General features: G+C 39.3%; 4 protein-coding genes across 4 annotated transcripts; all 4 read left to right on the top strand.

Annotated features, from left to right (window-relative positions):
- Window positions 1-10952: 10952 nt before the first annotated feature.
- Window positions 10953-13876, top strand: LOC124274552. Its single transcript, XM_046709914.1, has 5 exons — window positions 10953-11043; window positions 12052-12193; window positions 12706-12824; window positions 13122-13197; window positions 13685-13876. Exons 1-5 carry the CDS (start codon window positions 11001-11003, stop codon window positions 13797-13799), a joined length of 495 nt encoding a protein of 164 aa, XP_046565870.1. The 5' UTR covers window positions 10953-11000; the 3' UTR covers window positions 13800-13876.
- Window positions 13877-22848: 8972 nt separating this feature from the next.
- LOC124274550 lies at window positions 22849-27752 on the top strand. Its single transcript, XM_046709913.1, has 5 exons — window positions 22849-22933; window positions 23965-24112; window positions 24790-24908; window positions 26013-26088; window positions 27554-27752. The coding sequence occupies exons 1-5, from the start codon at window positions 22888-22890 to the stop codon at window positions 27663-27665; spliced, it is 501 nt and encodes a 166-aa protein (XP_046565869.1). The 5' UTR covers window positions 22849-22887; the 3' UTR covers window positions 27666-27752.
- Window positions 27753-42222: 14470 nt separating this feature from the next.
- Window positions 42223-70174, top strand: LOC124274579. The gene is made up of 6 exons (XM_046709943.1): window positions 42223-42227; window positions 56748-56750; window positions 62174-62295; window positions 63231-63355; window positions 66108-66192; window positions 69723-70174. The coding sequence occupies exons 3-6, from the start codon at window positions 62225-62227 to the stop codon at window positions 69838-69840; spliced, it is 399 nt and encodes a 132-aa protein (XP_046565899.1). The 5' UTR covers window positions 42223-42227; window positions 56748-56750; window positions 62174-62224; the 3' UTR covers window positions 69841-70174.
- Window positions 44804-49964, top strand: LOC124274578. The gene is made up of 5 exons (XM_046709942.1): window positions 44804-44923; window positions 46390-46552; window positions 46769-46884; window positions 47732-47807; window positions 49768-49964. The coding sequence occupies exons 1-5, from the start codon at window positions 44881-44883 to the stop codon at window positions 49874-49876; spliced, it is 507 nt and encodes a 168-aa protein (XP_046565898.1). The 5' UTR covers window positions 44804-44880; the 3' UTR covers window positions 49877-49964.
- Window positions 70175-72089: the final 1915 nt, after the last annotated feature.

The raw sequence follows: 72089 nt of genomic DNA, 5'->3' as shown, positions 1-72089 counted from the left end.
TACCCTAACAGGCATGAATTCAAAAATGGCCATATTCTAACAAGCACCAATAGGGCTGAAATTGGTAATAGCAACTGCATTTTTAGGAGAACCTTTGGTTTGTAGAAGATTTCAAATTGTTTCACTCATATCTTCATAGGCTCAATGTGAAGTATCCAAGTAAAAAAGGATAAGTGTACAATTTTAAATGCACAACACCATTGGTCGATCTTGTTGGACGATATAAATAAAATTTGCATGTGTCCCATTTCATAACATTCCAAAGAAATTGAGAATGCTGATATACTCTATAACTAAATTTTCATGTAAGTTCTTTATGTTCAATTTGATTTCTTAGCTGCTGAAAATATCAAACGTCAGGGCCAGGGAATAACCAAACTTTATTTTCCATAAAAACATATTCAATTGAGTGTAAAAGCAAAATAACAGTTTACATTATATTAACGGATCTTTGGAAATCAGTGATCGCAAAGATGTATTTTTACTATCTGAGCACCGTCACTTCACACAATTTGTCTAAAATATGTGTCTCTGCTGTCCGATGCAGTACAACATCATCTAGCTGCCACTGGGGGTTATGAGCAGATGGCTTGAGGTCTATGACCTCATTTTCTATAAGTATGTTATAACCTTGAATGTTGAATGGTTTTTGAAAATACTTGAAATTGAACTGGATTAAACGACTGACACAAAAAGATGGGTTATGGTAACACTTGGCACGATGTTCGACGGTAAACCTAGAAAATATCGATATCCTGAATTTCCAAAAGCATCAGTTAAAAAATCTAATTAAAGACGTAAAGAACGATTTCTGGAAAGATATTTTAACTATTTATAATCAGTTGCAAACTTCTGAGATTAGGAATATTGACGAATTCAGAAATCTCCCCTTCATGGGTTTTGTTCCTTGATTTTAAACTAGTATATACATTAAATAGTATCAGTGTGGAATTAGATATATTCGGGACCTCATGCCTGATTCAGGACACTTAAAAGAATGCAGTGTATTGAAATACGGCTTCAGATTAAGTGATAATTCATTTGTTATTTCAGACTCATAAGTTTAATACCCAACACATGGATGAAATTATCACAAGATAATTAACCCGGTTAACAAAATTTAACAAATTTAAAAATTAATTGTAAGATTCTCAGGAACGTTTTCTCATCACTAGATTGTAAAATTTATCTATAAACTGATTCTTAATGATGAAGGTATTTGTTCTCTTCAAGATCTTACTTCTTAAATGGAACTCAAAGTTAGATGCACATATATCAGAAAATTACCCGTCCCAATACAATACGAAATTGTGTTGAGGACAGCAAGACACGGAGTTTCCAAATATAAACTCATCCATCGTATCATGCCATCAAAATCATTTCTTTACAAAATAGGATTGATAGAGGATAACCTTTGTACATTTTGCCAATCAGAAAGTGAAACACTAGAACATTTACTTTTTTCCTATCGAAAAGTTTAAATTATGATAAATGAGTTCAAATTTGGGTATGAAAGTAGAACCTATTTAAAATTAGACTTAAAAATGAATACTTTCCTTCTTGGCGATTCAAAGTTGAATATCCTTGAAAACCACATTTTTATAATAACCAAGCGTTATATTCAAATTTGTCATTACAATAAGTCTTTTTCCATACTAACCCAATTATTACCTGCTTATAAAATATCATCACAACAATGAGGAATTCATTTCTGGAGACAAGACCACATTTGCAGAAAAATGGGCCCCTTTACTAATATTGATGGACGCAAACCAATGTTTGATCATATCTTCCTTTCTCTCCTCTATTTTCTTACTTTCCTATATCCCTATTCCTTTTTCTTTTACTATATTCATACAGCCATTTACTCAAGTGTTCTCCCATTATTTCTGCAACTTGAATATATGAATTCTCTGTATTATTCAGCTGTTTGAATATTGCATTACTTGCTATCGTAAATAGTAATAAAAGAAAAATGATTTAACCTTATTAAATTTGATAGATTGCAGGAAGTATGGAACCATACCACCCGTTGCTCTATTTGATCCAATTTCACCACATTAAATACTTTGCAAAAAGAGGATGCACAATTACTTTATTTGGTCATGGAAAATATCTTGGAACATTGTAGTTAAGCCTGATGTCGTGATGAGAAATCGTGTAAACAAGATAAATGGATGTAATCATCATTTCATGAATACTGATGTAGGAATGCTATGTATCATTGACTGTGTGTTGGTAGGTGACGGAGCGATATACATTGTACGTGGCGATATCTTCTTGTCAGTTAATGTGATTAAATACACCCGACAATAATCAGAAACACATTCCAAGGGGTCTAAATATCAAGGAACTGATAAAATGTTTTTGAAACGATTGCTGAAAATTAGTGTTGACATCAGGTGTTCCTGAGAAGAAAAGTGCGATACTTTATGGATTACAACTTCTCTATTTTATTATGATGCGACGTTTTGGTAAAGATTCATATACCGTTGTCAAGCAAGAGTAACAAGTGTTCCTGCTTTGTTTGTTTGTGTGTTTGTTTAAAATTCATTCCCCTGTGTAAATCACTTTAGACTCACTTGAGCCTGGGCGGAGATCCTTCTTGAGTGTTTTGGGCCTAGGCCCAGAGCAGTCTACCCAAATCACTTCCCGGACTCAGATCACTGAAAATCTCACATTTCAATATTAATCTTAATCTTAATTATACACATTTATCTAGTTAAAACTATCTAATGTGTGATAATTGTGACCAAATTGTTCAATTAGAATGTGAGACAAATTATTTTTATCTTTTTCTGTAACTTTCCTATAATATTTCTTAGTACAATCTTCCACCCCCACCAAACCTCCCGTCACCCCACCTCTCGCGTTACTGCATACTCTTAATACTCTTCAAGTCCGTTCACCCCTAGCTAGATCAACATTGGACAAATACATACAAACTGTTCATGTTAACATAGAGTAATGATGTATAAAAGATTACTATATCCACTGACACATACAACAACAGACAACATTAACATGATGGTTGTATCAATATTATATACATTGTATATAAAGTACTTATTTTGTCGTTGAATAATCTTTTACATTTCAGAGACTGTGGCATATGAACATAACTTAAAAAAATCTCATGGGCGTTGGAATGAGTGAATGATATTAGTTTTACGCCGCTTTTAGCAGTATTTCAGCAATCTAAATTTTTTATAACTTGGTCCACAGGAGAAAGTAGTGGGAAATAAGGTTCCATGTCTATTATCTCTTTCAATAAACCATAACTCAAATCTGAATAAGATAAACAACTGACAAGAAAATACTTTCGTATTCAATTTCACTGCTACTGCATTAGTTACAAACTTTTATAACGTAGGGGAGTTTTTTATGTGTTTTTTTTTGTGTGTGTGTGTGTGTGTTGTGTAACGCCGCTCTCACCAATATTCCAGCTATTTGGCTATTTCACGAGGAATAACTATTTCAAGGTTCCCAACTTTAAGTATATTTAAATATCAGTTCACATTTAGATTTTTTATAAAAAGATATTGTATTGATTGATATATTTTGATCAGCATATCTATCGTAAATAGTAAACAAACCGTTTCTATTTGGAAGAATGAATAAATAACTGTGATTGTTAGTGACTGTACCTTCAAAGGGGGTTGAAGAAGTGTAAAATAATTGTCCCCCTGAAAGGATATGTACGTCCCATTTCATTCAATTTAATGAAAGTATTTCCCATTCTCCTATTTTTAAAACTGTTTCAATGTAGGGCTAATTTGTTTCAAAAGGTGTGATATTTACAAATCCAGCTAGGGTCCATGAAGGTAGCAAAGGTACGGTGCCCATGGCCCTTAGTATGGTGATCTGCCTTCAGTTGTTGGTAATCAATGGTCCGTTTTTATATTGCATTGTTCTATTTAATGATATTCTTTTATGACAACATGCTAGTTTTAAGTTAATATCTGTGATACTCTAGTAGCTTTGCTGTCCATCGATCTTCAAAATGCTCAACTGTATCCAAATGACTTACTTGCTGGACTGAATGGACAGAAGAAGCAACCAGGAAGGGTTGTATACTCCCCGGAGAAGTGACAATCAAAATCCTGTAACAATGATGTCGTGTAACAATGTAGCACTTTAGGCATGTTCTAGGGTATGAGTTTTGCGCTATGCAAGTAGAAACAGTAATATAATTAAAAGATATATTGTGCCCCAAAGAAATTAGAAACGTTTTCCAGACGAAACGCCTTAATCTACCACCATAAAGAAATCCATGCCTTAATACGTTCATACAACTATTTAATATGTAGCATAATTAGTAATTGCAAAACATTTCATTGAGGTATGAATACTGATATAATGCATCATGAATGTATACTAATTTGAGTATTCCAAAATGTCAGCTTCTCATAAAATTTGTATATGAGGACAATTAATTCTTTTTCCGTCACTTATTTTCATTCTTCTGATTTTTATATTTTTTCCAATTAAGTGAAAAATGTGCAAGCTGTTCTCAAGTTTGCAACAAAATATAGTTTTTGACCGTTCACCTACTTAGAATGAAACGGGGATCAACAGAGGGTCCCATTACTCTAGAGTGGATTAAAATAGATTCATTTTGCCCTACCACACTCGGCAATAACCCAGTTACGTGAAAGGGTCATAGCGCTGCGCATAATGTTGGCGAACAACGTGTCACGATCTGTAAATACCTCTGTATTATCTAAAATAGAAAAAAAAACCAAGACTTTGATTGATGAATAGTGCTTCTTTGACCAAAAAATGTCACGTTATAATTTATGGTGCGTGGTCTTCACTTAGTGCTGATTCAGTGTAATGTGTTTTTAGGTCATGGATTTGATCTTTATTTGACGTAAATAATGCAACCATATGCGTCGCTTGCATTTAGCCTGTAATAGCTATTAAAATCAAAGGGTAATTTTACATAAAGTGGAACTTTATTTTGCAGATAATCGAGACTGTCCTCTGTCGATGACGTATGATGGGTACTTCCTGTAAACATAATGCATATAATTATAGACGTATATGTAGATAAATGTCTTTTTGAAAAATAGTTGTAATATTCTAAATTGCAGGATGAAGGAACGCTGTAATATCCACAATTATATTTCTAATGTTGAACCCGGCTTCAGGGCCATCACAGTAGAAAACATGTTCTGCCTGAGGCAAAAGGAAATTTATCTTTAATCGTTTTACGACAATATTTCCCAAAACATGACTCCAATAAGCATGACATACTGTAATGCGGTTTGTAAGGGATGTTGCAGTAAATATGTAGATATTACAGTTTCGGTGTGTTCAACACCCAGTTGCTGTGTAAGATCAACTGACGGATTGTCCAATTGTTTTCCCGTCACTTTTTAAATCGGTACTTGCATTCTAAGCCCACGGTTGTGTATCTTTATCAATAGATCAAATTGTGTAGGATCATGTGGTCTGGAGTGGTTTTCTTCCTCAAGATATATCACCAATAGCATATCATTGCAGCTACTAAAGTGAGTGAGTGAGTTAATATTTAACGTCACATCGGCAATGTCTCAGCCATTTCGTGATGGAAACAACACAGTATAAAACACGGGCTATAGATCGCCAACAACTGAAGGTAGATCACCATACTAGGAACCATGGGACTTACATTACTTTTTCTACCTGCATGGACCCTAGCTGGATTTATACCATTCCCATTCCTTCAGCCGCTGGCGATTGTAGGACAATTTAGCCAACAGTTAAAATAACAAAAATACTGCCTTTAAAATGTGGTAAATTTATATTTTACTTTGGAAGTTTTGGGTCTTACGTGCCTTCTCAGGAGGACAATAATTTTACAATACTTTAACCCCCTTTGAGGGTACAGCCACTAACAAGCTAAGTTACTAATCTAAACTACCAATCATTAAAATATAGCTATTACATTAATCAGAATTCATCAAATAAATCAATTTCTTTTTAAAAAACAATAATTAAATGAAAATTAACATTTGTAAAAAGTTCCTCCACTGTTTTTACATAGAAATATTTATCCCTTATGACGGAGAATTCAACACAGTCAAGCAGGGTATGCTTGACTGTGACTCTCACATCACAAGGGAAACAAAACGGAGGATCTTCATCTTTAAACAGGTATTTGTGCGTATAACGCGTATGGCCAATGCGACATCGTCGCAAAATGACCTCCTCAAATCTGGACTGACAACCCAAGTAGGTGTAACCAATATAAGGTTTTATTTCCCGAATTTATTGATACCTACTTGGGTGTCCCATCTACTGCATCAGATCACGGATGTAGGTTATAATGCTAGCTTTGTAATCAGAGTATGGGATAAGAAGTGGTGTCACAGATTTGCTGAGTGCTGCCTTGGCAGCAAGATCGGCCATTGTTTTCCCAGAAATGCCAACATGGCTGGGTAACCAACAAAAGACGATGTCGCATTGGCCAGTAGCAAGTTCATTATACAATTAAATAATTTCTATTAAAAGTGGATGTTTACAAGAAAGATTTTTAATAGCCTGAAGGCACGAAAGATATTCGGAAAAAATAATGTATTGTTTATGTTTAGTGTGTCTTTGAATATATTGAAGAGCCGTTAATATGGCGTTTGCTTGTGCTGTTAAAATAGAGCTGTTATCCGGTATTCTAGAAGATATTGTTCTGGATCCAAAGACAGTGGCAAATGCCACTGCGCCTCCGTCCTTGGACCCATCTGTGAATAAGGATTTGTATGTATTATATTTTAGTTTTAATCGATTATATTCTTGTTCATATTGTAATTCATTAGTTTCTGATTTCTTGAACTTTGTCAGAAATAGGTCAACTTCAGGCCTCACCCGTTGCCAGTTTTCAGAAACGCCCATGGCTTCAAGAGATCCAAAATTATAATATATTTGGATCTTGTCTTCTGCCCCTTTTGAGGCTTTGCCACTATGGTATTTCTTAGAACATTCATTCTTTGGTTTGACTTATAATTTCCAGTTGGAAGTTTTGGAGTAGACTGTGATGATGATTTTTCATTCGACCGAGATTGAACTTCAACTGTGACTGGTGTTTTTGATAGTGATTCAACAGTTTGCGTTGACTGGTGAGGTGAGTATACCTCAAGTGTATCCGTGTCAACCCATGCCAAATCAGTTTGACCCATGATGTGGATGAAGTGGACATAGTTGCAGTTACTTTTTGATTCATTCCAGTGGATGCTCGAGTAATTGAGGCATATGACTCATTTGGTTCTGGGGTCTGAACAACAAGTATTCTGGCATCAGCAAAACTAATATTTCTTGTGAATTTAATTTAATTTATCTCCATTTGTTGTTTCCATAGTGGACATTCTTTGGAAAAAGATGAATGAGTGCCAGAGCAGTCTGTGCATTATTTAAAGTTACTATCACAATCTTCAGTTACATGAGTTTTTTCACCGCAGTGAGCGCATGTTATAGAATTTGTGCAGCTATTGACACCATGTCCATACTTTTGACAGTTAAAACATCTCAGTGGGTTTGGAATGTAAATGTCAACGTTGATGTTGCAATATCATGCTTAATTGATGTTGGATCAGTTGGAGAAGAAAAATGGAATAAGTAGGTATTTGTTCGTCTAGTTTCAGAATTTTTCCGGATCGTGAATCGTTTCACAAAAGTCACTCCTTGGTCCTTCATTTCTGAGACGATGTCCAGTTCATTCATATCAGCAAACAGTTGGTCCCGGTCTCTTACGATTCCTTTACTTGAGTTCAAAATTCTATGCGGAGAAACCGAAACCGGTATTCCAACGAACAGCTCAGTTGACATCAGATTTGTTGATTGCTGTTTTCTATTACAATCTATGAGCAGAGATCCAGTGCGCAATTGTTATATATTACGGACTTCACCTGCAATACCATGTACACCTTTGATACTGCAAAAGGATTGAGTTTTAAAGGTGATTTGTCAAGTGTCTCGATAACTAGAAATCGTGGGCAATATTCGTTTGAGTTCGGAGGTCGTTGGTCGTCATCACCACTGTCCAATGGACGTTTGTTTCGTTTTAGTATTTTTTTTTGTATTCCATAGTAAGTGTATAAGTTTCATCATCCGAGCTCCCTTACCCACCACGGAGTATCATATAGACAATGCTAACAGCAAGTGGGTCTCCGACTTGCAGCACCAGGGATACTCGCATGATATACTCCAGCAGAAAAACTAAAAGATGAATTCTTCCACCAGATTGGCCCATGAGGTGAGGTGAGGTGAAATTGGGTTTAACGTCGTGCTTGAGAATATGACGACGTACATGCGTGTGTATGTGTATGTGCGGCTGCTTGTACTAGCCCAGACTGAAGCTGGTTTTATAGTGCTAGCCCACTGAGATACCATGCCGCAGTGAAGCATGAATACCCCACTCAGACGCATAATACTGACTCCGAGTCGACCAGTCCTTGTTGTACCCATTAATGCCGAGCGCCAGGCAGGGACCAACAAGTACCATATTTAAACGTCTTTTGGTATGACGCGGTCGGGGATCGAACCCGCGACCTTCCGCTCTCCGGGCTGACGCTCTAACCACTACACCACGGATGCGATCAGATTGGCCCATGAGCCACCGCCTTCTGGGTATAAGTCTCTAGACAAATTACAAAATTAGCAAAGATGCACTTGAAATTCAATTGAAAGATCATTTGGCCAAGACTTATGACAAAACATTTTAAAAAGTTGAGATATTTTGTGCAACACAATAATACACAGGGCTTGGCATGACCAGCCGATTGGTTAAACCTGGCCCATTCAACCACCCGTCTAGGTGAAGTAAGGGGCCAAGTGGTGTGCTGGGCAAAAGGAACACTGTTCCAAGCTCCCAGTGCCCTCAACTACCAGACTCCCGTCCTCCACCGACACAGTGGCGCAACCCACGGCAAACAGGTTGGTGAACCAAATATACCCCCGGGTCCACACGGGGGGTTGAAAAGCTCTTAGCGTGACCCAGCACCCACCACGAGGAGGTGGCTCTTCACGGGTGCCACAGTTACTAAAGAAAATCACTACCTTATAGCATCTCTGTAATTATACTGGCATGGAGATTGACTTACCTGAAGCTAAAATAATGGCATATCAAATGGGACTCCATGCGATATAAGGAAACGTGTTATTTAATTGTCATCAGACAGAAGTAGCCAACCAATCTAACATTTTCCCAATAGCCTGACCCTACAGCCTTAATGATAACTTAAGCACTTCAAGCCCAAGGTTCCAGCTGATGCAGTTGGGACTTATAGCTTAGAAACTATGACATCCTTGCTTTGACATATACTTATCTGATCTTTGTAATGCAATATATAACGGGTTTGTTGTCTTAAAAACCGATTAAATTATAATTGCTACTACAAACTCGCACTGACAAAAGTATAATGTTAAACATTCTTAAGTCACGATTTCATGACTAGACAGATACCCGTGCCGAAGCATGACCGTGAAATACTGAACAATATTTCAGTTATTCTCCAGAAACAAACCCTACCCATAGTTACGGAAAACCGGAAAATAAAAAGCTTCCAAAATAGTGAGTGAGTGAGTGAGTATGGTCTTAGTACTTTTACGCCGCTTTTAGCAATATTCCAGCAACATCACGGCGGGGGACACCAGAAATGGGCTTCACACATTGTACCCATGTGGGGAATCGAACCCTGGTCTTCGGCGTGACAAACGAAGGCTTAAACCACTAAGGCTAATCGTGTCTCTTCATTTCATTTCAAGCTATAAGATATACAGGAACATAATATATCCAACTTTTTAAAGGACGATATTTATGCTTTCGACAGCGGAAGGAAAGGAAGCTCCACCTAAACATAACACTCGAATCCATATGTCATGTATACGATACGATACGATAAGATAAGATAAGATAACATACATAAATAAACGACATTCTTCACATGCCAGTTGGGTGCCACTGCAGACAGGTTCGTTGAAGAGGTTGTATATAAGGAAACGGTGCCAGTGTCAAACATAACATATATGCCGATATGCATCCTTAAGAATTTTCAATAAACTACAGAGACGGTTGTACAAGTCTGACTATGCCATGGTCATGTGTTCAAGAATCAATAGTGATTTTACCAGGTGTTCACGAAAAGGTGGGCGCATCATGCCTCCCCGGTAGCACACGTCAAATGCAAACACAAAAGCTAGTAAGGTGTTCATCTGAAAAAATATACGTATAGTATAAGATGAAATAGGGATTTGCAACTGATGTTGGTGACTGTTGTGTCAAATTTAGAAAAGTCCTCCACGTCAGAGGCCTTGAATGTTGTAACCCTGATCGGACCATTTCAAAGCAAGACCTGTATGAAGCTCTTAAAAGTCTTGAGAACAGGAGCATGCGCCAATGTACCTAACAAGTGGTAAATGTAAACGGTTGGGGCCGTTGGAATACTACTCCACAGAAAGGGTAAGTTAAACTACTGAACAGGTTAAGTATCCCTCTTTTGTCATACAGCCTTTGGGGAGAAATCTCTGTCAAAAGCAGATTTAATAACACGATCCTAACTAAATCGTGAACATATCAAATAGTGGGGACACAGACCTTCGCGAAAAGATCGTTAATAAGCAGTCAGCAGAACGGCCGACGAATTCATGAACAGTGGTTCGGCTGAGTCAATAATATACAGTATGCAATAGACACCGACGACCTATTCTGCGGGGAAACGTTGGGCTGGGTTATCACGCAGATGGAGACTGCACTTGAGTTAATGTCTCCCTCAATTATACCGTCAGATTTAGTTGTACACTAACATATATATATATAGGAAAAGAGGATGATTGTCGACGTGTTATGCATTTAACTGAATATTAACAGATATTTCGTGATAACCTTTACACTTTACATGAATGGACATGATGATTACTCTTACAATTGAAACAATTGGGAACGGTCATTAACATTTGTCATCATGTCTTGTATAAAAGCATGGCATGTTCTGTCGCATCTAGCACATCAGCTGCTTATTGCCAGGATGAAGTTTGCGATATGTGTTGCGGTTGTTCTCATCTCATCTGGTAGGTAACCTATTTAATTTCGTATGTATGTATACTCAGCGGAATTATTAACGGGCCTTGCAGATAATAGTGAGTGAGTGCGTTTCACGCCCTTTTAGCAATATTCCAGCAATATCACGGCGGGGGACACCAGAAATGGGCTTCACGCATTGTACCCGTGTGGAGTTGCAGATAGTAAGAGGTATATGTCGCATTTTCAAATTCCAAAAATGCGGTTCAGTTGCACCTGGACTGAATCCCCAATTTATGCTCACGCTGAGTGTTTATTATTTCACATTAGGATGGGCTGACACGCTGGAAGTGTTCAGGTGTGTGTTTTGGGTGGCTTCTTAAATCACCTTCAATCTTGCACTTTTGATTTTGTTTATGGTCAACCTTTTTTCAGTTACATAAAAAACACCGAATCAGTGTTACGTAGTCATAACACGACATACCCCATACTTCAGACATATTGACGCTAGTTTGCTTACATGTATGTATATGTGTGGCGAGAGACCCTTGGGAGACCCTTCAGTTAATGACGCTCAGTTTCTGTCGCAGTTGGATTGTAGCGTTGGACACATTCAGTCCCACACAACATTCTGTAACTGGCATTCAATTATTGATGGCTGATTCAAATTCACTATGCGTCGTGGCTATAATCCGTTTTTAACACGGTACCAGAATGTCTCCTTCCAAATTGTATTTGAAAAAAGATATTCAAAACAGTGTTCAGCGACACCAGCATTGATTTTGTCGCTGCGATCACTTTGAGAAAAATTGACGCGTTTTGATTTGACCCAGATATGGTATTGTTGTTTTATTATCATTTTCCAATTGATGAAATGATCCTTCACAGTGACGCATGTCCTGTGATATCCTGCCATGCATATTACAACAGTCAACCTTTTGCGATTACACATGGAACAACATGACTATCAAATATGTGTCGTCAAAGTTTTGGTTAAAGGAAATAGGTGCTATGTAACCTTCGTAGAAGTTTATATCTTTGTTTATGTGCCGTTCCAGTGTCCGGTCATGAGTGGTTTTCAAGGAGAGATGCGGAACCAGATGCTGCATGTCGAAACATATATGCACAGATGAATGCGATCATGCGACAACCGCAGTTTAGGTATCTTATCCGAGATGGCGAACTGAGCCTTGACTGCAGGTTGGTATCACAATTCGCGGATAAAACCTTGCAAAACAATGCCTTTTATTCACACACACACACACACACACACACACACACACACACACACACACACACACACACACACACACACACACACACACACACACACACACACACACACACACACACACACACACACACACACACACACACACACGTTTGCCACCATACCGTAAAGCTATGGGAACATGAACAACTGTAGTGTACTGAAATCATTATACATATGACAAGAGGCAAGAGTCATCTTGTTAAATAATAATTTATTGATTACTATTAATTACATTTCCGTATTGACAAAGCTGTCAGTATCTTCACTCAACCACCTCACTACCAATATTAAAGATGTTGTCCCACATGCAAAAAAGATAGATACTAACAAATCACAGGCGACCTTTTATTATTTGATAAATATTTGCATGATACCTTTCGAATTATGCTTATTCGACTACAAGGCAAAAGTGCTTATACATAATATTTTCTCTTTGCAGCGAACAGACATTGGCGAAAGCGGACGAATGCCAGAACGGTTCGTTCGTAATGTGCAGCTCACAGTTCTCGGCCAGGCAGCTCAACATTGCACTGAATGCCTTCTGTCGCCACAGAACAGGTACACGACTGATGTCTCTGAACAGGGGGCCGGTGGGGTAGCCTAGTGGTTAATGCATGGTTAAAGACCCATGTTCGATTCCCAACATATTGTGGAATGATGCTAAAAGCGGCGTCAAACTGAATTCACTCACTCACTCTGAGCAGTCTCATGAGCACACTTAGTCCACGTGCCGACTTGGGTGACACGTGGATTCATCACAATAAGTTAACACTGACAATTTACTTTGTAAATGTTATAGCTCCAGGGTGTAAACACCTTCATTAATACCTGATGTTACTTGTTTATCCTTCACAGATATCGAGAACGAGCCTACATGTTGGACTAGTGATAACTTACCGTCGGCTGTTACTTCATGCGCTGGACGAGACAGGTGGGATGACACATTTCCATTCACTCAACTAATTCAAGTATTGCATAATTACCTTGAGGTAATTTACATGGGTAGGTGAACCTTACCTTGTGTACATCTAGATATATAGTATCAATATATTACTTGTGAACTGACCCACAGCGATCCGGCTTTGAATTGGTCTTCAGCAACCCATGCTTGTCGTTAGTGGCGTCTAACAGGATCGGGTGGTCACACCGCAACGAGTCGCCGAGGTGAGCGTGGAAGCATGGACCTGCCTTTAATGCAAATCTTGGTGACAGATTTGCCTACATTATTTACGACTGCCAGAAATCTTTCGTTGTGGGTTCAAATCCACAATTTCCCCTACTTTTGTCTCTAGGTTTGACAGCGCTACACCGGTCTCTTTCTTTGGTTTCAGCAATGTAGAGAACATCTAAAACCTCTATTTCATGTTTTTCTACCTTCTTTAAAGTAATTATTTTCTAAGTATGGATATTTCTTTCAGGTCTGCCTTTGCCCTGTGTGCTGAGCAAAACGTGGCCAACCTGACAGAGTGCTCTGCCACTACTGGCGCCATCTTCCGGCAGCTGATTGTGGCTGTTTTTGATAAGAGGCACTAATGCGTAATAACACGTGACAACAAATTGGCCCAAAACATCTTGCAATGATTGTTTGCTAATAAATCAATCAAAATGTGGACAATCGTTTCATTCATTTCGTCGTTTTCATATTATTGTTCTATCGCTGAGACGAGAGCCAGGGATGGTACCGTATTAAAGCCATCCTTTTAAATGTACATTTAACACTTGGATGCTTTCCTTGTATGTGAGTTCAGACAACTGACCCACTGTAAATTGTCTTAAAGAGAGGATGGACATGTTTAATCGTTGTATCATACCACCACGGGGTTGGGAGAGACGGGGCTGAAATTTATAGTGGACATTCGTCTAGCGAGTGCGTGAGTTTACTTTTACGCCGCAGTCAGCAATATTCAAGCTATATGGCGCCGGTCTGAAAATATCAAGTCTGGACCAGACAATCCAGTGATCAACACATTCGTCGAGACATCACACGAGAGAAGAAGAGAGAACACACAGCTGTTTTGATATTATGCAAATTAATGTTTGTCTTGAACCCTGGTCTGAAATGCCTTCTCAAAAAACATTTGAGATACAGAAACATGGTCTTGTCACGAGTGACAAAGTAGTCACAATGAAAGAAAAACGACTTATATAGTTAGTGTGGTTTTTAGTCAGTCATCATGTCAAGATACTATATGTACCGTTACGTGTCTACTACCAAGTTGAAACAAAAACGTTAACCGGGAACCAGTCCGTAAAAGAACTCAGTTAGAAACCAAGAAACAACAAAGATTAAGAAATGTATTCTAAAATTGACCAAGTTTACAAATCAGTACAAATGTATCTCTATGACAGTTTAACATTGTGGCAATACAAACTCAAAGGTTATATAATACAGTGATATAGAAGACAGTAATGGTACTATTTACCTATCAGCAATAGTAATCCAACTTGGAAGAGTAACCAGGCTATGCTGATCACAACGCTGGTCTTCTTGTATCTTGAGATGTAATGTGAGATAAGAGGCAAGCAGTAACTCCTCTTATATACCAAGGAAATAGACTCCAGACTCCAGATTCTCCAAATCCCTGGACCAAAATAGCCACCCCACCCCATCCCCATTGGGTGGCAGACCTTTCAAAGTTCTGTTTAAATATGGCAAAGGTCTAAATATAACACACCATTGCATCTCACTGAATATCACAGGTGTACTGTATTACACTTCGAAAATTGTAACACATTGAATATCACTGAAATTTTAAACTATTTTCAGCATTGTATATATTTTGAGGGTAGGCAAATAACAGGTTCCTAGTAAATATTATTCACATAAGTCTTACATACATCCAATTTACAATGTGTGTCTATGGATATCAATAAACAAAATCTGTCTAGTGTCAGAATGACGAGAACTTGTAATAGTGTATACGTTAGTGGATTATTCGAAGTTAGTGGCCAACGTGGCATAAACTTTGTGTATATGCATAGAAAATACGACAAAGGTTTGTCGTATGAGTTTGTTATTTTTTAGTGTCTCAAATTGGGTAAAATTCGACTTTATGGATAATGGTGTAAGAAGCTACACCGAAATGTCGCTTCATTAGCAGAGGCGAGTCACTTTTGTTTGAATGTATATCAGAGAAAGTATATTTCGTGCACTAGACAAGTGGGTGTGGTGGTGAGAGAGAGAGAGAGAGAGAGACCCAGCGCATATTATGTTATACAGAGAGCAAATGACCCAGCTGGGGACCAACAAATATCCATCTTTAGTATACTGTACCATTACTCTCTGGAATGACAGAACCTCCAGATGGTGCATGCCCTTAAAACAGTTGGGTATTCCTACATATAAATGTTCTAAATATTAGAACAATGACAAGTGTTGACGCGTAATATGTTCGACATGGAACAACGTTTATATCTGTAAAACATAACATCAATACACATCTGACAGCAAACACGTGTCGGATTTAGATTAGGAAGGGCGAATAATCTCTCGGGAGAATCATGTCTGTCAATCGTATTGCGTGTCGTACAGTTGTGACTTACTTGGTATCATGCACCCTTTGGACATTAACTACCGATGCTTTGTCAAAGTCAAAGTCGAAAAAGATGTTTATTGTATGAAAGGCCTCCGGCCCATATACATGAGAGTTACAGTGATAAAAGGAATATTCTGGATATTTACATATATATTTAAGGGTATACAATTCGCTTTATAAGAAGATCTCTTTTTAGCTAAAGCATATTTTATATATAAGGACAATTGAGCAAGAATATTTTCATTATTGGTTTGTAACAAAGATATATATGCATAATGGGGCTGCTTTGCAAGAAGATGGTGCGGTATATATTTCTGTCTTAATTCGTGATAACAAGGACATATCAGGGTAAAATGAATTTCATTTTCTATTCCAAGGTTACATAAAGGACAATATCGACGTTCTTTCTGGACAGAGGTTTTTCTACCCTCATTGATCATTAAAGATAACAAACCTAAACGATATTTTACGAACATTGTTCTCCTTAAACTATATGTTGTAATTATTGATAAGTATTTTTCTGGCTGGAGTAACGTTTTAAAGGTCCTGTAATATTATCATATCTTGAGCTTGAGTCTAGGGTGGAATTCCATTCTTGATTGAACATATCTATTGATCTAACACGAAATTCATTCATAAAACCAGTTCACATCGCCAATTGTTTGGCTCAACCATACGAAACCGAAACCGTGAGAAAATAATAAATTTCTGATATCAGTTACCCAAGTGTGTTTTCCCAAATTATCCAGATTTAAAAGCATATTGTAAGCTAATTTTGGCAGACGTTGTTCGTGCATATTTAGAACCTTGAACCAATATTTTAAACATCTTATGTGAGAATTGATATACAAAGGAAATCTGCCACATTCGCCATATACCATGCAGTTAGGTGTCTTTGAGCTTACATTGAGGTACTTTTTACAGGCTAAAAGATGCACTCTCTCAATACAATCAAAACGCTGAAAACCCCATATTTCAGATCCATATAATAAAATGGGTTGAATCTGAGAATTAAATATCTTAAAAAACACATTGGGTGACATAGTTCCAACTTTGTATAAAACCGATAAAACTTGTATTAAAGCCCTTTTTCCACGTAAAGTTAAGTTATGTGCACATTTATTCAAGTTCATTCTGTTTGAAAACAAAAACCCTAAGTAAGAATATTGATCGGATACATTAATCAACTGACCATCAAAAACCAGCGTTCGTTTGTGGCCACAGGACCGCCCCTCCTAAATATCACAATTTCTGTTTTGCTTAAATTTACTGTTAACTTCCATTCTTTTAGTATAACTTCTAAGATATTTAATTGATTTTGTAAACCGACCACAGTATCCGAAACTAAAATAACGTCGTCAGCAAAAGGAGCATTAGGACTTTTACAAGATCTGGGTACATTTGGATTCCATGTTTTCCAGCTAAATTGATATCGTGATATAATTCACTAATGAAGAAGGAAAATAGGAGTGGACTTAAGCAGCAACCTTGACTTAAACCAAGTGGGCAATCGAAAATCTGTAACCCCGTCTTTGCAACGCACACAAGATCGAACGTTAGAATACATTGATTTGAGAATGCTAACCATTTTCCCTCGTAAACCTGACTTGCGTAAACACTGCCATAATTTACAACGACTGACTGAGTCGAATGCCTTTTAAAATCTACAAATGCTATGTACAACTTATGTTTTCTTTTTGATAGCGATTTTGGACTAGTGCATACAGAGTAAATATATGATCAGTGGTAGAATATCCCTTTCTAAATCCTGCCTGCGATTCAGATTTATTTCCTCCAGATGTTATTCGGAAGATATACATTATCAGTCATTACACACATGTCAGCCTAGATCTGTAGCTCCTTTAAATGTCCAACGCATTGTCTGTTTATATTACCTTTTAAGACTGACATTGTCTGTGTTATATCTATATGAAAGTGGATGAGTGTGAACTTCCTCAAACTCAAGCTTGAGCTGCTGGAAAGCACATATCAACTCAACCTGCCGTCTAATTCAGCTTAATACGCAAGTATCTAGACAGAACAGACAACGTTTGTACACGCCTTAGTCTGTCTCACAGTCCCTGAACCACATTATTTTCAATTCTTCCTAGCACTTTCTGCAATGCTAATGCTATGAATGAAACAAGTCTAGATTCCCTCATCTCTGGTCTCCCTGGGGCTCCTTTTCAATTTAAATGACTTTGTTTGTTACATTCAAACTTATATATTATGGAATTAAGTACAGTTGGTGATATGTGGTTGCATCCAGGATGGGACTAGAATATAGTCAATCATGCTACGCCGCACCCACCAATATCCCATCTATATGGCGGCGGTCTGTGAATAATCGAGTCTGGACCAGATAATCCAGTGATCAACAACATCAGCATACGATGACATGACCACCCAACCCCGTTAGTCTAACCCGGTTCTTCACGGGTGCACATAAAAGAACGTATCCGGTTCATGTTTCCCACTCTTGTATAAGGCAGTTTTACTAGCAAGCAGTTTTAAATCATTGCTGAAAACACGTTATTCAGCAAAGCCTACAAAGACTAATCGGTTCTATTGATTCAAAGCTCTTTTCAACGTTTACAATTGGGGAAATGTGTGGGCCAAGTGCTGGTTATGGCATTCTATGGATATTTTGTTTCTGGAGGTAAGTACTGACGATTCATGTACTGTGATCACGAGCGTTGCTGTTCTGAAAGACAAAACGTCCAACAAAATCTTTTTAAACAGGGCAATGGAGGGTGTCAGTATATTATCCCGACACGACCGTAAGCATTTGGGGTTTGCTGGTGTGTGTTGCATTGCATAGTCAAAGACTATTCACAGACTGTGAAACATTGGCTACTGTACGCTGACGTCTCCCACTTTCAAGCATGCCAACAGTCCAGACACAGTAGACAAAGCATCGGGAGTTTGTGGAACTGTTATCGACTTCAGCTAATTGTATGCTCAAAAATGTCAATCGCAAAGAGACCGAACAAATACTCTAAATACAGATTGTAGAAATGCGCGACGCAATGCTCGTAAACATCTTCGTAGATTCAGAGTGACTCGTAGTAATTATGATAGACGGAAATATTGCGAAAGTAGAAATAAGTATAAAGCTTGTTGTCGAAAGTATAAGTTTGATATGAGAATCCGCAGACAAGAAAGGTTAGAAAGATCTATAAACAGTCCGTCTGCATTTTGGAAAAGTATCCGCCATTTACAAAAAAGAAATACGTCCGGAAATAGCATAACTAAAACTCAATGGTTAAATCATTTCAAAGATGTATATTCAAACGGTGAGATATTAGACTCAACATTCGACGATGAAATTAACACTGTAGATTCCAATAATGACTATTATACAGAAGTAGATCAACTTGTACTAGACAGTCCTATTGCCGAACAGGAAATATTAGAAGCGATAAATCATCTTAAAAATGGGAAGGCTGCTGGACCTGACTTTATCATAATAGAAATGATAAAGTGTTCTAAATTCGAAATTATGCCGTTCCTTACGAAATGTTTCAATAAGCTGTATGAACATGGAATTTTTTCCCTGCAGTTGGTCAAGCTCTATAATAAATCCACTTCATAAAAGGGGCGACAGAAACGATCCAGATAATTATCGGGGTATATCATTAATGAGTATCTTGGGGAAAGTATTTACGTTGATATTGAACAATAGACTATCAAACTGGGCGAATATGCGTGATAAGATTCCTGAATCGCAGGCAGGATTTAGAAAGGGATATTCTACCACTGATCATATATATTTACTCTGTATGCACTAGTCCAAAATCGCTATCAAAAAAGAAAACATAAGTTGTACATAGCATTTGTAGATTTTAAAAAAAGGCATTCGACTCAGTCAATCGTTGTAAATTATGGCAGTGTTTACGCAAGTCAGGTTTACGAGGGAAAATGGTTAGCATTCTCAAATCAATGTATTCTAACGTTCGATCTTGTGTGCGTTGCAAAGACGGGGTTACAGATTTTTCTCGATTGCCCACTTGGTTTAAGACAAGGTTGCTGCTTAAGTCCACTCCTATTTTCCTTCTTCATTAGTGAATTATATCACGATATCAATTTAGCTGGAAAACATGGAATCCAAATGTACCCAGATCTTGTAGAAGTCCTAATGCTCCTTTTTGCTGACGACGTTATTTTAGTTTCGGATACTGTGGTCGGTTTACAAAATCAATTAAATATCTTAGAAAGTTATACTAAAGAATGGAAGTTAACAGTAAATTTAAGCAAAACAGAAATTGTGATATTTAGGAGGGGCGGTCCCGTGGCCACAAACGAACGCTGGTTTTTTGATGGTCAGTTGATTAATGTATCCGATCAATATTCTTACTTAGGGTTTTTGTTTTCAAACAGAATGAACTTGAATAAATGTGCACATAACTTAACTTTACGTGGAAAAAGGGCTTTAATACAAGTTTTATCGGTTTTATACAAAGTTGGAACTATGTCACCCAATGTGTTTTTAAGATATTTAATTCTCAGATTCAACCCATTTTATTATATGGATCTGAAATATGGGGTTTTCAGCGTTTTGATTGTATTGAGAGTGCATCTTTTAGCCTGTAAAAAGTACCTCAATGTAAGCTCAAAGACACCTAACTGCATGGTATATGGCGAATGTGGCAGATTTCCTTTGTATATCAATTCTCACATAAGATGTTTAAAATATTGGTTTAAGGTTCTAAATATGCACGAACAACGTCTGCCAAAATTAGCTTACAATATGCTTTTAAATCTGGATAATTTGGGAAAACACAACTTGGGTAACTGATATCAGAAATTTATTATTTTCTCACGGTTTCTGGTTTCGTATGGTTGGAGCCAAACAATTGGCGATGTGAACTGGTTTATGAATGAATTTCGTGTTAGATCAATAGATATGTTCAATCAAGAATGGAATTCCACCCTAGACTCAAGCTCAAGATATGAATATTACAGGACCTTTAAAACGTTACTCCAGCCAGAAAAATACTTATCAATAATTACAACATATAGTTTAAGAACAATGTTCGTAAAATATCGTTTAGGTTTGTTATCTTTAATGATCAATGAGGGTAGAAAACCTCTGTCCAGAAAGAACGTCGATATTGTCCTTTATGTAACCTTGGAATAGAAAATGAAATTCATTTTACCCTGATATGTCCTTGTTATCACGAATTAAGACAGAAATATATACCGCACCATCTTCTTGCAAAGCAGCCCCATTATGCATATATATCTTTGTTACAAAACCAATAATGAAAATATTCTTGCTCAATTGTCCTTATATATAAAATATGCTTTAGCTAAAAGAGATCTTCTTATAAAGCGAATTGTATACCCTTAAATATATATGTAAATATCCAGAATATTCCCTTTATCACTGTAACTCTCATGTATATGGGCCGGAGGCCTTTCATACAATAAACATCTTTGACTTTGACTTTGACAAAGCATCGGTAGTTAATGCCCAAAGGGTGCATGATACCAAGTAAGTCACAACTGTACGACACGCAATACGATTGACAGACATGATTCTCCCGAGAGATTATTCGCCCTTCCTAATCTAAATCCGACACGTGTTTGCTGTCAGATGTGTATTGATGTTATGTTTTACAGATATAAACGTTGTTCCATGTCGAACATATTACGCGTCAACACTTGTCATTGTTCTAATATTTAGAACATTTATATGTAGGAATACCCAACTGTTTTAAGGGCATGCACCATCTGGAGGTTCTGTCATTCCAGAGAGTAATGGTACAGTATACTAAAGATGGATATTTGTTGGTCCCCAGCTGGGTCATTTGCTCTCTGTATAACATAATATGCGCTGGGTCTCTCTCTCTCTCTCTCTCTCTCTCTCTATCTCTCTCTCTCTCTCTCTCTCTTTGCATATAGACTGACGCTTAGTCTCCGATAATATATAAGTTTGAATGTAACAAACAAAGTCATTTAAATTGAAAAGGAGCCCCAGGGAGACCAGAGATGAGGGAATCTAGACTTGTTTCATTCATAGCATTAGCATTGCAGAAAGTGCTAGGAAGAATTGAAAATAATGTGGTTCAGGGACTGTGAGACAGACTAAGGCGTGTACAAACGTTGTCTGTTCTGTCTAGATACTTGCGTATTAAGCTGAATTAGACGGCAGGTTGAGTTGATATGTGCTTTCCAGCAGCTCAAGCTTGAGTTTGAGGAAGTTCACACTCATCCACTTTCATATAGATATAACACAGACAATGTCAGTCTTAAAAGGTAATATAAACAGACAATGCGTTGGACATTTAAAGGAGCTACAGATCTAGGCTGACATGTGTGTAAAAACCGGGACAACAGATTGTGAGATCTTACGTCACTTACTGGAAGACACCTTCCATTTGTATTACCATCAACACACACAGACTGATAAATACGATTTGATCCAGTTCACTGCCGTTCCGGTTACTCCAACACATCACCTCCAAGACTGCAAGAAGAACCGTGGTCAACAGCAACGAAAGCAGCTGGTAAGTCAAGCAATATCAATATTGCTCAACCATACAAAGATGAGAGTCACGTGTAATATTTATCCTACCACATTACTCGAAATGTACATTCTATTCACTTTGAGCATCGGCAACACATTGGTAGGATGGATTCTGTGATACGTAAAGCAGTTTCCCTATTTTTGACAGGAAGGTAAACATTGAAGTGAGGGTAATTTCTATGGAAAAATAGTTTCTCGATTTTTTGTATTTTTCTGTGACGATTTGGAAAATGTCTTATTTACAATTTGAAAACATAAAATCTCTACAATATCCAAAAGGTATGTGTAGGCGACAAGTCACGTCTGACTGTTTCCTAAGTATGCAAAAAGTTGTCACAGGATTCCAATTTTCCGTTAAATTGCTCAATAAGCAATAAGTACCGCTAAATATGCTATTTTTGAACCTATTATTCTATTATCTCAGTGAGGGGCTTGGGGTGACAGCGTGACTACTTTGTAATTGAAATACATGTGATAAATCATTATAATGTCTATACTCATATAAAGACACGGGACGTACTGTGGCAACCAAATCAAGAAAGTCGTTGTCAAGATGAAGTTGGCATTTGCATGTGTTACGGCTGTTCTTCTCTCTGGTGGTAGGTAACCATTTTACTGATTTACGTTTTGATGTGTATATTGATTGCAGTTCCACGGATCATGACGTAAATAGGTCAATAACCAAAGACGATACAGAGCGACGGTTGACGTACGGTCAGGAAGGGTGTTGTTCGTCCTGGAACACAAATAAACGTCGACCCACCGGCTTGTAAACAGAACATAGGTGTCAATATGATTTCCAACTGGTACTGCCCCGTGATCCGTCCCTACACAACGTTGAATGGGGTATGTGCAGTCATACTGATGGGCGGTGGGGTAGCCTAGTGGTTAAAGCGTTCGCTCGTCACGCCAAAGACCCGGGATCGATTCCCAACAAGTGTATTATGTGTGAAGCCCATACCTGGTGTCCCCCGCAGTGATATTGCTGGAATATTGCTAAAAGCGGAGTAAAACCAAACTCACTCACTCTGTCATATTGATGCCTCTTGGTTGTGAGAACCATGTGCAGTGACAATTATTACAAACAGGGGAAAAGTATTAAACCTTTTGTTATACGTTTGTCAACTTATTCGAAGTCGAAATTCGAGGCCAAATATTGCCAATCGGATCATCCCCATGGGACGTCTTGGAAGCTTGAGAATACCAGGGGCGGTGGGGTAGCCTAGTGGTTAAAGCGTTCGCTTGTCATGCCGAAGGCCCGGGTTTGATTCCCCACATGTGTGAAGCCCATTTCTGGTGTCCCCCGTCGTGATATTGCTGCAATATAGCTAAAAGCGGCGTTTAACCATATTCAATCAGTCAGTCAGTCAGTGAGAGTCCCAGTGTGCAGTATATGGATTTAAGACTGTGTAAACAAGAGTTATGAAGCCACTATTATTTGAACTGATGTAATGATAATCGTCGTTGGTGACTGAATAAGGCTCTTTATCATCACAAATGTCTTCAACTATATATCCCGTCATGGCTACTGCCATGAAAAACCTTTAAGATACATATTAAAAGATCAAATTTTGAAATCGCCTGATATATCTCGTTAAAGAATTAACCATTGTCTGTGTGGACCTTCCAGTGTCGGGCCATGAGTGGTTCGCAAGGAGAGATGCTGAATCAGGATCATTTACTGCATGTAAGAACTTATTTGCACCAGTCGTTCGGATCCTGCAACAACAAAGATTCAGATATCTTATTGAAGATGGCCAACTGAGCCTTGACTGCAGGTAAGCACCTGAATTATAAGAACGTTATTTTATGGACAAGTGCGATACCTTTTTTTATTTCATTATTGATGCCACGTGTCGGTATAGATTCTTATAGTATTACCATTGTCAAGCAGTGAAGTAACATCCATAAAGTACCGTACTTTTCTCTTATTATTCATCAATTTCTTTAATGCTACTCAAACAGACAAGTACCTGAATTAGTTGTTGTTGAGTCACACACAGAGAGCACCAAACATGTAAATTACGTAACTCTCGGATACAGTGTCACTGATGTTAACTGTTGATAATTGGATATGTATCATCACAGGGACAGGAACTAGTACAATGCATAGTTCGTGTAACCTTTACACTAATCTTACAACCCAATGTGTATGCGATATGCTTAGATATACCATGCGAAAAGAGCCCTGTGTGTTTTATTTCGAGGTGAAACTACAGGAACATACACCAATGTCAAGCAGTGAAAGATATATCGATAGCTTCATTGAAGGACATTTTAGAAGTTGGGAAGAACGTCGTGAGTGTTGTCAAGCAGGAATGCAATATCCTTGATATTTACCATACCAACGTCTTACTTACAACACAAATCAGTTAATCAAGTTAAGATTTTACATTGTCATATTACCTTTATTACTGCTCGAAACAGTTGTAATTAAACTATGTTCTGTTTCCAGCCAACAGACAATGTCAAGAGCAGAAGGATGTCGATTCTCCGACGAGTTCGCTTGTTATTCCCGATACCCACCCGATATTCTGTTTATTGTCCTCAATACCTTCTGCAGCCACAGAACAGGTATACGCATGTGCAGCATTCCTTGAACAGTTTCATATATGAGTGAGTGAGTGAGTGAGGTAGCGACACTTGCAGTATTTCCGCAATATGGTGACTAAAACAAGTCACACATTGATAATGAATAAAGTTTTCTTATACATAATCTCTCGGCAAAGGACAGTAAACACCAGAAATATTAGTAAAACTAGCTTGCATGCAGTTTGACAAACTATCACTAATTAGGACTGTCACAGTAAACACCAGAAATAGAAGTAAAACTAGCTTGCATGCAGTTTTACAAACTATCACTATTTAGGACAGTACACTATAAAAACGGGCTACAGCTCGAAACCAACTAAAGGTAGGTCGCCATACCAGGGACGATGGGGACATACTTTTGCTATCTGCATGGGACCAAAACTCAGATTTAGCCATTACTACAATGAAAACATGATATGCCTAAAACTTTCGACGTAAGTACCCTATCTGGAGGACAATATTTTTACAATACCTTAACCCCTTTGAGAATAGAGCTACTACCAACATAAGTTCAACTTGCCAAATTACTCTACTAATTATGTAACAACATATATCTGCAAAAGATACTACTGAATATTTCACAAACGATTCTATTTCTTTTAAAAAAATTATTAAATGAAAACTAACAAAACGGTCCTTCATAGATGCAACTTTGAAATAGTTATCCGTTGTGATGGAAAACAGGTTAATTCCTCAGGGTAAATGGGCACAAATAATACTACCCAAACTTAAAACGATTTACTGTGGCAAATGTTTATAAATAAGTGTCAGAAGGTATGGGTTATTATCTGGTTTTCACTGATCGATCACTCTATTTGTTTATACTGGCGTCACTCGAGTACTGCTATGGCGTAAAACAATAACCACTCATTTTGATGCACAATTCTTGAATGGTGGCTGCTGCCGGAAGAATAGTCATGCTTATCATGTAGACACCTGGTGTCATCACTGAATTTCAGTCGCCCATTCATATAGTTTCCACAGATTTGTCCTTTGAAAAACAACAACAAATGAAATCAGTTTCCGTGGATAATCTAGACTGGTTATTCTTTTGCACTGACAGTATGTGTTATCTTACTTTTACAGAAATCGAGGACGATGCGTCATGTTGGACCAGTGATCGCTTGCCTGGGGCTTTTATTTCATGTTCACGTCAATCCAGGTAGGGTGTCTGTTCAATTTTACATTGGCATGTTCTGAGTAAAGGCCTGACATCTACCTGGGTAGATGAACTTATGTACCTTGTGCACATCTAGACAGCTCATGATAATACAAGGATATGACTAGTGTCCGTGAACAGTTGTCATTTGAATTGTGGAATAGATTTTGATGTGTTACAATGGGAATATATATTTGACCAACTCAAACAGCAGAGAATTCTGTCAGCATATTGCCCTAGATTACCTGAGTTGTTACCACTGCTATTTAGCTGTGATTCGACACGTGTCAGGTTAACAAATAACAAGAGCTTGGAATTAGATGGTCGTGCACACTTTTTGATTGGATAATCTGTATTATTGTTAAGTAGGATGAGGGGTGGTTTGGGCCAGGTCACAAAAGCAAGCCCCACTGTTGTTTCATATCAGCCTGTTTATTTTGTTTTGAATTCACAACCACAGTTTGCCTGTGGACTACCATATCAACATTTTATCATATACGACATTAAGGCACGATTTTGGCACAAATGGATGACGATGTGTCCGCACAAAACGGGGTGATCAAAGCAAGCCCTCTGGTTGGTTGATCCTTGTTTAGGAGACATTTACAACTGATGCTTTCTTTTGAGAAGCCATTGCTCGAAAAATATTCTTACATTAAGCAGTCGATGAAAGAAAAAAATCCCGCGAATTTATAAAGACTTGCAGATTTGCAAGCGTTGACCAATCAGAGGGCTTGCTTCGACCATACCCCCGTTCTGTGCGGACATATCGTCATCCATTTGTGTCAAGATCGTTTAGTTAAGAGTCAAAATCGGGTTTCAATCGACTTGCAGAAATAACAATAAAGAATTGGTAGGTTTCATGATTGGTGCTCGATAGGCCTATCGTCCATGATTATGTTCACATTAGGTTTTAACCGATTACATGCAATGGTAGCGTAACGATCGTCAAAGCAAGCGGGTGGAGTATACCGAAGTGTCCGGCCTTGTCATAATGTATTGTACTGTGAAGCATTTCGAGTCAGGGGTCATCTCCCAAAAAAAGACAAAGATTTTAATCTTTAATCTTCGCAAGACACGTGGGTCTGTGCATTAAGGGACGTAACTCTAAAATAAACTGGGTTCCGTCTATTGACATGTCGAGGGTTTGCGTGTATTCAGTCCGTACCAGTTTATCACGATCACCCGGACAATACGGCCTTATATGCATTTTCGGCCCGGGTGGTCAATATGGACATATGCCGACAGACAGTATTGTATGTGCAAAATGGTCAATATTATTCATAGGTATATAATAATGATACCTTATGACCCGGTTGTATCAAACTTTAATGACGTATTAACATGCCATTAAACGTTCATTAAATATTAGAGAAAAAAATCAGTGGAATCTCAGTAATACTATGAATGTGTTTTTGGTGACAGGTTATGCGTACTTTGTAACTAACTCCGGTTGTTCTGCCTTCAGTTCCGCCAACTTTGCCAACTGTGTGCAAGGAAGTGTGACCAATTTGACAGAGTGCTCTTCCGGTCGTACCGGCGCCATCTTACGGCAGCTGGTGTTGGATGTGCGTGCTTAGACGACGTCACACCTCCACGCAGACAGTGAGGAAACTGGACCGATACTCTAAGTAATGTTTGTTTGGGAATAAATTAGTCTATCATTACTATTATCTGTGTTTTGTATTATCGGTGAGAGAGAATGATATAGTGTCAGACGCGAGCCTTATGAGTCATTCATGTAGGTAGTTCCTCTGAATAAGAAATCCTTTCTTGACCTATAATTTCAATGACCCGGGCTACAACCAGAGATAGTATAGATGTCATGCTGTTAGTCGGTGATCAAATAAATTAACTAAGGTCTGTTCTTAAAATTTTAGATAAATACGAGAAACACATTTCCATATAACTGAGAAATATCTGCTGATTAAAAAAGTATGTACATAAAAGTGTTTTTTCCTTATTCGAAACTCAACAAAAAATCAGCACTACCCAGATTTTGTTGTGCAATCTGTAAATAACTCCACAGGGGCAATGAACTCTGACGCTTTATATTCCTTGTCCAAGTTACTGTCTCGTAATACCACTTACAAAATCATTGGTAACTTCTAATTTGAATGTTTTCAGCATGGATTTGTAGATCACTTTTAACTAATGCATGACAAATTTACTAGAGGTAATTCGTAAATGTGATAGGTCGACGATACATGTGCTATTGAGACCTATCCCTTTGTTTGTACAGTTTGCCATTTTGAAGCAACCATTCCTGGTGAAAATAAACCTGCATCCTGCCTTCGTATCATGCAATGCTGGCTTTCATTTTTCCCAACAGACGCGCGCACACACACACTCGCACGCACGCACGCACGCATTTACATAGACCATGATGTGGTGACCAGATATGGTCCAGTTTTTATAAAAAAATCATGTCACTTGACCCCACCAAGGCCAAAATATATAATTACGACTTTTGATTTAGCTGTGCAAATCCTTCATTTGTTAAGTTAATTTCCATCACCAATGGTGCTAAGGCATATTCTGAATTGTTTTTATTTAATTAAATGACAAAAAGACAACAATACAGATAAATACCTGAAAATCATAGTTTTGGCAAATTGGCTTTTTTGTAAATTAATCAAATACATTAGGAAACATTCACATAGTGTGACAGTTTGAAATCTCTTTGCCAATCCGAAGGCAATAGAAACTGTGCAAAGTCTTAGATAACACTACGTTGAAGAATTCAAATATTGCAATAAAATAGAGGCACATGCCATTGAAACTCTTACAACTATAGGTTTTAAAAAAGGCACGATGTTGCAAATCTTTCATTGTCAGTGTCTATCTACAGTGTTTTATTTTCTGTAAATGTTTATTTTCCCACTGATTCAGGTACTTTGTATCTTCTGGACAAGTGCACATTTCGGTATATGGTTGTATCAATTGTAGGCGAAAGGTACAGTCCGAATTTCCAGTGTTTAGGCTGTTGGGCTGCAGCCAACACTGCAGGATCTCTTATGCCATCACCCCTTCAAAGTACACAGGTACCAGATCGTCCTTCTCTTTCCTCCAGCCAAAGGCCAAGAGAAATCCAAACCTTGTTTTGGAATACGGAAAAATACCCATACTCTGCTTTTCCAAAATGCACGTCGTACATATTATGTGAAACTATATTCACATGGAGGCAAATGAAAGACTTACCTGTTACCTGTGAGAGCCTTGTAGATTGTCTTCTTGCCAATGCCAAAGGAGGTGGAAGTTCTATTAATCTATTAAAGCGTGGATGCATGGTGGTTTTGTTAAGGAAACAGGTGATACTGCAGATTTCATGAACATGTCCTATCTGTCATCTTTGACAATGTTCCTGTTTCAATCCACACTGGTCTTTCTAAGATAGTAGTGGACGGGCAAGGGCAGGAAAATCACTGTTTGAAGATCTTTCTTGTATATGTATTTATGTATAACAACTCTCTCTGAGGTGCCATATCAACTTATATATTTCCTCTTCCGCCCCGAAAACCACGACATTGGGTTGATTAACTTCTTTGAGAGGCATTTAGAAGTTGGTGTGATGAACAACGGGGATAGTTGCACTAAGCTTGATTACGGTGCTAGAAGCTGCACTCAAAAATTAATAATACAAAAGTTGTATATCCATAGACGTCTCTCCGTTGTTCGGTGGGTTGATTGTTGATGTTTCAGCATGTGTGGTGTATTAAAAAACGCTGGGTTTAATGCGTGTGTGTGAGAGAAAATGTCAATGTTAAAATAAAAATCCGATGATCTAAATGCTGACTACTTTATTGACAAATAGGCATTACATGATGTCTTCCTACACTTCTTCGCCAGGTAAGTTCATGGACACTCCTAAAGGCTAAGCAGCAGTTGGCAAAAAATGCCGCCAGTAGTGTCCGAACACTCTGTGAGGTTAGTCACTTTTTGAAAGGCACAGTTGGCAAACTCAATCCTGAAGGAAGCAATATATGTATGTAGTAAGATACCGTGCATATATTGTCAAAGGAATCCCCACATTAAAGGAGATGAACATTGAAAACATATTCATTCATTGTTAATACAAATACCTTGAAGAAGTATTTCTCGCACTACCGACAGCTAATTAGCAGACATGACGTCAAAGTGGAAAGTCGTTCGCAGCTTTTGTGTGGAGTAGCTTAATAGAGTTTGCTGTTGAACCATCATACAATTACACTGACGAAAATGTTGACTGTTTCCTCAATGACCTAACACATACTCGTCTATATACGCCCATGGCAATAATCAAAACAGTCAACAAGTAAAAGCAAGGTACATCTATTCAGTGAAGACAATCAATTAGATGTCAGCAGGAAAGACTTCTTCTTCACGTGGCTATATTTGATGTTTTAGGTAAGGCCCCAAATCGACCTTTCCTTCACCACATTAAAAAGTCAGAAACCAATGAATTACAATATAGACAGGAATATAATCAATTAAGAAATAATTATAATACATACAAATCCTTCTTTAAAAATGGGTCCAAGGATGCTGGCGCAGCTGCTTGTCATTGGTTTCAGACCAATATCTTCTCGATTACCGGACAGCTCCATTTTCACAGCAGAAGATAACGCCATATAAACAGCTCTTAAATATATCAATAAACACCGTAAATATAAAGAATACATAATCTTTTCAGACTCTCTTTCTTGCCTTCGATATACACAGGAATATTTACTAAATAGCGAGGATCCTCCGTTTTGTGTCCCTTGTGAAGAAAGAATCACTGTCAGGCATGTCCTGCTTGACTGTATTGATTTTTCAATCACAAGGGATAAATATTTCAATGTAAAACCAGTTAAGGATCTTTTACTACAGTTAATTTTCATTTAATAATGGCTTTTTTAATTGAAAAAAACTGATATAATTTGTAGATAGATGTATGTCATTTTCAAATTGGTAGAGTAAATTCATAACTGAGATTGTTAGTGGAAGTATCCTCAAAGAGGGTTCAGTATTGTAAAATTACTGTCCTCCCGAGACGTTGCGTAAGTCCAGAAACATTCAAAATATATTTCCTCTTACCCCAATATAATCATAGAATATTTGTGATATTAATTCAAGGCTATATTTGTCTCCAATCACCAGTAACAGAAGGAATGGTGTAAATCCAGCAAGGGTCCATGCAGGTAGCAAGAGTATTGTAAGTTCCCCATGGTCTCTAGTATGGTGACCTACATTTTAGTGGTTGGTGATCTCCCGCTCGGTTTTTTGATATAGTATTGTCCATAAAATATACGACAGGGACTACATCAGCGTGTATTGTCCTTACACACTAAACATGTTTGGAATTTGCACGTGTTTAAGTTCTCATCATAGAACATATGAGAATGCATATTTCGCATTACGTTTGACCATTTGGTGAATAACCGAAAGAGGGGTGGTTTGACCGAAAGATATGGCACAATGAAGTGGGGCTGCATAAATACCTTTTCTGTGAATTTTGATTTAGGATATTTACCAGAAGTGGTAGGGGAGATAAACTACGGGGTGGTTTGGTGGGAATTTGTTTTGTTTCCGTCTTTGTATTGTTTTCAGGTAATGTGCTTTAGGTGAGTGATTGTTTTTATATTGGTACTAGTTGGTTATGAGGAATTATATGGTCCTGTCTATATTTTTAGACTTTATGCTATGTTCTTTTTTTAGTAGGTCTTTAAGAATAGAAACATATTTTTGGTACTTGCTTTGTCACGTTTGGAAGATTAGTTTGGATTGGCTTTTAGACAATGGATATGTGCATGTGTGTTGGTTTGAGTTGTTGTGTTTTAGTGGTTGGCGTGTTTTGGCCAAAGCTGGTTGGAATGAGAATTTCCCAAGGAGGTGTTGTGTTGATGGGATGATAATGATGGTGATTTTACGTGCGCTTTCCCATATGGTAATTTCGCACACTGTCCCGCCAAGCCACTTGGGGATTGGTCGAGGGAAGGGTTATTTTACCGAAAGAAAGTGAAGGGGCTCCATAATTAGTTTTTGTATGAATTTTCAATTAGGAATTATACCAGAAGTGTTGGGGGCTGACTAGCTACTGGGTTGATTTTGTTGTTGTTAATTTTGTTTGGAATATTTTTAGGTTTAGTTTTCGGGATGATTGGTGGGCGGGCTCCCCAAAGCAAAAGTGGAGTACCCGGTAACTGCTTGCAGATAGGGTCTGACGGGTACTCCAGTACCCGGCAACGGGTCGGGTACTCCAGGACTCGAGTCCAAATTCCAGGACTCGAGTACCCGACAAAGGAAGATAACTATAAACTAAACGTGACAACGTGTGCAGTGATGGATCAGAAAAGGTCGAACATGGGCATATTTCGATCTTGCCACTTCCAAACACAAAACCAAGTGTCGCCTTTGCGGCATTATGCTGAGTTATGCAGGGAGCTCAACAAGCTCAATGAGACAACATCTTAACATGGAAACACAAGTCCGTCAGTATGGACGATTCTTCCCCAAATCCAGTCAAAAAGCAATCCACACTGACGCAGGGATATTTGGGGGATTACAACCGAAAAAAACTTGACTTAAAAACATACGAGACACTCACACGCAAGGCCATGATGATGTGCGTTAGAGACCTCAGACCTTTTTTAAAGGTAAATGTTTTCGTGATATTTGTCACTAACTGAATCCCAGCTATATATACCAAGCAGCAAAAGATACGTCAGTTTGGAATTGTCCTTCGCAAACTCATTTAATGTTTTGATTGTATATATTTGACAACATCTCCAACTTTACCTGAACAAAGACATTCCTTCCCAAACTCAGGAAATGGTCTCAAAAACGCAACCTGATCTCGGAGATGGTACGGTGTTCTCCATGTTTTTCATGCAACTCATGCTGCACGTGCTGTTCACAGGGACCAGCCCTATAAATAGCACCCCCCCAAACCTGCTTGAAACATTCACATTACAACGTCAGCAGGGCTGCCGCGACAGCTCAGAGGAACCAGGCGTTAGGAAGACTTGAAGCTGGTCACATTGCACAAGCCGTTGCCAATCACTTCCAGGTCAACGTTCGGACCATCTCCAGGCTGCAGCAACGTTTCCGGGCCACCAACAGCACAAATGATCGCTCCCGTACTGGGAGACCAAGGCTGACCACAAGGCGACAACCGCCATGTTGTGCGACAGCATGTACAGAATTCCTTCATGCAGGCATCCTAAACAGCTACGCCAACCTCCATTGCCGTAGACCTTACCGTGGAGCTATCCTCACCCCTCGTCATCGGCGTGAACGTCTACAGTTTGCCCTACAACATAAAAACTGGCGATACAGGCAATGGAGTTCTGTTCTGTTCACAGATGAGAGTCGGTACTGCGTATCAACTGCAGATGGCTGAAAAGAGACGACGTGCCAGGGAGGTGCAAGAGACTCGTGGGGAGGTGCAAGCATCATGGTATAGGGTGGAATAGTCCTGAAGCAGAGGTCCTGTGGTGTTCCAGAACCTTGGTCCAGGGAGAGGAAGCGGCATCACAGCGGTGAGCTACATCGACCAAGCTATCCCACATTTCGCACCTCACCGGTACAACATTTTCCAGTATGATAACGCCCGGGCCCATACTGCCAGAGCTACATGGGACTTCCTACAGCAGAACGGTGTTAAAGTTATGCAGTTGCCAGCCCCGAGTCCTGATTTAAACCCAACTGAACATCTTTGGGATGAAATTCAGAGGAGACTGAATAATGTCATACCAAGGCCGTAAACAGCCGATTTGTTGCTCCAGGCCTTTCTCAAAGTACCAATGGCCATCATCAATCGATTGGTGCACTCCATGCATAGACGCTGTGCTGCAGTTATTGCCGCTCGTGGTGGTCACACTAGATACTGAAGTCAAAGGTCTGTATGGACTGCAAACGTTCACGTAATGTCTTGAAATTCTTCTGAGTTATTCATTGATGTGTCAAGATATTGTACACAAACATATTTTTGATCCGCTTATGTCAAATTCTGTAATGATTTCATTACAGTGCCTATCTAATTTTGAATTCGTACTGACGTTTGTTTTGCTGCTGAGTATAGTAACATGTCCAAAGACCCTCCATGATTACCTTATGAAGTAATATGCCGACACCAAAACTCAGCTTCAAGATATTCTATAGCAGTAACCTGGCGTATCTTTGACAACAGATATCTGGACCAGCTGTGCCACCCACGTTTTAATACATCACCGTCACAGGGCATTACATCACAGACGAGTGGGATCTTAAATCATGCATTCTTACCATTAGACGCGTGGACGATCGTCTGTGATGCACTTTGTTACAATGTGCAATCTTTTCAAAGAAATTCACATTTGATATTGGTTAAACGAAATGTGCTTTAATAAATGTTCTGATTTTGACAATGGCTTGGTTTTTTTCTGAATTTTGTTCTCTGCATTGTGGGTTGAACCTCATTGTTACCCCAGTCTCAAAGCTTTTCAAACCCTCAATTTTTGTGTATTCATTACCACGTGTTGCGACACGTGACGTTATACCTCACATGAACTGGTTTCTGCTGTGGGCTGTTTGCGCCAGTTCTCGGTTGAGTAATGTGGCCCTGCATTGACCGATGCTAGTCAAATCATGAGTTAAGGTTTGTGTTTCGTCAAATTGATAACCACGTGTTTTAAGGAAAGATTTCGTGCAAGTTTTCAATTTAATACAGACGTTATAACTTAGAAGTGCTGCATTCTTGCGTGAAATTCCATTGAAAACTACCTAAAACAAACACATAGCTCTCACTAAAATTTATACTATAAGTTTCGGGTACTCGAGTCCGGGTCGGGTTTTATTCCCCGGGTACTCGAGTCCGATTTTTGCTACCCGTCAGAGCCCTACTTGCAGATCTCAAGGTTTATTGATTGTCCTGGTTTTTTGGGTTGTTTCTTTTGTTATTTGGGTTCCATTAGTTTCCAGGTTAAGAGTAGTTATGTTCAACTCGCCTTAAATTATAGAAAAACTGACCTCTTTTTATTGTCGTTTCAAGTTTTTAGACTATCAACAATGGAATTCTTTTTCAATTGGTTAAAACAAATAATAGGTCTTTTGATCACAATTTCGATTTGTTGGCATGGATCGGGTATTTGGAATAATAAGAACTGATTGGACGAGTAGAAATGGCATTTTGAAGGGGTTGTCACGTGACCGTGACACGATGATAGAATCTTTAAATAGATCAAGTAGATTACAGTTAGTTTTTACAGAGATGACCAAACTTCATGGATGATCAAATTCTTTATTTTCACAATAGCGACGTTTCGGTATAGATTCTTATACCGTTTTCAAGCATATGATCTGGAGGTCAATCAGTTTTAGAGCTGATGTCACAAAGCCGTGACATGATAGTAATTGCCTTATTACAGAGTCTGGCTGCTTATTCAATGGTCATTGCGTACTGATGCAGGTTATAAACGATTGAATGTTTAGCAGACACTTCCAGTGGTATACGGTTGATGTTAATTATCCCACCAAAGTGCGTTACGTCAGCTTCACTTAAGGCATGGAGGATAATTAAAGTGATATTTCAGTGATTAGAAATGTGGAAGTGTGGCAAATTTATTCAAAGTATATATACAAATATATAACATAGAAAGTAGTCAGTCATAGATAGTCAAGTTTCCATTACAAATGTGCATTTAATGATAAAAGCACAAAAGTTGGTCTGAAATAATTTCAGATGATTGGAGGCACATGATCTTTTTGTCTGTGTCTATGTGCGCATGTGCAGTAGACAAAAAATTTCGTACTATTTTCATTGTTTCCTCTTACATAGTCAGCATAGCCAATCATTACAAACCAATAATTTCACAATTAATTATTTACAGGTACAGGAAGAGAGAAGAAATAGTTAATTTACATTATGATTAACCATCCCCAAAACATAAATGCTCCCTCCATCCAAAATCACAGGTAGAAGAGAGCTTTTTGAATTTGTATATTTTCGAAGTATATTATGTTTTCTTAGGATCAATACTGTCTGAAAATGCACGCTATAACTAAGATTTGTCTTTTGCAAGGGGGCGGTAATTACTTTATCACTATTTTATTCCAGTAAACATCACTAAATCGCACTTTTTCTGTTTAATATTTCTTTTAAAAACCAATTAAATTATTGCAAATCAGTGACAAGTTTGTCAAATTCGATTTTGCAAATTCTGATAAAATATTTTCTACACGTTTCCTTTATATACCATATCAGCATAATTAAGTTGTGGGGTTTTTGTTTCCAGAAAGTTGATGATAAGTTTATCTTCATAAAATAATTTATTAGAAATAATTATTTTTCACGTGTCCTATATGGGTAAAGATGTATCAGCTGTTAACGTTTAACAATCCCGAACATATAAAAACCTGTCCATATACTTGAAACGAAATCTGCCAACTTTAGCTGTCTCGCATACGATACTGAAATGTACTTTCATGTGCTTTTGGCCATGAGGCCTTATCACAGAATAAAAGTGTCACTTATTAGAAATTAAAAAACTCATAGTGACACAACAATCTACTTCCCTTACATGCCTCGTGGCAGTTATACTACAAGTGGCAAGCTACGATATTGAATTTGGATTTCATCCTCAAGGCCATAATGAAATATACCCACGAGCATTGATCGTGCAATAACCCACATTTTTAAGATGAGTATGAAAACACATGATTTGAAAACAAAAATAACACGGATTAAAATGGGAACTGCAACATATTTTAGTCTGATTTCAATACTCAAACAACTGAAACAGAGACATGGTAACACAATCTGATTGTCGCACAGTTTTTAAACAATGCTTGTTCTGATTGTATGAACAACCACAGTATCAGGTGTAGCATCCCTCGGACTTATAACATCTGCCAGTCTCCTCCTCATACTGGCAATCAAACATCATAAGCAGATGTCTTTAATAGTAAAGGTTATGTTACAAACAGTAGCTGCAGATGTTGTAGTGCTTGCAGTAACGCTCAAAACATGCCAAACAACTAACGCATGCATCTCTTGTACAGCATACTAGACAGGACATATATGGGGTAAGACACTTCTTCCACAGCCTTAACTCTCCATACAGCAGGAAAGTAGTAGATATGTTCCCCGATGGACGACGCTTCACCACGCAGCTACGTCTCGTCAGTAGGTGGTCATTTAACCAGAATATGGGCAATCATTATTTTGGTTCAAGTTTCCCTGTAATGCATCGCTGGCCTTTCCAGAGCTAAAACAGTATAGCGACAAAAGACAAAGTGGTATTTACCTTCTGCAAACGCCCGTGAAGATGCGAGTTTGAATTGGCTTTCTGGAATCCATGCCTGTCGTAAGAGGCGACTAGTGGGATCGGGTGGTCATTCTTTCTGACATTCTTTGAGCACTCCACAGCATTACTCATCCTCTTACAGCGAATACAGCATGTTCCTTTATGTTGAGTGTAACATTCTACTGTAGGCTGGTCACGGGCATATGTGTGAAGGCTCTTTTGTGTAACTCGAGGGTGTGTGGGAGGCTGATGTCAAATTGTACACCCATGAAGATTCGGGTTAAACAATAGAATAGTGTGGTCAGGTTCGCTGACTTTATTTGCATATGTCACCGTATCCCAACTGCATAGATCTATGCTCATGCTATCGATCACTATATTGTCTGTTTCATAGTCGATTATTTACAGACCGCTCCCTTATAGCAGTAATATTAACGGCGGCGTTAACAACAAACAAAGCATTCTGCGCATGCGCAAAATAAAATTATTTTGAGTGCTTCCCATGTTCACTTTGCGAAGTTTTTGCTTTTATCTTTAAATGCACAATATATTGTGACTGTGGGCTCCGGGTTAGAATTGGTCTTCAGCAACCTATGCTTGTATGACTAGAGATCGGGTGGTTTGGCATGCCAATAACGTAGATCGATGCTCATGCTGTTGATCACTGGATTCGAGTATTTACAGACCGCCGCCATATAGCTGGAATATTGCTGAGTGCTGCGTTAAACAACAAACCAACCAACCAGCCAGTCCGACATGAATCACCAAACTGCATTGGTGGGCGTGAGAACCTTTCTGCTAACGGCAGATAATCGAGACCGTCTGTTTTCTCTTAGTCAGTTAATGTGTTATATCATGATTAATTGGTATGCCTGTGAAGAAGTATAGTGATCTATAATTGATTCATAATTGCATCTGCATGGATGAGTGAGTGAGTAAGTTAATATTTAACGTCACCTCGGCAATATTTCAGCCATATAGTTAAGAGAAATGTTGGGCATACACAATAAATACAAGTAGGTTAATTAACCAGTCATCGACGGACTGTAAAATAACTAGAGTATCCACAGATATGGATATAAAACTAGCATGAAGAAAAACAACATTTTAATTAAAGCAGACAAAACAATATAAAACACGGGCTATAGATCGCCAACAACTGAAGGTAGATCACCATACCAGGAACCATGGGGACTTACATTACTTTTGCTACCTGCATGGACCTTAGTTGGATTTACACCGTCCCTTCAGCCGCTGGCGGTGGTAGGAAGATTTAGCCGAAATTTAGAATTACAAAAATACTATTAAAAAGTATGGTTGAGCGAAATTGACTTGGAAAGTGTTTGGGACTTACGTATCCTCTCAGGAGGACAATAATTGTACGCTACTTCAACCCCCTTTGAGGATACAGTCACTAACAATTTAAGTTGATAATCTGAACTACCAATTATAAAATTCTATCTATTTACAAAACATAATCAAAATTAATTAAACAAATCTATCTCTTTTAAAAAATCAATGATTAAATGAAGAAATATTTATCCCTTATGATGGAGAATTCAACACAGTCGAGCAGGACATGCTTGACCGTGGTTCTCTCATCACAAAGGATACAAAACGGAGGATCCTCACCTTTCAATAGGTATGCATGAGTATATCTTGTGTGGCCAATACGACATCGTCGTATGATGACCTCTTCAAATCTGGACTGACAACCCAAGTAAGTGTTACCGATATAGGGTTTTATTTCATGTAATTTATTGATACCTACATGAGTGTCCCACTTCTTCTGCATCAGATCACGGATGTAGGTTCTTATATTAGCTTTGTAATCAGTGTACGGGATAAGAAGTGGTTTCACAGATTTGTTGAGAGCTGCTTTGGCAGCAAGATCAGCCATTGTGTTCCCAGAAATGCCAACGTGGCTGGGTAACCAGCAGAGGACGATGTCGTATTAGCCAGTAGCAAGATCATTATTCAATTCAATAATTTCTATTAAAAGTGGATGTTTGCAAGAAAGATTTTTAATCGCCTGAAGGCAAGAAAGAGAGTCAGAAAGGATTATATCTGAGTCAAAAAAGAAATTTCACATTCTTTCTTCAGGGCACTATAAAAGAACGAGATGGTAAGATGGTTAAATTGTTGTTATTTCATTGCTGAGATCTGTGTGATGTACTCGATACACTGACAGTGCCATAATCACTTCCATTAGGCTACACCGCCGTTCCAAAACATGGGTAAACAGAATGTACAGTTACAAGAATAAAAATGCGAAATTTCTCAGTTCAATATCGTGTATGGCCGCCCCGCGCATTCACCACTGCCAAACACCGTCTCCTCATCGACTGCCTGAGGCTTGTGAACACGTGGTTGGGGATTCTGCGCCATTGCTCTTGCAAGGCAGCGCCAAGTTACTGCAAATTCTGAGGTTGGTTCCTAAGACCGCGAAGCCTTCTCCCAAGTGCACCCCAAACGTGCTCTATTGGATTAAGGTCAGGGGACCTCGATGGCCAGTCCATGACGTTGATTCCAGCGTTTTGAAGGAAATTTCGTGTCAACATCGCGGTATGCGCCCGAGCATTACCATGCTGGAACTGTAGACCTGGGCCATGAGTCACCATGAAAGGAACGAGTTCAGGGGTGAGCACCTGGTCGCGGTAAGCAGCAGCTGTGAGGTTTCCACGGATGACCAGAAGTCGGGAACGGCTGTTCCCACAGAAAGCACCCCACACCATGCAACTTCCGCCCCCGAATCTGTCGACTTCCTGTACACAACATTGGGCATACCGTTCACGACGTCGTCTCCAGACTCTATGCCTGCCGTCCGCGAATCTGAGGGTAAACCTGGATTCAGCGCTAAAGACCACTCGATTCCAGTCTCTCTGGGTCCATCGGAGGTGACGTTGGGCCCACAGCAGACGTTGACGTTGATGAAACGGCGTCAATATTGGCCCACGATATGGATGTCGAGAATAGAGATTGGCAGCCCGTAACCGATTTCGAATGGTCTGTGAGGACAGTCGACCTCTAAACATCTCATCCCTGGTTCGTGTAGCCGGCAGAAATCTGTCACGTAGGTGACGTAGGACGATTTGACGGTCTTCTGCTCGTGACGTCACACGTGGACGACCCGACCTTAGGCGATCAGAAGTGGTGCCAGTTTGTTGTAACGACCTCGCAAGTCATACACAGTACAACGGCTGCATCTCATTGCTCTTGCGACGTCAATAACTGATCTTCCCGCTTGCAACATGCCAACGGCACGTTCACGTTGCACATTTGACAATCGTGGCATTTCAAGTACCGTTAGAACTGTGGTTTAAAAGTGTTTTTTCAACTCTTGAGGCCAATGCATATGAAGAAAACTTCGATGCGAAGATCACGTGATCGACTGCACGTGCAAAACCTGATATGGCACTAACGTCTTTTGCACGACGAATGGATTGGTTTGAGTGGGTTTTGCTAACGTTTGTCTAGAGTCGAAAGATAGGGATCCCATTTCGGATACATAGATGTATCATCAGAGAAAAATTATTCATTATTTTTCAAATTACATTTTGTGAAGTTTCGTTTTTGACTCAGTATATATTGTTTATATTAAGGGTGTGTATTAATATATTTTAACGCTGTTAATATGGCGTTAGCTTCCGCTCAGAAAATAGAGCTGTTATCAGGCAATCGAGAAGATATTGTTCTGGACCCAATGACAGTGGCACAAGCTACAGCGCAACCATCCTTGGATCCATCTGTAAATAAGGATTTATATGTATTATATTTATTTCTTTATTGACTGAATTCTTGTTAACACTGTACTTCATTAGTTTCTGATTTTTTTTAAATATGGTCAATGTTAGGTCAACTTGGGGCCTAACCAATTGTAAAGGAGGAGAATAAAGAAGACGGGAAGGAGATATATTGTCCAGCTCAATGCCGGCAGCAGAAATGAAAGGTTTAATTCTGAGCCCAAGAGGCGGAACAAGAGAAGGTTTCTTATTGTATAAATCCTCATAGAGGGGATTATGCAGGGTTAGATTTGTTAGAGTATAGTTTTGTAGTATATTGTAAATATAATTTTATACGTCGTTGTGTAAGAGATTGCTCATCTGCCTCGACGTAAAGACTGTCAACAGAAGAAATTCTAAAAGATCAAAGACAAAGTCTAGACCTTCGTGATGGATAGAATCTAACATGTTAAGGTTGCTTTTACAGGCTCCACCATATACAATGGAGCCATAATCAAGTTTGGAGCGAATGAGTGATCTGTATAAGTGAAGAAGGGTAGTTTGATCCCCTCCCCATTTTGAATTGGAAACAACTTTTAACAAGTCAAGTGCCTTCAAGCATTAAGCCTTAAGAGATGTAATATGCGACAAAAACGTCAAGTGGGAGTCAAAACTAAGACCTAGAAACTTGGTCTCTTTTACAACTTGGATAGATGTGCCGTTTACAAATAGTTCAGGGTCTTTATGTGGTTTGTATTTACGGCAGAAATGTATGCAGTTAGTTTTGGACTTAAACCATTTTCTAAACACCATTTATTTATTTTGTTTAGACACAACTGCATTTGCTGTTCAATAGTATGCATATTTTTTACCGCGACAAGAAATATTAAAATCATCCACAAAAAGTGATCCATCCATTGAATCATTTAAAAGCTTTGATAAACTGTTGATCTTGATACTAAATAAAGTCATAGACAAAATACTGCCTTGTGGGACACCCTGATCCTGATTGTAATGATCAGACAGCGTAGAACCACGCGGACTTGAAATTGTCTGTCATTTAAAAAGTTGGCAAACGGCTTCGAAATCCGAAGTCATGTAAATCTTTTAAAATGCCATATTTCCACGTCGTGTCATATTCTTTTTCAAGATAAAAAAACGATAGACACAGCGTGTTGTTTATTAATTAGAGCGTTTTTAACAAATAATTCCAAACGCAATAGGTGATCGACAGTACTTCTGTTTTTACGGAAACCACATTTTATATCTGTTATAAGGTTATTTGTTTCCCAGTATTATTCTACGATTATTTATCATGCGTTCCATGGTATTGCAAACACAGCTAGTTAGTGAAAACGGTCGATAATTGGACGGATCCGTATGATCACGTCCAGGTTTAGGTATTGGTAATACTATAGCGTCACGCCATTAGGAAGGAAATTTCCCTGACGTCCAAATATCATCTAAAATGTGTAAGAGCGTCTCTAAACATGATTCAGGTCAGTGCTTCAGGAGTTGATAATGTACGTTATCATTTCCTGTAGCAGTATCGTGAGCTTGATCAAGAGCAATGAATACAAAATATTTCATGATAATCTTCCCCATTATCTGAATTTAAATTAATAGTACTCTTTTCTTGTTGTTTCTGATATTGTTGGAATTTAGGCATATAAATAGAAGAGGAAGAGTGTTTAGCGAGAGTTTCACCCAGTTTATTCGCAATATCTGATTTATCGGTAAGTAATTGATCTCCATGTTAAAGATGATGGACACTAGATTTAGTACCTTTACCTTTCATTTTCAGGACCATGTTCCATACCTTGGACATGGGCTTTCGAGAATTTATTTTGGATACATAATTTTGCCAAGATTGGCGTTTAATCTGTTTAAAGGTACGCCGTGCTTTAGCATTTAAAATTCAAAATTTATTTAAAGTATGCACTTAAGATGGCGACGGAAATAATGCTCAGCTTGCTTCCATGCCTTCCTAGCCTGTTTGCACCCATCGGTGAACCAAGGTTTTCGTATGTGTGGAATTGTAGAAGATTTAGGGATACACTCATCAGCTATATTAGGGCATCAGGAACCTCTATAAAAGTTCAGGTTTAAGTCTGTTGCTACACAGAGTTCGATATAAGTTCCAGTTTTTAAAGTTACATCTCGAGGATGAGGTAGTATCAGATGGGTTCACATGTTTTAATACCGTTCGCAAATGACCATTCAATTCACTCAATAGGTCTGGGTCTGTAATTGATAGATCTAGAGCTGAATATGTTCTCGTGCCAGGATGTAAATATGCGTTGGAACCGTCATTATAAATGCATAAATCATTATCTGAACAGAACTCTTCCAATAAATTACCTTTAGCATTAGTAGTTGTACCACCCCAAAGTGGGTTGTGGCCATTTAAGTCCCCCATAATATAACAGGGTTTTGGCAGCTGGTCATAGAGAGTTTGAAAGTCAGCCTTCTGAATGGTTGAAGACGGTGAGACAAAGCCCCATATGATTTTGAAGGGGAATTGCCGGCAAAGCCACATTTTCAATACACAAACTAAGTACAGAGTTATTGACTAGTTAAAAAAACGCCCCTGATATTGTTTATATAATTAGTCGGTTTAAGATCTCAAATGATGTTATATAGAACAAACATATGATCAAAGGATATAAGGATCAAAGGTAAGCTGTGCCTGTGACTGTTACTGCCTTCATGGACTACGTCACAAGATCAACCAGTTAGCCCAAAAGTGCCATCCCAACTGTTTTTGAGATTGTCAAACTGTTCAAACGCGAACAATCATTTACGGAAGTTGCAGTCTTGAGACTGTCGACCCACTGGACAGCCACTTCAAGACGCAAGAAATACAGAAATATTGACAGCTGACTAAGGTCACTGCAGACACAGTTGGTGAATCAGCATTTGACTGATGTAGAGTATGCAGACCGCATCGCCGGCCTGCTCCATTTTGAATGAACTATACTAGGCTATACTATGTGTATGCTTGTGATTAATGCTGAGAATTAATTATGTGAATTGATGATGGTGTGAATTAAATATGAGTTGTGTGAGTGTTTTTTACTATGCTACAATGCATTGCTATGAATACAACTGAAAATAAATGGTATATATCTTTGCTTTTCTGTGTTAAATACGGTACCTTATTACAGAGGTTAACAATATTGTGATAGCATTGCCGCCAAAGCCACATTCCTCCGTTGTTCATCCGTGTCCTTTGCCAGGAACGCCACACGATGTTCAGCCTGTTTTTTCTTAAATGTGGCTTTGCCGGGCTGTAACCACACCATCATCACCTTTCACTAAGATAGGTAAAATGGAAAGGTGAGTGATCAAAGGCTTTGATAAAGTGGAAGATATGCTTGGAGAGAAGTTAACGCATACGTCCAGGAGATATATACAATTTAATGAACCTTCTGATGTCAAATGATGTCCTTATGTTGTCAAATGGAATAACAGTTTTTCGACCCTACCAATACAGGGAAAAGTGTTGTTAAAAATGACACCAAAATTAGGCTTCACACATTGTACCCGTATGTTTATAGACCCCGGGGTCCCGATCCACAAAGCGTTCTATAGCATATCATTGGCTAACGAATAACGTAGTGCTACGAACGCGTTCGGCAGAGGGTCCCTGGCGTTTGGCGTGACAAACGAACGCTTTTAGTCACAAAGTCACCCCCACTGCCCCGTTAAGTGGCAGAGATAACCTTTGCTTGAAAGCGTAGGATGATAACTGTAACTGACTCAAACCGGATACATGATCATGTGACTTGTTGTGATATTTCAGACATCAACTGCTTGCTGTAAGGATGGCGTTGGTAATATGTGTGGCGGTTGTTCTCTTCTCATCTGGTAAGTAACCTTCATATTGTAGTGAGTGAGTGAGTTTAGTTTTACGCCACACTCAGCAGTATTCCAGCTATATGACGTCGGTCTGTAAAGAATCGAGTCTGGACCAGACAATCCAGTGATCAACATCGTGAGCATCGATCCATGCAATTGGGATAGGATGACCAAGTCAGCGAGCCTGACCACCCGATCGCGTTAGTCGCCTCTTATGACAAGCATGGGTTGCTGAAGATCAGTTCTAACCCAGATAGTATTATTTTCCAGTTCCATTACCTGATGGCTAATTGTTGCATAGAGTTATACTGAGGTGCAGACATTACTCGTGTCAGAAAACAATAATCGTTCGGTTCGTCCTCATGATAATCGTTACCACATTTCAAATAAATTTCTTTCAAAATTAAACTTTGAAGATAACACCTTCAGCATTATAAGTGCTGTGTGTTGAGATATCCTGGCATGACAAATCATATGAGATACATAGAGAATACTACACGAGGTCTCATTACATACGAATTATACGAAACGAGTGTCCTTCCTATGGTATCTGACCGAGCGAAAGCGAGCATAGGAAGCATAGGACCATAGGAAGGTCACGAGTTTCGTATAATTCGTATGTAATGAGACCGAGTGTGGTATTCTCTATGTATCTCATATGATTTGTCATGCCAGGATATCTCAACACACAGCACTTATAATGCTGAAGGTGTTATCTTCAAAGTTTAATTTTATTTATTACCCACGTCTTACATGCGTTAAATTGACCAAATAGCGTATTTTTTTATTTTTATGGTTTTAAACCGAAACCGGTTTCATAAAGAGGTTGCGGAAGAGTTTTGTACGGTTGTACAATATTTGCATGACGTCACTGTAATGACGTCACTGCCTTGGTAACAGACGACACGATGCATGTCGCCTCGTGCAGCCTCCTATAGTAAACTACTCCGTAGCACCCCGTTTCTTGGTTTGCAGTTGCTTCATTCGGCATACATCACTTGTGGAAACATTGCGTATATGTTTTTCGACGAATATAATGTCTCAGTTCGACTCACAATTAAACAGCGACACGGCAACGTTCGCAATGTTTACATTTCCACAATGCATTTAAGTTGTAGAATGAATGAATTCACGTGTTTGTTATGAATGAAAAAATAGTTACGTCAGAATGTGACCTAATTGAGAGGTCATCGGTTATCCAATCAAATCGTCAGAATCTCAGGTCAAGTCGTTACGACACAGGTCAACGCGATACGACACTCGTGTGACGTACGAGATTAGTATGCAACTACCCATACGTTGACCACGTGGGTACTTCGAGTTATGCATAATATTCGAGACACCGGCATTCGACTCATCGGGATTTGACTGTATGATAACCCATTTCTTATTGCATCTTCAGTTCAATGACAGAGACTTTTACCTACTATGTTGCTTCGTTGATGACAATACCCTTCTCCTTATCGTCCATTTAGTGTCCGGTCATGACTGGCTTACAAGGAGAGACACTTACGAAGAACCAGGATTTGATTGCTTTGAAACCCCATGTGAGCTCATATACGAACCAGTCTTTCGGATCATGGCACGGCCAACGTTCAGTAATCTTATCGAAGATGGCAGACTGACCCTCAGCTGCAGGTTAGTATCAAATTTCCTTCATAAAATAAAGAAACAATTCACGTCTACTCATTTCAGAGTAGTGATATTCTACCTCTGACTGACGTCCCTTGCTCTACATTAAGAGACAAATTCAATCGCAAAATAAAATGACTCTAACCAAGGTAATTACATTTAAATTTTCCCACCTGCTATATAAATTTCTACATTTGATAATTCGGCATGTTCCCTTTGCAGTCGAGAGACACTGACCCTTGCAAATGAATGCAAACACCCTTCGTCGGGATGTATGCCCTATGTCGAAATGGAGGACCTTTTCATTGCCTTCGATACCTTCTGTAGACACAAAACAGGTATGTGCATGTGAAGATTTGAGCAGTCCCATTTGAACTCTTAGTCCATGGGGGCGGTGGGGTAACCTAGTGGTTAAAGCGTTGGCTCGTCTGACTGACTGACTGAGTTTATTTTTACGCCGCTTTTAGCAATATTCCGGCAATATCACGGCAGGGGACACCAGAAATGGGCTTAACACATTGTGCCCATGTGGGGAATCGAAGCCGGGTCCTCGGCGTGACGAGCCAACGCTTTAACCATTAGGCTACCCCACCGCCCCCGTTGGCTCGTCACGCCGAAGACCCGGCTTCGATTCCCCACATGGGCACAATGTGTGAAGCCCATTTCTGGTGTCCCCGCCGTGAAATTGCTGGAATATTGCTAAAAGCAGCGTAAAACTAAACTCAGTCAGTCAGTCTTAGTCTATGTGTCACTCTCAGTAACACGTTGATGCCTAAAAGTAAATCATATATCCAACATAACCACGATTTTCTAATGGACAATGTTTATAACTCCACCTCATATGTGTTTAGGCTATGTGTTTTCTTACCCGAGAAGATCAATGATGCCAATCAGTGGATTCTCTGGTCCAGTACCAATACAAAACCGGGTTAGAATTGGTCTTCAGCAACCCATGCTTGTTGTAAAAGGCTACTAACGGGATCGGGTCTTCAAGCTCGCTTATTTGGTTGATTCATATCATCGTATCCCAACTGCTTAGGTCGATGCTCATGCTGTTGATCACTGGATTGTCTGGTCCAGGCTTGATTATTTACAGACTGTCGTCATATTCCTGGAAACGTGATCAGAGCTGCATTAAACAGCAAAGAAACAGAATGCTTAGGTTATGAAATCTTTCTTTCACAGAAATCCTGGACGATGAGGCATGTTGGACCCATGGGCTGATGCCGCTGGCTGTTGTTTCGTGCCATGATGCAAACAGGTACATGCAGGGTTACAGCTCAAGTTTCCTTGATATATACTGAGTTATAGCATTGATATAATTAACACGTAGGTGAACTAAATATTCGGTACATCCAGATATCTTAACATCAACGCTTGGACTAATACACCAGGGTATGTGTGCATTAAGAAACCGAAACAAAAAATCGAGGGAAAATCCCTTTTTAACAAGAGAAACACAAAAAAAAATACAAATGCTGCCCTAAATGGCAATAAAGGCGACAGATTGCAACGTTTAATTGCTGCAAGGTTTCGGAAGTTCAGACGACAGATACTTTCGGAAGACGCTATAATATGTGCACGTAAACAAGCCTTATGATAAGAGGTGCGCTCAGAATTACTTCCCACTGTGATCGCTTATCGTAAAAAGATGGTGGAAATTAACATTACATTCTCATCTCAGATTTTCCTTTGGCACACGATGACCACAGCAGCGTATAAAAACAATCGGGAAATATACTCTGTCGTCAAGCGAGAGGCTGGTAGTACTCATGCGTATGTCAGATGTCTTCCCAATAACATATTTCCCTCTTAAGTTGTTTTACTGATACGAAAACGTTGCCATAGGGCTTGTAAGTCTCGCGAGGCGCTACTTCTGGTACTAAGCTGGTTCCGGGCTCCCTTTGCGCGCGCCAACGTCGATATGCGAGACGGGTCCCAGCTTACTTACGGTACCATTTTTCCGGTGACAAGTGTATATTCAAGAACTAGTTCTGGTTCCAAGTTGCGCGACCGCCAAATATGACTTTACTAGACCGGAACAAGTGTACAACCATGCGTGGCTGTCACAGCTGTTGACAGTCGTAATAGTTGGCTAATTTGGGGACGGTTAGATCGGAAATTTGTTATTCCTACAAGGATTATCGGTTCTTTACTGTCAGCGGACAACCATGATACCACTTGAAAAGTAATGAAACGTTGTTTCTCACGGGAAGTGCTAAACAACGTAAGGTCTCGGGAAGTGCCGTGACCTACTTACGGGCCCGACAATTTCAAGGGAACAACGAGATAGGGTAATACAGATTACGTCACTAAGTTATATTAATGTTGTTTTGAACTGTGACGGTCAAAGTCCGGTATTTATTCTTGAAAATGGACTGTCTAAAATACTAGGTCTATAATCACCATACCCGTGTACGTTGGAATTCAACAAAGTGACTTCTCTATTTTCAATAGAGAGACGTTTAAGGATATGTCCATTATGTAACTCAGCTACAGAAGATGAAATTCACTTCGCTTTTGTATACCCACATTTTGTTGATTTAAAACATATATCCCAAATAATTACTTGTTAAAATATCCTTCATCTGCCTTTGCTTCCATTCTATCCTCAACAAAAATAAAAATGTAATAGGTAATCTTGCGCTTTATGTAAAGCATGCTGTTATCCTTAGAAGCGATATCTTATCTGAACTGTAATTTCTTTGTGAAATGTCTGTAACATGTGCTGTACATATACTTGTATTACTTGTATATGGGGCGGAGGCCTTAAGTACAATAAATATCTTTGACTTTGACTTGATTGGCATTCTAGAAGTTGGGTAGATGAAGAATGAGGACTATTTTTATGGATATACAACTTCTTTATTCTATATAGGCGACGTTTCGACGTCGCCTATACAGAATAAAGAAGTTGTATAATGAATCTATGTCGAAACGTCGCCTATATAGAATAAAGAAGTTGTATATCCATAAAAATAGTCCTCATTCTTCAACAAAGTGGTAAACATCAAAGACCTGCATCACTTAGGATTCCCCTTTCATACCTTTTAGAGAAACATCAAACCAAACTCACGACTCACACTGCTTTTGCAAATAAACGCATATCACCATGTGTACCTTATGACCTGGTTATTGAAAAAAAGCATGAATGCGCCGTGTTTTTGGTGACAGGTTATGCGTACTTTAATTTGCATCTAATCCGTTTGTTCTGACTTCAGTATCGCCTTTGCCAACTGTGTGCAAGCAAGAGTGACCAATATCACAGAGTGCTCTTCCGGTCGTACTGGCGCCATCTTACGGCAGCTGGTGTTGGACGTGCGTGCTTAGACGACGCCATGCCTCCATGCAGACAGTGAGGAAACTGAACCAATACTCCATGTAATGTTTTTTTTGGAATATATTAGTCTATCAATCATACTAGTATCTGTGTTTTGTATTATCGGTGAGAGAGAATGATATAGTGTCAGACGCGAGTTTTATGATTCATACATGTAGTTCCTGTGAATCAGAAACCCTTTCTTGAGGTATAATTAATCGACCCAGGCAACAACCTGAAATGAACTATTGCCCAAGAGAATCGATACCACATGTTTGAAAGGACATTAAAGAAAAAACCAAAACGATACAGAAATTTGAGATTGGTACATTTCATTTCAGGATGTTGCACAAATTCATTCAATCAAACCTTTACAATCATTAGGACAGGCTTGTAAAGACCTGAGGGGTCTAAAATGAAAATTTCATTAAGACACACATAAGGAGGCAAGTGTGGGAAATGTCACTACAGAAGTCTCAAAGTCACGTTAGTACCGGGTATGTCCACCAGTCGGTTGGCAGATGACTCTGATCTTCACAAGTTCCAGCGGATACATCGCCAGCTTGAGGTCCATCCTGCATGGACGGTGTCATTGCTTGACGCATCACTCAGACGGCAAGCTAATTTTGTCACCAAAGCCTGCGCTACAGTGAGAGACCTATGTGAAGCAGGGCTGTGTCATCGGTGTAAAATGTTTGTTTGTAAAATTTCGCTTCATTTGGACATTAGTCGTTTAGTACAGATGATCATTTCAGTTAGCTGGTGATCAAATAAATTAAGCAAGGTCTGTTTTAGAAATTTTGTTTAGATATAAATGACAAGCCATATCATATCATTGAGAAATCTCTGCTGGATAAATAAAAATTCGGTACGACCCAAACAGGAGAAATGAACACCGGCACAATATATTCCTTGTTTACATAGGGTTTCAATCATATAAGCTACTCTTTGGCTTTGTAGATCATATCAAGCATGCAGTTTGACCTTTAGAAGCAATCATTCCTGTCATCGCGAGACACATATCCTGCATCCAGCCCTCTTGGCATACAATCCCGGCTCATATTTTGATGGCGTTTTTCAAATAGATTAAGTAAACAAATTATCATATTTGGGTGTGTTCGTGTAGACAAGGTGTGTGTTCGTGTAGACAGGGTGTGTGTTTGTGTGCTTGTGTTCGTGTAGACAGGTGTGTGTGTGTGCTCATGCAGAAAGATTCTGTCTACAGGAACTCATGCATCACATATTAACAAGCACACACACACCTCTCCTGTCTACAAGTAGACACACATCCCCTGTCTACAAGTACACACACATACCCTGTCTACAAGTACACACATATCCCCTGTCTACAATTAAAAAAAATCCCCTGTCTACAAGTACACACACATCCCCTGTCTACTAGTACACACATCCCCTGTCTACAGGTACACACACATTTTCCTGTCTACAAGTAAACACATCCCCTGTCTGTAGTACACACACACACACCCTGTCTACTAGTACACACACATCCCATGTCTATAAGTAAACACATATCTCCCGTCGACACGAGCACACACATCTCCATGCTACAAGTAGACACATCCCCTGTCTACAAGTTATCAGACATCCCCTGTCTACAAGTAAACACACATCCCCTGTCTACAAGTAAACACACATCCCCTGTCTACAAGTAAACATACATCCCATGTCTGCAAGTAAACACACATCCCCTGTCTGCAAGTAAACACACATCTCCTGTCTTCAAGTAAACACACATCCCCCATCTACAAGTAAACACACATCCCCGGTCTGCAAGTAATCACACATCCCCTGTCTACAAGTAAACACATATCTACTGTCTACAAGTAAACACACATCCACTGTCTGCAAGTAAACACACATCCTCTGTCTACAAGTAATCACACATCCCCTGTCTACAAGTAAACACATCCCCTGTCAGTAGTACACACACAAACCCTGTCTACTAGTACACACACATCCCATGTCTATAAGTAAACACATATCTACCGTCGACAAGAACACACACATCTCCTCTCTACAAGTTATCAGACATCCCCTGTCTACAAGTAAACACACATCCCCTGTCTACAAGTAAACACACATCCCCTGTCTACAAGTAAACATATATCTACTGTCTACAAGTAAACAGACATCCCCTGTCTGCAAGTAAACACACAACCCCAGTCTACAAGTAAACACATCCCCTGTGTACAATAAACACACATCCCCTGTCTACAAGTAAACACACATCCCCTGTCTACAAGTAAACACACATCCCCTGTCTACAAGTAAACACACATCCCCTGTCTACAAGTAAACACACATCCCCTGTCTACAAGTAAACACACATCCCCTGTCTACAAGTAATCACACATTCCCCGTCTACAAGTACACACACATCCCCTGTCTGCAGTAAACACACATCCCCTGTGTACAATAAACACACATCCCCTGTCTGCAAGTAACCACACAGCCCGTCTACAAGTAAACACACATCCCCAATCTAAAATAAACACACATCCCCTGTCTTAAAGTAAACACACATCCCCTGTCTACAACTACACACACATCCCCTGTCTAGAAGTAAACACACATCCCCCGTCTACAAGTAAACACACATCCCTGTCTGCAAGTAAACACACATCTTCCGTCTACAAGTAAATACACAGTAAACAAGTAAACACACATCTACTGTCTACAAGTAAACACACACTGTCTACAAGTAAACACACATCTTCTGTCTGCAAGTAAACACACATCCCCTGTCTACAAGTAAACACACATCCCCTGTCTACAAGTAAACACCCTTTGTGTACAATAAACACACATCCCCTGTCTACAAGTAAACACATATCTACTGTCTACAAGTAAACACACATCCCCTGTCTGCAAGTAAACACACATCCCCTGTCTACAAGTAAACAGATCCCCTGTGTACAATAAACACACATCCCCTGTCTACAAGTAAACACGTATCTACTGTCTACAAGTAAACACACATCCCCTGTCTGCAAGTAAACACACATCCCCTGTCTACAAGTAAACTACCCCCTGTCTACAAGTAAACACACATCCCCTGTCTACAAGTACACACATATGTCCCGTCGACACGTACACTTACTTCTGTAGTCACCCATCCCAACTTATTTTCCCCACCTCATACCATGCCATGAATTCTACCTTTGTACCATTATGTACGAACACTATTCTATATGTACATCTTGTTATATGCATTAGTTCTCGTGGTTCTATAAAATCTAGATGTTAAACTGATCAATGTAGTTCCCTGCCACGACACGTTGTGATAGCAATTCTTCTATCACACGTTTTCATTGTCACAAGAGTTACGTCCCTTAGGCCTCTATGATCGTAGGTTCGATTCCCAGAATCGCCCGCACTGTGTTTCCTCCTTTAACATTATCGTTACAAATATTCTGACACATATTATTAATTTGTTTTTTTTGTTGGAAAGAACAACTAACAACTAACATGTAGAAATCTAACAGAAAAAGATACATTACACTACACGCCATTGTAGCTTCTGGCGACGTTTCTGCTACAGTGTACCCTTCATGTTTCTGTTGGCGTTGAATACTTCTGTATAATAAAGGAATTTTTACAATCTTGTGAGTATCAAGTATATTTTTGAATTTTGAAAGTTAGATTTTTTTAAAGTTAGAATTTCGCCCTCTTGGCAGCAAATGGTTCGAACTGATGCAAGTCCAATTCGGCGAAATTCTGGTTTTGGTCATGGCTAAGCCAAACCAGGAAACAATAACTATAGTACTCATGGAAATAGACATGAATGGTTTTTGACAACAATTAGACAGCAGTGTATTCTACGGCAGTTCAGTAGCACACTGCATACGAATCGTCTACTATAAGTTATTTGAAAGTTTTACAGAGGCCTCAAATGCCATAACCTTAAATAACATTGAGATACCAGTGAATAACTGACAAATTGAATTGAAATATACACAGGATTAGATATGCAACAATAAAAGACAATACAATGGGCGAAATATTTGGTAGCAGCACGGCCTGTGTCATTGGTCGTTGCGCTCACGAATGTCCAGAATTGGTCAGTCACAGAACTCGACATTTCATCGGAATTCCAGATAGTAAATAGCAACAGCAACAGTACATTTAGCAAGAGTGTGAGTTGGGGAGTTGGGTTGACCTCATTTTGGACAGTATTTAAATTATAGCCAGATTGTTTCCAATTTATGTTGTTCGTAATTTTAACCAAATATTCTTTTGCTTGTACAGATGAACTCTTGACTTGCCTGGGCACATGTTTGGAACAACCAGTGATAGGTTTCTGCCTGAAGTAGGGACGCAACTCTTGAGAATTGTGGCACGTTTGACAGTTTGACCTCTTGTACCCATCAGTGAAAGAGAATGCTACAGAAAACACCCATGACTAATTTATGTCATTGACAAAGATGTGGGAACGTCTGCTTTTGATACAAGTGCTGATGGCTTTGTCATGTATGTGATCAACAACTAGGCAAAGGCCTACTTAATGATCTACTCATTTAATTTAGATAACTCTCACAACACCCGACCCTCTTCGCTGACGACTGTAATGTTTAATTTACTCTTTCAAAAAGAGTAACACCGAACGGAACTCATAAGCTGAATGTCACGTATGCAAGGAAGGAAGGAGAAATGATCATTGTAAATTCAAACACCATAACCTTGTTTCAAATTTAAATTTTATTGTAATTTCCTTTCTGTCGTGAATGATGCAAAAGCAGTTACGATTATTGTAGTACATGCATCCAGATAATAGGGTAATGTTAGACATTTGAGATAATTGGCTTCTGCATTACAACTATGTCTATTTATATTTTAAATCTGCCGTTTTTCGCAATTAGTGAACCTTACAGACATTTGACCTGATCACATCCTGATTATTTCTTTGTGAAAAACACGAAGACTTTCCAACGTTTTTATGCAATTAGTTTATTTACGGTATAGAATGGAGTTGAATGTTGCGAAATTGTTCCGGATGTGAGGATAATAAATCATGTACATATGATCAATTGGGGTAATCATACAAATACTGATTACACCCGTACGTCGACTGTTGTTTTTCCAGGATGTAGTTTGACACAATTGTTACATTATCTTATATGACCAACAAGTTGTGTATTCAGAAGTTTTGGCCATGAAGTCGCGATAAGTTGCACTTATCGGTGGCCCCCACACAGTAAGCTGTTTAGATTTCCAGTTTTGTGGATGGTGGAGTGGTGTCGATCGGTGACAGTGTGAGAGTACGTGTTCGAATCTCCAAAAACGCCTGAACCTTACCTCTTTTCTTTACCACCTTAGGCATATTAGGCATTTCAGTTAGCGAGATTGATGAAGGAGCAAAGCCTGAAGACAAGTTGATCAGAACCGAACATAGGTTTTAAGCCATGCCTAAGGGAGGCAACTCTGCACTCTGTACTAACAATGGTACATGATATAAAAGTAGAGAGCTTTAATTTACACTGACAGGAGCCAAACGTCCATATCGGGAGACGTGTCATACTTGTTCTTGTCATCCCTGTGTGTATGCAGTTTGACCTTCAGAGTCATCTCTGTCATGGCGGAAAATATCAGTCACTGAACTCAGATGTTCATGACACACATTGCCTGCATCTTGCCATCCTGGTATGCAATGCACGTTCATATTTTGAATACATTTTCACAAAAGATTAAATATGAAGTACATAATAAAAAAATAATTTACAAGCGTGTATAAAGTGTGTATATAGCCTCTTGTCGTACTTGTCGCCCTGGGCTGCAAACTATATTGTACAAGTTTAACTATAGAGTTTGATTGTTACACACGTACATATCTCCTGTCTACACGAACACACATTCCCTGTCAACATGTGCACATACATCTTCTCTCCACGTGTATACAGTCAGCCGCTGAGACTGTCCCTCGTGAAGAGCAACGTGGTAAGTGTAGGGTAACGCTCTTCCCTCGTCTGGGTCTGGGTCTGTATTGGTCCTAAGCACCACATTTCTGATCGAAAGAACTATCAATTTGGGCAACCGTTTTGAGCTCCTGTGTCGGAAGAGGATGGGATTCTGGCGGTTGAGTGCACTGGTTCCAGTAATAGCTTTCCTTTGCCCAATAAACCACTTCGACAGTTACTTCATCTACATATGCGGTAGAATTGACCCGGTTCTATGAATGAGCTGGCCACGACAAGCCCTTTGCCTGGTACGTATGTTTGGATTAATTTCGGGTTTCTTAAAAATAAATCTATTGTTTTGTCTTTAATGTTTGCTGGAAGCAAAGTTTCTTGATTATTAATCTGCCTGGTGCCCAGTGTCAGAGGGCATTGGCTCATGGGCAAGTCTTGTGGGATACATCTTTACGGGATATTTTTACTTGAGTATACATTCTTGGTACCCTTGGTGTCGTCTGTTGGAGCACAGGCAAAATGTAGCGAAAATAGGGTCGCGCAACAAAGAGAAAATGACCAGTCTTCCTTTATGCGAGCGAAGCGAGCGAAGGGTGTCAACGTGCTTCCCTCGCTTCGATTCGAAAAATGTTTTTAATATAGAAATAAAATATCGTCATCATGAAAGGTAGTCACCAATTTCCTCGCAGAGTTGTGCTCTCAGATTTCTTATTTAATAATTACTCACGTACAATGTATTTAATTCAACATTTTAAGCGCCACTCAAATCGTTCTTCGCCTCCGTTACCCTTGCCAGCTTCCGAGTGAAGGAACAAGAATAAGCAGAAATTAAACACAAATATCATATTGAATTATTTTACCGTTAAACCGTTGGAGATTATTTTTCTTATCTGCCGTCGTTATTGTTAGAATTTTCGTAACATTTATTCTACAAAAAACACTTCTGGCGTAGCGGGTAAATGAAAGCATATTTATATTTAACTCCTCTGTTCTTTCTCTCTGTTGAACCGGAATTTCTAAAAGAGAAAAATATAATAAAAAGCAAAAAACAACTCATATGTATATTTGGTCTTCCAACACACGAGGACTATCGTAGGGTTGGCTATCGCCACGCATTTGTGGATCATGATCTTAGGAAGCTCAGACGTCACAATCTCCAGGTCACTCCCTAATACAACGGCAACCCCCCATTACCCCTACATGCCACTACCCCTACAGCTTATAACAACAAAGTTTACGGTCTGTTGCACTGTTAATCCACTGCCTGTTACCTATTCCACACAATGGACTAATCCACTTAAGCGACATAACAACACACAACTAAAAGGTTGAGAGAATGATTTTAATGAAAAGTGATCATCATTTGTCATCATCAAGATTTAAATAAGAATTAACAATGATTCGTCATCATGATTCTTTGATGGACATTAACAATTAATTGTTAACATTCAATGTTAACATAGTCATTTGTGTCAAGTGTTTCAGTCTATGAACATTCAGTGTTTCAATCTATCCCAGCTTAAGCAGATAGCCGACGGCGTCCAAGAACTGAAGAGGTGATTTCTGTCCAAGCTCAAGCTGCTCCTTGAGTCTACACAGGCGATTGTCAATCTCCCTGAAGACTCGCTTTCTGCTTCTTGTCGCAGCTTCAAAGTCTATTTGTGAAATCTTCACCCTCTCAGCATGTTCAATTCTCCTAATGACTTCTACAAATCTGTATATGTTCTCTGGTCCCACGTCTGGCATGTATGATGTAGACTTGATTCCATAGTGCAGGGCAGGCAGTGAATGTTCCATCCATGTAGATGTTCTCGGCTGACTGCAAGGCCTGAATACTCTCTTGGGTGCAAAATGCCAGGATCTTGTCATCATCGCCGTCAGCAAACAGGAGGAATGGTCGACCATCTGCTGTCTGCGTCCGGGGATCTTGAAGGTCGACTTCTGATCTCGTCTGTGGTAAAACAGGAATCGTCTTCTGGCGGTGGCGGTACAGGGCGCTGCACATAATATTACTGTGTATCTTTTATCATGGAACTAAAACAGCTTAATTTCAACATTTAACAACCTACACATTATCCAATTTGTAAAATTGTTCTACTCACTAGAGGTTTATCTTTCATCATGAAAGTAAAACAACTTTTAGCTAATCCCAAATTTCCTTGACACAAAACACTAAAGAACAGTTTAATCCCTCCCTTGATCTCATCTGTATACTCTATGCACTAATCTCTCTTTGGGTCAGTTCATTATGCCAGACAGGTAAATGCCGTGTATTGTTTTAACTAATTGTAGGGGTACTGGGCTGTAGGGGTACTGGCATGTAGGGGTTATGGGATACAACTCGCGGGTTGTAGCAATAGACCGATCCATTTTGATCAAAATTGGCGCATGCGTCAATTTGCGCCAATCAGCAGGCCGAGCGCGATTTTTGGATTTGTCAGACTTACTTCCGAGGTCAAACGATGCCTCCGAAGCGATTTGCTTCGAACTATGTCATTCACACCTTCAATATCTGTTATGTATTGCTGCGATTTCATGTGTACCTTTACCAAAACCATTACGAGACAAAGACAAAAGATTTGAGGCTTATCAAGGAGTGCGATAGGCCTCACGATTAGTTAAATGTCGGCACAATCGTTCATGAAACCTACATCTGCTCGAAGGTGAAACTTTGTTATAAACACGGACAATGATTGTAATAAAAAAATTGTTTTTTCTTAACGTTTTTAGTCAATACTGGGCATTAAGTCAGTAGGCCATAAAGCTGAACTGAGGTATGCGAGAATGCCGTGGCACAATGTAAACATATCTGACAGCCACCTGATTTCGGTTAGAGCCGACCAAAATAGCATAAATTGCTACATTAAAAAACAATGTGGTGGATATTATAGCCTTGTCTCTAAGATATTTCTTAATTTTGTCACACATTTTATGAATTTTATTAAGTTTCAAAATCGAAATTTCAACGCCTATATATGTTAATAGTGCAAAATATTCGATGAGTAATATTTTTTTCAAAACGGAGATATAGTCAGTGTCAGCAGTTGCTTATCACGCAAAATCCACACAATATTAAGTCATATGCGTGCCTATAAAACCATACTTTGAATATTTCAGAATTACTATGAAGAGATGGGGTCTTTTATTGAATTACCGTACTCCATGTGAATCAAAGCGGTTTGGTTTGGTTGTTTTTAACGCCGCACTCAGCAATCGAGTCACGACGGGACATCGCACTGATCAACATCATGAGCATCGATCTACAAAATTGGGATGCGACGACATATGTCAACCAAGTCACCTGCCTGACCACTCGATCCCGTTAGTCGCCTCTTACGACAAGCATAGGCTACTGAAGACCAATTCTAACCTGCATCTTCATGGGTCGAGTCCAAGAGGAAAACTATGTGAGAAGAATATTATGGAATATTGAACAGAGTGAAATAAAAGTGTCTGTCTTAACTATGAAAACATTATTTGTTTTGAAAAAAATACAAAGGCTACATTTTGGTCACACCTTAGTCAAGCATTATCCAGTCCTGGAACAGAATAAATAACCAAATTCTCAGCTGAATTTTCATATAACTGGAATGAATATTGAATCATATTATCCCAGTTTGATGTAATCCTTCATACAAATCATCAGCTTTTGAGGAAGTTTTCAATATTTCATGACTGAGTCAAAGCTAGTGTTTATTAAGGTTTTTGTTGATGGTTATTTGGAAAATGAGCTTCATATTTACTTGCAAATTTGTAATCAACTTAAATACATTTTTTATGACAATTAGTAAGTATCTCAGTAAAGGAAATAGATCAAAATTAGTGTTATGTATTCTAGGGATATAGCCCCAGATCCAATTAAACAAAGATTATCATTGCTTAAGAAGCAATAATGTTTTGAATATGTTATTTTATTGACAAAAAGCTTTGAACTTAGGGTATATTCTTTGCGCCTAACTTGCATTAGTAGTTTGCGGTTAAATATCTTTGACTGAGGACAATTCTAAGAAAAAGCAATATATTAAAAATATATTTGTATTTTGTGTATCATTCTATTCCAAAACTAGTTCATTGTTTGGATAATCTCTGCTCAAGGATTTTGCCATCACAGGTTTCCTATTTCTGGAAGATGGGTCATTGTACAGGTGCAGACTATATCTTGATTTCTGATGCCGTAGCATACCTGTACCTAAACGCTGGCAGTTTGTGAAGTTCAGTATTCTGGAAGTTGGATCACTAATTTAAATTAGGATTTCAACAAATTGGAAAGTATGATTTATTTTTAAAATGGATATCCTTATAGTCAGTGTTATTTTCGGATGGTGTGCAGATGTTAAAACTTTTGAAGAAAGACGTTTTACTTAGAATTGCTGCAGTTTTGCAGCTGAATATCGGCTTCTGGGCAGATCCACATGGAAACATACTGTTTACAAGCGCAATCATCTTTTCTAGATTCCCAAATGAGATCAAATAAGATTATGTTGTGATTCATTTGTTTGCATTAATAAATAAGGACAAATAAGGTGAGCGAAGTAGTAGACAGGGGAAATATTTTTTATGCTTTGGTTTTATTTACCATTCTTTTAATTCAGATTATTGGTTTAATTAAGTTTGAACAATTAATAAATAAATAAAGGCAATGTTGACAATCAATTTAAAGATACTGAAACAATATGCAACATGCACATGTGGTTGTGTTCACGACTTTTATAAAATTACGAAAAAACAAAAAAACCAAAAACAAAATCAGTTACCCTTCCCATGTTAATATGGTTGAGGGACGTGAATTGCCTGACAGACTGGTTCGAAAGAAAATACGCTTCCCACTCACAACAGCTGGCCTATACGATTTTTCATCGGGCTTGTAACTCATTTTCTCTCGCCATATACAATCTAACAACTAAAGGATATTCAAAATCAAATACGTATATATAACTTCCAATAGCATTCACTAACGACGGATACCAAAGTACCACAAGCAGAATTCATCAACAACGCAATCACGTTTCGCCGGCGGTGACGCCATAGCGATTAGTCGGTGGTTGACCCTCTAACGTGATAAAAACAAAACAAGACGAGAGTGTGCGGGGCTAATTGGCCGGGACGGGATCGGTCTGTTACTGCTTAAGTTGGTGATTTATAGAGGACACCCTGTATATAAGTTTGATGCTTGAGCCACACCAGTTATTCTCTGGAAACAAGCCGCTGACGATGTTTGGACGAGGTATCTTTCTTCTGTATTTGCCAGCAATATGTTTTTCATTGGGTGAGTACTTTGTTGAGGATTTTCAGATTCGTGAGTTTGTTGTTTTCTCTATCTGACTATTTGTCAATAGACCAGCAATATGTCTTCTTTTTTTCTATTTTTGCCAGCAATGTGTTCTTCATTTGGCGAGTACTTTGTTGTGTATTTTCTGATTCCTAAGACCACGGAGTCCACTAAATGATCACAAACTACTGTCTATAAATTTTAGCTACTCATTTAGAGCTCTCATGGTAGAGCGACCTAGGGCACCATCAGTTTCATGCAGAACAATACCCTTCCAGCGTTCGAAATTAACGTCGGTCCTTAGGCCCGAAGCCGACTGAAAACCACTCAGACCCACAGCTTTGGTTTTCTGCAGGTCTTCATGGCCGACAGCTTTTTTCATCCGCAATAACTAGGAGTATTATTTCCATATTTCAAGATAGGGCCTACACATTCTGATCAGGACCCACAACTTTTTATGGTTCTGGGTCCTTAGGGTCTGCAGCTTTTAGGGGTTAAGGGCAAACACTTTCTTTCATACAGTCATAAAATCAATAACTTTAATGATTTACTTCAAAGCTTGGAACATATGGTATTTTACTTATATCAGGGGCACATTATGCCAATGTAACTGATATTCTATAAGCATAGCACTTCAGTAGCACAACCAACAACCAGGTCCGAGTCAATCTGCGATTCGAACCCACAATCACCGAATCCTTCCATTGGTGAGGGACGTAAGGATGTGACGCGAAAGTCATTAAAAACTGGCTTTAACTATATTGCTGATAAAGGAGTAGGAATATACTCCGAAACGTCGTGTCCCTCAAAATAAAGAAGTTGACATCCATAAATTCTCGCCTCAATGTGTATCACTTATAAATGCTGACCCGTGAAGATCCGGTGAGAATTGATCTTCAGTAAGAGGCGACTAACGGGGTCGGGTGGTCAGACTCGCTCATTTGGTTGACACATGTCATCGCAACCCAGTTGCGTAGATCGATGCTCACGATGTTGATCACTGTATTGTCTGGTCCACACTCGATTATTTACATACCATCGCCATATAGATGGAATATTACTGTGTGCGGCGTTTCAACTATATAGCTATGCGGCGAGGCACTATATAGCAGAACCCTCAAGGAAATGCGGACGCTTGCTTACACCTACTGACTCGCTGCATGAAGAACAGCCGCCAAATGCAAGCCGTGGAAGACGTCTTTATTAACGGGAGTTTAGCTAGATCATGCGAGTGAGTAACCTCCTGTTTGTGTGACTTATAGTTATGGAGACATCAGGTACATGATATCACACTGTATGATGCAGCTCGTTTCTGATTGATAACCGTAAAGACACTTGTTTTCATACACCCCGTTAACAGATAACGTATCCCAAATTATTCACCCATGTGAATACAGTGACATCAATGCGTCGTCTCTGAGCCCCTATTAAAGTTTGAGGGGCGGCGGGGTAGCCTAGTGGTTAAGGCGTTCGCTCGTCACGCAGAAGACCCGAGTTCGATTCCCCACGTGGGTACAATATGTGAAGCCCATTTCTGGTATCCCCCGCTGTGATATTGCTGGAATATTGCTAAAAGCGGCGTAAAACCATACTCACTCACTCATTATTAAAGTCTGTTTCATGGAACGTGTTTATAGTAATGCAAGGGCGATAACCCTTGGTATGTTTGCGTAGTGTTCTAGCTTTCCGTGAAATAGTTCATTGGTCATATTTATGGAAACAGTTGAGATAAATGAGCAAATCTTCTATTGTACATTGGAAAGTGTACAGGTAAATGACTCATGTTATATATTAGGTATGGAAGTGTACAGATAAATGCGTTATGTTATATATTAGGTATTGAAGAGTGCAGGTAAATGAGGCATGGAAGTGTACAGGTAAATGCGTTATGTTATATATTAGGTATGGTATATTCATTTTTTAGCGATCTATAGCCGCTTTTTAGATTATATCGACGTGTATAGAAAAATATCGTCTTATGGTTACATGCGAGTTTTAAGTGTAAATTTGTGATAGTCTAATTGTTTTACAGTCCTTTGTCGATAGGTATTTTTACCGTGTGTTTGTTTATATACAGCTGTCATAGTCACGATATGGCTAAAATATATTAAGTTCTGACTCACTTAGTCACTCACTCACTCATGTATTGGTGAATGCTTGTGAAAGGCCAAACGTCCTGGAGGAAAGCCGCAACTGTATTGACGCTGCCAGTCATTGCAATAACAACCCTTTCTACTACGGCGTTAGCAGCTCTCAATTGGTGATTGACTTCATTTGCCAGAACGGTGAAGGTATGATGCATGAAATTTGATTACACTTCATAAAACGCATGATAGTACCATCTATGTTTACGAGAGCGAACTGTTGTGCAATACCATGAATGTATGTGTATGCGGTGGTTCTATGGATTCTCTTTACGTGGGTGTCATTTGGAGATTGTGCACCTTTAGCTCTATACATTCTCTTTACGTTGCCAGATGTCATGGAGATCGTGCACCTATGGTTCTATACATTCTCTTTACGTTGCCAGGTGTCATGGAGATCGTGCACCTATGGTTCTATAGATACTCTTTACGTTGCCAGGTGTCATGGAGATTGTGCACCTATGGTTCTATACATTCTCTTTACGTTGCCAGGTGTCATGGAGATTGTGCACCTATGGTTCTATACATTCTCTTTACGTTGCCAGGTGTCATGGAGATCGTGCACCTATGGTTCCTATGGTTCTATACATTCTCTTTACGTTGCCAGGTGTCATGGAGATCGTGCACCTATGGTTCTATACATTCTCTTTACGTTGCCAGGTGTCATGGAGATTGTGCACCTATGGTTCTATACATTCTCTTTACGTTGCCAGGTGTCATGGAGATCGTGCACCTATGGTTCTATACATTCTCTTTACGTTGCCAGGTGTCATGGAGATCGTGCACCTATGGTTCTATACATTCTCTTTACGTTGCCAGGTGTCATGGAGATTGTGCACCTATGGTTCTATACATTCTCTTTACGTTGCCAGGTGTCATGGAGATCATGCACCTATGGTTCTATACATTCTCTTTACGTTGCCAGGTGTCATGGAAGATTGTGCACCTATGGTTCTATACATTCTCTTTACGTTGCCAGGTGTCATGGAGATTGTGCACCTATGGTTCTATACATTCTCTTTACGTTGCCAGGTGTCATGGAGATTGTGAACCTATGGTTCTATACATTCTCTTTACGTTGCCAGGTGTCATGGAGATTGTGCACCTATGGTTCTATACATTCTCTTTACGTTGCCAGGTGTCATGGAGATTGTGCACCTATGGTTCTATACATTCTCTTTACGTTGCCAGGTGTCATGGAGATTGTGCACCTATGGTTCTATAGATTTCTCTTTATGTTGCCAGGTGTCATGGAAATCGTTCACCTATGGTTCTATACATTCTCTTTACGTTGCCAGGTGTCATGGAGATTGTGCACCTATGGTTCTGTACATTCTCTTTACGTTGCCAGGTGTCATGGAGATTCGTGCACCTATGGTTCTATACGTTCTATACATTCTCTTTACGTTGCCAGGTGTCATGGAGATTGTGCACCTATGGTTCTATACATTCTCTTTACGTTGCCAGGTGTCATGGAGATTGTGCACCTATGGTTCTATACATTCTCTTTACGTTGCCAGGTGTCATGGAGATTGTGCACCTATGGTTCTATACATTCTCTTTATGTTGCCAGGTGTCATGGAGATTCGTTCACCTATGGTTCTATACATTTCTCTTTACGTTGCCAGGTGTCATGGAGATTGTGCACCTATGGTTCTATACATTCTCTTTACGTTGCCAGGTGTCATGGAGATTGTGCACCTATGGTTCTATACATTCTCTTTACGTTGCCAGGTGTCATGGAGATTGTGCACCTATGGTTCTATACATTCTCTTTACGTTGCCAGGTGTCATGGGAGATTGTGCACCTATGGTTCTATACATTCTCTTTACGTTGCCAGGTGTCATGGAGATTGTGCACCTATGGTTCTATACATTCTCTTTACGTTGCCAGGTGTCATGGAGATTGTGCACCTATGGTTCTATACATTCTCTTTACGTTGCCAGGTGTCATGGAGATTGTGCACCTATGGTTCTATACATTCTCTTTACGTTGCCAGGTGTCATGGAAATTGTGCACCTATGGTTCTATACATTCTCTTTACGTTGCCAGGTGTCATGGAGATTGTGCACCTATGGTTCTATACATTCTCTTTACGTTGCCAGGTGTCATGGAGATCGTTCACCTATGGTTCTATACATTCTCTTTACGTTGCCAGGTGTCATGGAGATTGTGCACCTATGGTTCTATACATACTCTTTACGTTGCCAGGTGTCATGGAGATTGTGCACCTATGGTTCTATACATTCTCTTTTGTTGCCAGGTGTCATGGAAATCGTTCACCTATGGTTCTATACATTCTCTTTATGTTGCCAGGTGTCATGGAGATTGTGCACCTATGGTTCTATACATTCTCTTTTGTTGCCAGGTGTCATGGAAATCGTTCACCTATGGTTCTATACATTCTTCTTTACGTTGCCAGGTGTCATGGAGATTGTGCACCTATGGTTCTATACATTCTCTTTACGTTGCCAGGTGTCATGGAGATTGTGCACCTATGGCTCTATACATTTGCTTGAAGTTGGCAGGTGACGTGGAGATTGTGCACCTATGGTTCTATACATTCTCTTTACGTTGCCTCTGGAGATCGTGCACTTGTGTTGCAATGATTTTGTAGATATCTTTACTTAGGTGCTATGTGAAATTGTGTTCGCAGTGGTTATATAAGCTCTCTCTTCGTATGTGTAATGGGAAACGACAAACCGAAAATGTTATGAATTTATGTGCTTTGTCATAGGTACGTTTACTTTCAGTTTGATGATGGGGGGATCTCAGTATATGATATTCTCACTGGTTATCAAGTTTGCCATACTGGTTATGTTGGAGGGATGCGTAAGTAAGATAGACGCTGCAAACCATGTCGTGGTTCCACCATTGCCATCCTCCTCACTGTTTCAGCATTTGTAGCGGGGAAGGACTGCTTTGGCCGCGCGATGAACGCGTCAATGATCCGTAACTGCATCAATCCTCCGAGTAGCGTGTGGTAAGATAGTTTATTTCATCTAAAAATATTTACCTGTATGTGTTGATGCACAGGATGATCTCAGTAGTACCATGTTATTATTCTCTCTTGGGTGGTGGGGTTAAAGTGTTCGTTCGTGACGCAAACGACCCAGGTCCGGCTCCCCATTTGGGTAGAAACCCATTTCTGGTGTCCCCTGGATATTGCTGGAATATTGCTAAAAGCAGCATAAAACTAAACTTACTCACTCTTATGTTTTGTTACTATTTCTTGGTTTTCATCATAGAACTGCGCACCCAAACGCACCCAATGCATACTGTTGTTTTTCGCGTGAACGCAGAAGCGTTTCATCCCAGACGAGTTCAATGGGTGACAGATCAGGGGATCTTGCGACCCGGAGTAACATTAGGACTGTCCTGATTAGGTTATAGGTGTACAATCGGGCAACGTGTGACCTCGCGTTATCGTGTTCAAGGGTCGTTCTCTCGCAAAAACGGTAAAGCGACCATTGGATTCAGGTGGTCCTTAATTAAAGCTAATGTGTATATGATATATATGATTTCGGTGTTTCATTTAGGCAAAGTAACTTTGCGTACATCAGTGCCTCAAAGTGGAATATTTACCAATGCTCGATGATTCAAAACAATGAATAGAGGTATTGTTCTGACTTGGGCTGTGTATTGCCCCAAATTTCGTACTGCGATACGTATTGCGATATATTGTGAAAGAACAGTTATTGAGATCTGTCCACTTTGTAATATTCTTTTACCTTCAAATTGAATCATAGTATGTGTGAGTAACCACTGTACATTGTATAGCTTCTTTCAAAGCAAAAAAAAGGGAAAAAACAGAACATTCTTCTGTTTATATTTTGATAAAGTCCTCCGGGATAGTGGAATTTGTATGTCACTAGCATTTTCCAAAAAATTACTAGCCGTACACTTTATTATAAACAACATTCATCAAGTCTTTCCTTTAATTGTAACTGCTGTCCAAAAGAAAGTTAACGCAGATAATTGTATGATTTCTTATTTCATATATGTATATGACAAATTCAACTGAAACTGGCTCACATCATGTCCTCCATAAACCCAACCATACTATTTATATACTTTAACTTCTTTAGACAACAAGGGGCGGTGGGGTAGCCTAGTGGTTAAAGCGTTCGCTCGTCACGCCGAAGGCCCGGGTTCGATTCCCCACATGGGTACAATTTGTGAAGCCCTTTTCTGGTGTCCCCCGCCGTGATATTGCTGGAATATTGCTAAAAAACGGCGTAACACCATACTCAGTCAGTCAGTCAGTCTTTAGACAACAAAGGATGTAGAATTTCAAGTAATTTAAAGAGTCTGAGCTACTGTGCACATCTGTATTACTCAAGAAAAATGTAATTAAAGTCACAATCATGTGACATGATCTTGAAGTGCACATTCTCATCAAAACAATGATTTATGCGTCTATGTCTTTGAATAAAAGTATTATTAACATTACCTATTTCATGAATAACGTTGGGGACACTTTCTTATAAAGAAATGATTTCCAGTCTTCTGTGTCAGTACATTCCAACCCGACCATTACGATCCAAGAATCACCAGCTACTTGTCATTCCTAACGTTCGACTCTCATCCTATGGGAAAAGATCATTCCAACACGCAGCCGCCAGTCTCTGGAACAACTTGCCAACTCACATCAAGAATGCTGAATCTTTGGACACATTTAAATCGTCTCTAAAAAACCCACTTTTTTCGTCTTGCCTATTACTAGACTTTCTATGTTCAATTGTCTCTCTGTAAATAGTTTTACCTATTTTCTTTTCTCCTATAGTATTGTAGCGCCATGAGCGGGTATTAGTACCTGGATGTAGCGCTATATAAATACCCAGATTATTATTATTATTATTATTATTATGTTTTACAGATTAAAGATAATATGCAGCAGAGAGGGTTCGGGTGATCCTGGCACAGTCAGGCTGGTAAGGCTCATCATCAGCTCAGGGCCCTTGCCCCCTCTACACGCAGCCCAGACACCGAATGGGACTTCTCCCAGGAAACGCTGCCTAGTCGAACCCACCAAGAACTTTCCGGAGAATATGAAGGCTCCCCAACACTGCAGCCTTCTGCATTACCCAGAGTGTCAGAAGGGCTGTACTCCCGGTGGAGAACCCGGGCACTCTCCTGATCTGCGCCAAAAGATGAGGAGGTACCAAACCAAGGGCACCGAGAACAATGGGGAGCCTGACGACAGTGTACTTGGGATGCAAGCGAGACATTTCAAAGGCGAGGTCCGCATATTTATCATGCTTTTCCTTGATCTTGTCAATCACATTCCTGTCAAAAGGGACAGAAAATAAATTCAATGATATATATAAATTCATTGGCTTTATCAAAAAAGGACAAGATCAGGTTTATTATTATTATTATTATTATTATTATTAAATGACTTAACAAAGCACTCAAGATATATGGCAAAAGTCTCTCTGTATAAGATATAGTAAACTTTCTTTAAAATTGAAACATGAGAAACACCTGAATATACATATATATCTTTTTCCTCACCATTAACATTTAGGGGGTATACGGGCGGAAGTCATTCCTGCGGTGTTGAATGGATTAAAATAAAATCTTTGTCGGTATACCGGTACATCATAAACGTATCGCAATACGTAATTGTTACAATGTCGTATTGTCGTTTACCGGTATGCCGGGGGGCGGTGGGGTAGCCTAGTGGTTAAAGCGTTGGCTCGTCACGCAGAAGACCCGGGTTCGAACCCCCACATGGGTACATTGTGTGAAGCCCATTTCTGGTGTCCCCCGCCGTGATGTTGCTGGAATATTGCTAAAAGCGGCGTTAAACTAAATTCAGTCAGTCAAGTTATCTAGTTCTGACACATAATGATGGAACGCAATAGTTTACTTACAACGGAATTTTATGCATATAACTGAGACTGAATATTATCTTGTATGGACGTTCTATATCAAGAATACAAATTATCAGCAGATGGAAGCGTTTTTATCACTGAGAATTTTTTATCATTAACGAAGTTTATCTGAAGTTAAAATATTTCTTCGGTATGTCTCAGCTGAATATCGACTGCAAACGATGCGGAACCTAGAAACCTAATATTCAGTTCAATGTGCATTGAGGCTGGTCAATACGACCCCCTCTCCCCGCTCGACTTGAACTGACTGACTGAGTGTTAGTTTTACGCCGCTTTTAGCAATATCACGGCGGGGGACACCAGAAATGGGCTTAACACATTGTGCCCATGTGGAGAATCGAACTCGGGTCTTCGGCGTGACGAGCCAACGCTTTAACCACTAGGCTACCCCACCGCCCCCGCACGACTTGAAGCATCATCAACATGGCAATGCTTCGTCAGCTAGTATTGCAAATAATTGTCATGTTAATTTTTTATATCATTGTCATCCTCTAAAGTCGTGTCTCTCTATCGCCCTCCTCATTCCCTCCCTGAATAAACACGTCACTTTAGTTAACGTGAGAACATGTAATCCAGAATTTTTGTTGACAATCGTTTCTCTTTATGTATTTAGTGTATCTACCTGCGTCAGAAATGATGTGGCAATGATGCCCGGTTGCTCTGAGGCGGACTCCATCCTGATGGGTCGCATGGTAGCCTATTCCCTGCAGGGAATACCAGGACAGTGCTAGATACAGTTCAGGCGTCTCTCTAAACAATTGAATGGCCATTAAGTCTCAAGGTATTCCCAGGCTTCACAAGGGACCGACCATGAAGTCTTCAGATGTTTCCTGCTCTCACGAAAAAACACAACGCTAAACTCCGTTGGAACTCCGTGGAATAAGTGCATAAGACTGCCCAGGTCACGAATTACAAATGCATGGATCTCCTAGAGACATTTTAACAGAATATGTATGTTACATTATCCACTATTGTAGCTTGTGGCTATATTTCTGTCAACACGCCCTGCTACTGTACCTGTTTGTTCCTATACTAACTGTGCATAATAAAGACATCATTGCACTCGGGTTTGTGTGTGTTGTACATGTTCATGAGTGTGTACATGATGTTGTAGCAGCCTCAATACATTCGTTTCACAATATTATAAGAAAACGTTGTATAGAGTTGTGAAAAGTAAATTAATTAATCAAATCAAAACCAGATATAATATACACTTGCGAATGAAGCTGCATTGAAAGAACTAACCAGAGAATTTAGCAAGCTACGAACATAAGGGAGAGAGTTTTTGTGGACAGTTGACGCCGAAATTCAAATGCTGGTGTTAACACTCCCACCAGTACGTGTTGAACTAAATTGTTAGCGAACCATAAAAGGCCAGTGAACAAATGACGAATTCCATGATTGAAATGCACACAGGATAAGGTATGCAACCATAAAAGACAATACAATGGACAAAATATTTGGCAGCAGTAAGGCCTATCATTTTGGTCGGTGCGTTCACGAATGTTCAGAATTGGTCACCAGAATTCAAGGCAATAACAGTACAAAAGTTGTGCTCAGCAGTGCAAGAGAATGCAATAGAAAATACCCTTGGCTAATTTATGTCGATGATAAATATCTGGGTTTTGTTAAAGGTGTCATGTGTTTGTCAGTTGTGTGATCAGCAACTGGGCAAAGGCCCTCATTCTGATCTAGTCATTCAATGAAGGCTGCCATATAGCTGGAATATTGCTGAGTGCGGTGTAAAACAACAAATATTCAATGAAGATAACACTCACAACACCCGACTGTCACCCATGACGATTGAAATTTAAATCATGTACTTAATTAGAATTAAGCATGATTCACTGTTTCATAATGACAGAGCCAAATACAGTGGTATTGCGGTAATTCCACTTATGCCGTGATTGATGCAAACGCAGTTAAGATTATTCTGGCATATCTATCCAGATAATGGCATAATGTTGGACAGTTGGGGTCCCCGCCAGGGACGTAGCTACCATTTTAAAAAGATCCCGGGCTTACACATGATTTTTGCTATGAAAGTTGGGAAAGCCCTCAATACTATCTAAATATAGAGCTTTGCAACGTATGGGGTTTACACGAAAGAATGACTTGCAACATGCCAGTCTATGTCTGCTTTCATTTAAAAATATTCCAATTTCACTAATTTGTGAACCGTAAAGTCAATGTGGATCTGTTTGTCGTGATCACATCATAATTAAATAAGTGTAGAAAACAGGATGACTTTCTTACTTTTGCTTTATTCGTGGATAAAATGAGGCTTGATTTCTAGATACACTGATTCCGGATGGGGATAATCATACAATTACTGATTACATCTGGTACGTCCACAGTTGTTTCCAGGATGTAGTTTGCCATCTTTGTTACACGTGTTGTACATGACCACTTTCTGAATGCATTGTGTGAAAACAGGATGATTTTGTAGCATACACGTACAGATCGTTTTCGCGAAAGATCACAAAGTAGCTCATGATACGTCCATGAGGCACATAGCCTGCACCCTGCCAATACATCCTCATGAGTGTGGTGTTTTAAACGCTTTGAATTACAAAGTGGACTTCACATGTCGGCATTGTTTCCTTATGATATACCTTCCGCCCTGGACTGAATACTGCATACGGGCGTTAACCATAAAGTTTAGTCTCGCGTCTACATGTTCACACGCATCTCCCGTACAAGTGGGCCCAATCACGCACGCGCGCACGCACACACACACACATGCTGTATTTTCAGGATTACACACAGCCCTGTGTCCACGAACACACATACATACATCTCCTGTCTCCACGAACAGACACACACACACACGCATACGCACACACGCATATCACCTGTCTCTAGCAGTCCGACATTCCCTGCCTTCACGTACCTTCACTTCCCGTGTAGACACAGAAACACACACATCTCCTGTCTCCACGAACACACACACACATATCCTGTCTCCATGAACACACAC

This window comes from Haliotis rubra, unplaced genomic scaffold (genome assembly GCF_003918875.1).
Source record: "Haliotis rubra isolate DU_JTF1 unplaced genomic scaffold, ASM391887v1 Scf192, whole genome shotgun sequence".
NCBI lineage: Eukaryota > Metazoa > Mollusca > Gastropoda > Lepetellida > Haliotidae > Haliotis > Haliotis rubra.
The sequence above is the reverse complement of the archived record's forward strand: the minus strand, read 5'-3'. Positions and strand labels throughout refer to the sequence as shown.

Excerpts from the sequence above, each read along its gene's own strand:
- LOC124274550 (XM_046709913.1), top strand. The coding sequence starts at position 22,888 with ATGAAGTTGGCATTTGCATGTGTTACGGCTGTTCTTCTCTCTGGTG. Across the intron at positions 24,909-26,012 it reads CTTCTGCAGCCACAGAACAG|AAATCGAGGACGATGCGTCA; the intron begins GTATACGCATGT and ends TTACTTTTACAG. Across the intron at positions 26,089-27,553 it reads TCATGTTCACGTCAATCCAG|TTCCGCCAACTTTGCCAACT; the intron begins GTAGGGTGTCTG and ends TTCTGCCTTCAG.
- LOC124274552 (XM_046709914.1), top strand. The coding sequence starts at position 11,001 with ATGAAGTTTGCGATATGTGTTGCGGTTGTTCTCATCTCATCTG. Across the intron at positions 11,044-12,051 it reads GGTTGTTCTCATCTCATCTG|TGTCCGGTCATGAGTGGTTT; the intron begins GTAGGTAACCTA and ends GTGCCGTTCCAG. Across the intron at positions 12,194-12,705 it reads GAACTGAGCCTTGACTGCAG|CGAACAGACATTGGCGAAAG; the intron begins GTTGGTATCACA and ends TTCTCTTTGCAG.
- LOC124274579 (XM_046709943.1), top strand. The coding sequence starts at position 62,225 with ATGAAGAACAGCCGCCAAATGCAAGCCGTGGAAGACGTCTTTATTAAC. Across the intron at positions 63,356-66,107 it reads CATTTGCCAGAACGGTGAAG|CATTTGTAGCGGGGAAGGAC; the intron begins GTATGATGCATG and ends TCACTGTTTCAG. Across the intron at positions 66,193-69,722 it reads AATCCTCCGAGTAGCGTGTG|TGTATCTACCTGCGTCAGAA; the intron begins GTAAGATAGTTT and ends TTATGTATTTAG.
- LOC124274578 (XM_046709942.1), top strand. The coding sequence starts at position 44,881 with ATGGCGTTGGTAATATGTGTGGCGGTTGTTCTCTTCTCATCTG. Across the intron at positions 44,924-46,389 it reads GGTTGTTCTCTTCTCATCTG|TGTCCGGTCATGACTGGCTT; the intron begins GTAAGTAACCTT and ends TCGTCCATTTAG. Across the intron at positions 46,885-47,731 it reads CTTCTGTAGACACAAAACAG|AAATCCTGGACGATGAGGCA; the intron begins GTATGTGCATGT and ends TTTCTTTCACAG.